The 72,089-nt window shown below is 43.9% G+C and overlaps 1 protein-coding gene across 1 annotated transcript; it reads left to right on the top strand.

Moving 5' to 3' along the window:
* Positions 1–21,599: 21,599 nt before the first annotated feature.
* Positions 21,600–65,286, top strand: LOC117220173 (uncharacterized). The gene is made up of 3 exons (XM_033469894.2): positions 21,600–23,214; positions 59,294–59,463; positions 62,265–65,286. The coding sequence occupies exons 1-3, from the start codon at positions 22,263–22,265 to the stop codon at positions 62,586–62,588; spliced, it is 1,446 nt and encodes a 481-aa protein (XP_033325785.2). The 5' UTR covers positions 21,600–22,262; the 3' UTR covers positions 62,589–65,286.
* The last annotated feature ends 6,803 nt before the right edge of the window (positions 65,287–72,089 follow it).

The following is a 72,089-nucleotide window of genomic DNA, read 5'->3' as shown; positions in this document are numbered from 1 at the left end:
ATGAACGACAGCTTCGATTTCTCCGTTTTGAATATTAAGTAAATGTGCTTTTTTGTGAATTAATGGAGTCAATTCCACAATGTTAGAAACTATCATGGAGATAAATTTTAATAAAATACCTACGACATATCGAGAGGATCGATGATGCAGGAAACAAGATTTACGTGAGAGCGACACTGTGCATCGCAATTAAACCCGACGATATCTTGATAGGAAATTTTATCCGTGCGCAGCAGGAATGAATTCGAATAGTATACGATCGAAGGATCACAGAGTTTGAATGGATATTTACGGGACAATGCCTGCCACTGATGACACGTGTACCTTGAAAATTAAGAGCATAACAGAACAGTTGTGCTCTGCGACAGTTCTCCGACAAAAGATTACTCGAAAGCTGAATGGAACGACGACGACCGTAATTTCCTGTTCGATTTCAACATTATTTCCGGGCCGGTTAACGGTAACTAGCGGCACGAGACAGTATTTACGACTGTTTGTGTGCGAAAAGGCATTCGAAGCAGAAACGATGCTCGTATTAAAATCAACGCAGTGGTCAAGACGACATCCCCTTGTTCACTAATTCTCCCCTTCATTCCGTCGGTCTAGCAGTTTAAACCGCATATAAAATATTGATCACGACCAATTAACTTCCAGGCAGAAGTCAAGACCGAGGGACAGGGAAGACACTTAGGCACGTCTGACTTTCCTTTGTCCGAGCCATAAACTTTTGGAAAGTATACACCTGGAATTCACTTTCGACCATTTAGCTTACCGATTCACCGTCGTAAACGCTGTCGAAACTGATGTTCTCTCCCCAAGGCTTGTTCCCTCTCCTGTCTCCGATGAGGACGCCTTTTATTTACGACCACCCATTCCTGTCCGGTATTTTTATTATTTGCTCGAATATTATCATCGGCGATAAATTGCCGGTGAGATAATAATGCGACGCGGCCAAACAGATGTAACCCTTTCTCTTAATCGAGACGGTAACGAGGCACCGATCCCGGATCGGTTCCGAGATCGAAGCGAAGTACGATCTTATTTTGGAGGAACAATTGCGAATAGTTTTTAACTCTTTAAACTGCCGCGTTATCCGTGTGTGGGTGACGGAATTGTTTGCTCAGATTTGAAAATTCGTTTTTACGATAATCCATTGCACCTTTCTAATTTTATTAGGATTCGCAGAACGTAAAAATGTTGAAAAAGTAATCGATGTATGCAATTTTTGAGATTGCGAAGTGGCAGTCGAAGCGTTCAGAATTGTTAACTTCTTAACCCGGGACTTTTCTTTTTAGTACAATCTGAAATCTTATTATATGGTAGTAGATATTGACATGGACGTTTACATCGATTGAGATAAAATTTTAATTATGTCAATATAATTTATCTGAGGTGACGACTTCGACAGTATTCGTAATTGGAAAGTCACCCGGTTCTAGATTGATTTGTTATAATTTCGTGACGACGAATCATAAAACAATAATCCCGGACTTAATTTAAAGCTTAATATCTCTAACTTCGAAGACCATCATTCACTTTCTTCTAAAATAAAATCCCTTCCTAAGAATCGTCGATTTACCAGGTAGGAAACTGAAGATGCGTTTCTCCTTGAGAATGGTCCAACTTGAAACGTCTCTAGCAACGTTAGAACATTTCTCTCGCGAGTAAATCTACCGTAGTCTTGAAGAATAGAGTTTCCCCCCTTGAAACGACGTCCTAAAACGTAACGTACGATTTTCTGTTACTGTTTTATGAGAGCGAAACGAGAAACAGGTTCCAATTATGTAGCCGGCAGTACACCTTTCATTCGAAGCTCAATAAAATCACCACAAAAATCGTGTGTTATGGTATAGTACAAGTCAGCAAATCAGCTCATAGGATGATAGGTATCCTGATCGCTCTTGACATAACAATAAGAAGAAAGAAAAGTTTCCGTGATCGTACGAGAGAAAATGTTTTAGCGCGCCGGCCGGATGATTCTCGTGATTATAAATTTCAGAACGACCGCTCGACAATGTACCATTCCGAGGAGACAAAAAAAGGGGGACAGGGAATGGTGGAACAAGCGCGAGGCCGCGTCTCGAATCGCGAACGTCCAATTATCGGTCCAGGATCATCGTCCTGAACAGGAGAAGTGGTACCTGTGCCTCACTGGCACAACAACGTGCCACCGAATTTACGATCAAACAAAAAGCTCGCGGCAATAAAGGTGACAAAATATTTCCATTGGAAAATATTTACGACGAGGCCATATTTCAAGCTAGCTCTTTCATCCTTTCTCTCTCTTTCTTATCCTGTATCCAGTGTTCTTTCTCTCTGCGGTGCTGTCTCCGGCCGTGCCAAGCGTTTCTGCGTGAAAATCAGCATTGTTCCCGCTCACCGAATCGACTATTTATCGATATTCGTGAAGCTAAAGTACATAAATCTTACGGAGAGACGGGAGTATCCTCGTAATTTGTTCTACAACATCGTTCTTTAACAGGATCTAAGTATTCTATGCGATTGATGCGGATTGTAACCTGGACTCTGATCCGATCATTATGGGTTTAATTGCTTCTGGACGTAAAGGGTCATCCTTGATGACCGTCGTTGTTAGTATCTATCGCACTTGGATCAGGTGCATGAAAGCGATTCCGGTATTTTAGAAATTGATGCAACTAAATGTCTGATTGTTATTCAGGTTTTATCGTCTCTAGAATATCGACGCAACCCCTAAGAATGTAAAGAAAATTATTTCCAATTCCTAGTTTTAGAAACAAAATCGTCAACGATTAATTTTGTCTAGTGAACGTACGTATCTGTGACGGCTACCTCCAGACCCGTCAACAGATGGCTCCTCTTCCCGCAAGTAACCGATCCGCCTCAATTTGTATATACATAAACAGACTGCCCTCTTTACTGATGAGTCCTCCAGCGGGTCCCGGACGAAACGTCTCCCTTTCCCTTCTCTACCAAACACCGTCGCGTCTTCCATCGCCAAAGCATCATACAATTTTTGTTCTCCTAAAAGACACACATTATTTATCTGAAAAACAAGATACAACCCGTAATAGAGTAAATGCACCTTAACAGTATTTGCGATAGGTACTTCCCCTCGAAAATAAAAAAAGACAGAATAACAAAACAATAAACTTATGTCTCGTTACTAAAAGTAATGAATGATATAAATAAATAAATAAATGAATGAACGCCGTTATTATAAAAGGGACGTACATTCTAGGAACTCTGAACCAAATCATCGAATTATCCCAAAAGCAACCACAAAGTTTCAACAATACACACCTCGTTCGAAAGCATCGAACAACTCGTCGCCGGTGCAAGCACCGAAATTCCAAGATGGCGGCGCTCGGGGTTGAGAAAGCAGGCCGAATCGTCGCATGGAGACGTCTAGGACATTACGCGCGGGTCGGAATCGTAAAGGGTTGATTTTAGTGGCGCGACATTCCCTCCGTTCCGGAATGCTATGGTGCATGGTGCAAGGATGAAAGAGGAACAGGAGGAAAAAGAAGGAGGAAGGTGGTTCTCAGACGTGTCCTGCCTTGAACCTCTCCTGTGCCGGGCCGCCGCGGGTCCCGGGATTAGAAGAGGGCGCGCGGGCCCGCCGCGCGTAATTCTTTAATTGCACCGGCTAATTGGCTCTGAGTGGCGCCACGGTGCCACGGGACATCGCCGATGACAATTATTCCGCGATAGGGGGACCCGGCCGTAAATTGCCGCGGCATTTTTATCGTTCCTTTAACCGGCCGTTTCCCCGGTTCGCTGTCGGCCCGTGTTTCTTGCCTCTCTGGAGCGTGTCCGACCAGAGAGAGAAAGAGAGAGAGAGAGAGAGAGACCGGTCGCCGCTGGAAAGTCCGCTCTCTAACCGTGTGTAATTTATTGTTCTTCGGAGACGGGACGAATTTACTAATTGAAATTAAAGCGGGGACCGATGCCGGAGTCCGAGAGACCCGCGCGACCGATCCAGGCTCCGATGGACAGCGGCTTTTTCTGCGGCACCGTGGTATGCCGGGGCTTATTCTTGGCTCTATTCCGGCTCCTGATCGCGCGAATAATAATGATGTTAATGATAATACGTTCGGACAGAGAATGCTACAGAGGGCAGCCAGAAAACTCCGAGTGATGCAATGGCTCCGACTTGCTTATGTAGGACTGGATTACTCTTATTAAATTCAAACTGAAGGAAAGTCGGCGCTCTCTGAAGGCACTGCAAATGCTCATTAGAATTCCTCGTTTAATGGGCGAACTTCGAGCGTATGGGGTGCTGCATTTTACTTTCGGTGGATGGAAATGATCGGGCAGTATGTTAAATTCTGGATTGGCATTCTTTGAATGTACTTCTTTACTGGCTTTATAGATTTTAATCGTGAGAGGTAACTTAATAAGAGAGCGTGTTCTGAATAAAATTAACGGAAACCGAAGATAGACTGACTCTTTCGTGTCTCTCTGTTTAACAATTGGAGAACCATGGGTCGGGTCTAAGCAATGTCCATCTCAACGTTTTTCGATTATGCTACCAGTAGCATATTTGATTTTTACTGTAGATAAAAGACTTTCTCAAATAAACTGAATGATACTTTGGCGGTGGCAGACGTGACGGTGTTTGGAAGAAAAGGAGAGAGAAGACGTTTCCGTCCACAGGGCCCGCTAGAGGACTCATCAGTAAGGAGATCCTAGCGGGCCCGTGCCTCAGACGTTGGGATGTCGGTAGGAAGGACGAAGTCTGTATATATACAAATTGAGGCTGATCGGTTACTTGCGGGAAGAGGAGCCATCTGTTGGCGGGTCTGAAGGTAGCTACAACAAGAATAAAAGAAGCTTATTCAGTCAATCCACAACTGAAACCACAAGAAGCCACACTTCTTAACATCTAAATACCACAACCAATATGTACCAAATAAACAACAGAATAAAAAGGTACAACAATTGTACAATTACCATAACTACACTGCGGATTTTATGCATTTATGACAAAATTGTATGGGTGAAATTTGAAATAGCAGAAAGACTAAAACAACTTAAGAATTATTACAATACAATTCTAAGTTCATTCAAGATTATTAACAACTTCCTGTTTGGTTTCTGGCTGTTGCGATGAGTGATAAAGTTCCGCAGTCTAATTGACGATCGGGCATGTTGCCGCTTCAAAAACTAGTTCTACTTTCGCAAGAAACTGCAAAGAAAACCAAAAGGCAGTCCCGTTCTGCAATAGAGCACCTATCAGGCAGTGATTTAAGATAGTAAATTTCTCGCGTCGAGAGCGATTCATCGAAGACAGTCTCTAGTTTCATCGAGGGGTTATAGTCTTCTGACAGAAGATCGGCCGTGGAATATCCATAATGACAAACCGTCCCTCGCGAGCGATCGGTTCAGGGCCGTGGCCAATGTTATAAATGCATCGGAAAGTCGAGCTAAGAGAGAAAGAAAGCGCGAGGGAGAGGAGAGGAGAGGAAACGAAGCGGGACCGGTCGAAGGATCTATCGATAGCCGATATCCTGGCTGGCGTTTCGTAGACGCGACCGCCTCGGCAAGATCGATTTGTGTCGAGACAGTTCGAGAACGCGAGATGGATGGGCCAGTGCACGAAATCTATTAGTCATCACCCACACGGTATCGGTTCTTCTTCTTCTTCTTCTTCTCCTTCATCTTGGTCTCTCCCTCTTCCGCCCCCTCCGCGTCCACCTGTTTTCCCTTCTCTCTCACCGATGGTGCAGACAGGTACGTCCGATCGCGGCGTCATTGTAGCCGACCAATCGCGACGCGGGTTTCTATGCACCGTGGAATGTTAATGCGTTCATAGACGAGGCGCGTGGGCCTCGGACAAATGGTCCTCGGAGAATCGTTTCCTTTGAGGATGCGTCCACTCGCGAAATTGATCGGGTTGCGAAACCTGGCACAACTTCCATGTACGAGGCGAAATCTTCGACTAACACCCCCTGGTTCTTTGGTCTTTAGCAGATCGATATTTCGCCATTTTCAACGTGTTCACCTATTTATTTCTTTATTTATTGCAGTGACGGGTCTAAAAATTAGAAATCTGAACTTATTTAAACATTTTGCTATTTTTGGTACAATGTGTGCTTGAATGAAGGAATTTATTCGATCATTTCCTACGAAGGACCCTTTACAATTGAATATAGATACTGTTCCCTTTTGTCTTAATGTCTGTCCCTTTAAACGTAATATTTTGTAACTTTTTCGTAGATTTGTAACGCGTAATGTTTTAACAAATTCCACACGGAATTTCAATATCGAATAATCGGGTTTCTACAGTTCTCTAGGATGGTCAGCGAGTTTGGAGAGGGCGCGAAGGGATTATTCTCGCACCCCCGGCTTCCAGAGATGGATGCGCAGCGTCATTGAACGTGTCGGCGAGCAGAGATTGCACGTAACGAAAGAAACGACTCGAAATGAGCCAGTTAGCCGGCTAGATTGCGTCGGATGTTCCGGAACGAGCGTCGAACGGCGCGGTGCAGAGCGGCGAGGGGCTTCTGCTCTCCTCTCTCGTCGGAGTTGCTCACTTCCCGCCACTCGGGAGCACTTCAAGTGCCATTCACTCAATTCATTTTCATCTCCGATTCGCCGTCCGCCCTGCCTCCTCTGTTCTCTCATTAACAGTCTTTCCGGTGGCCCCGAGGCTACGAATGCGACGAGATTCTTCCTAAGAAAATTAGCCCTCGTTTCCGTTCTTCGGACGAACGCCGATACTGCTCATTCGATTCTACCTTAATGGACGACGTGGATACATGAAGTGTTGTTGATGATGTTTCCGATGGCCGGACTTCCCTCCGCTGAAGGAAACATCATTAAGTACGTAAGGGTGCAATAAGGGTTCCTTAAGTATGTAAGGGATTTTATTGGACATAAATTATTCGTCTGTGCGCATTATTCTCCAGATATTCTTGCCTACTGTTTGAATAACTTAATGGTTTGGGTACCCAGTGCGAAGGATTTGTGGAAATTTCGGACATAATTAGTCCCGTTCAGAGATTATTCCTAGACTTTAGCAAACTTTCGTGTTTCTATTTAAATATTGTGCGAATCCATCGCCGTAAGGGTTTCATAAATTCTACTGGATAATACTATCCCGGTTTGCACTTCTATCTCCAAACTTCTGGAAACATTCGTTTAAGTATTTTATGAAGATTTTGAACTGCTTGATTGTACAACTCCTCCTTCGATTTTAAAAACTCGGATTTAGAAACTCGATGTCTCTAGTCATTTTTGAGAAGTGTTTAAATTTATTGGGCAACAGCAAGTCGGTGCAACGATTTTTCGCTTTCTGCTTGCGCGTACAATTTTTTTCAATTCTACCATAGTTTGAAAATTGTTTTGGATTAGTTAGTGAATAAATATCAAGTTTATAATGATATTCTCCTTATTACAAGCTCATACGATTTCAGACAGGTTAAATGTCCAACATTTCTGTTTCCATTCCATTTGAAGATCATCGATACATTGTATCTTCTTTTTACCAACAGTATGAAACGCACGGTACTGCTTTCCCGATTGCATAATAATCTTCGTCGAGCGTTCGTCGAGCGAGGATTTAGAGCGAACGTTCGCCGTTTCCATTTGCGAATCGTCGCGGAAAGCAGTGTCCGCAATATTCCCTAAATAGGCCGGTCCCAATCCTCTTGATTGGTAATTGCACGCCGGCAAAGATGCGCAACCAGGCATCGTTATTATGCAAGTTAGGAAAGGCCGCAGACAATTCTGAATTGTTCCTGCGGCGACGTGTCCTCTTTGCAGTAGGACGTTGTACGTAGCTTTAATGCTCCTGAGCTGATTGAGTGCACTCTTCTTTGTTGTACCAATCGACCCAATATCTCTCGTTCTTGATTCGCCAGACACAAAGGATCGCCAACGATACGGGATCACAGACGGACGGCCGGACGTTTTATTAAAAATCATCGAGTCATTGTGCGTCGTTCACGGGCCTGTCGTGGTATCGTGTAACAATGCCAATCTCAAGACGATTAAATTCTACTTAGCGATAGCCTGCAAACAATTATATTCCATGCTGTCTCAGCTCTTCTGAGACAATTTTCCCCTAACGAACCATGTAGGAGTGATTCTCGGCGTAAAAAGTTGCAGTACACTGATTGTGAAAAAGATATTCTGGAATTTCTTCAATTTATAGAAGAAACGCTAGTTTTTTAGAATTTAGTTAGCCGTTCGATAAAGTTTGATAAAAGATATCAACAATATCAAGACATCAACAGTATCAGATATCAATATCAACAAATATAATTCTGTTATCAAAATCTAGGAACGAAAGTGGATGAAGTCATACACGGAACAAGTTTCAAGTAACGATCTGAAAGTTCCTACGTCAATCTTTAAGGAGCACTGCTCCTTCAACATTTAATTGGAGCATCATTAAGATCTCAAAGTCCGAGAACATATGTAAATGCAAAAATCGCGGAGTTTATTGCTGAAATTAGATACTCCGGAACGTAGGTTCTTAAATAAATTCCAGAAGATCGACCACCCCCGATCGGCAGAGAAGAAAAAATCGGAGCAGATTTCGGGTCGGTCGACGGCGATTATCGGTTTAACGGGCGATGATGAAGCAGCCACAGATATAGGGAAGACGAACGGTGATTTGCATAATTAAGTTAATTATGGTGAGGACGTTTTTTCGGGCGGCTGTCACCGCGGCGAAGATCGAGGTAGGAGCTATCTGGCATCTTCGGTCGTAATGAGCGTTCGGTTACAAGATCAGCCCTCTTGTCTCCGCGAGAGATCTCGGCGAGGAAAAGAGACCTGCCGACAACGGGGACGAGAACTGCGGCGGCGACGACGACGACAGGGCGTACACGAGGATGGCCCTTACGTGACCAAGATGTCGAAAACGAGCGTGAGGCGTGGCAGCGCGCCGATGAGTTACGGTGCACCCTTTGTCTCAGCCCGATCCTGGACCACCTCGGTAATTACGATCATTTCCATTTTTTCCTGTGGTCCAGGGGCTCGTGTCAGAATCCGGACAGGTCCACGAGCCCCCTCGACGGGGCGCTGACCCGCGTGCCCCACCCGCTCCACGCGCTCGCATTTTTTTATCAGTAATTAATAAACCCCTGCTCGTTACCCATGGAAATGTTCTCGAACTCGAAGACCCTCTGAATATTTTCCCTGTTCATTTTCCCCGGGATCGTTTACGCTCGCAGTGCACTCGGAAGGTCCTCCATCCTTCACGATTTCCCAGAAACCTTATTATATCATTTTCATGGGGGTGAGCTAATCGGAAAATCTCCCGTTCTCCGGTGGAAAAAAAACGAGCCGAAGAGGAAAACAAAATATGACGAGGGAAAACGTATGGCTACACCTACGCCGGCCAAGGGATGGCTCGGGGAAGTTGCATCTGCTGCACACTGGGGGGTGCGCGATCATTTTTTAGGGGTAAGGTCGCAGGGGTAAGTCGCCTAACGAATCGGTTTTGTTCGCGGCCCGGACAAACATCGAATAAAGATAAAATGGATGGAGGAAGACGTCCACCCTCGAGTTTCGCATTTACCTGCATTGTGTCTCCGGGAATTATTAATACGTTTGTTAATCGATCCATCCTGGACGTAATTGAAATTTATTAGCGCAGCTGCATCCTCCAATTACTCGAGCGTTCGTCACGAGTTTGTTTCCCGTGTTCGTTGGGGATGTCAACGGAATCGTAGGAAAATTGAGAAGTTACTAATTTTGTAACATGAGGGTTACAGTGGTATAGATCGTCTTCGATGATGGTACCAATTGATCTCGTAGCAGCTTAAACACTTGCAACATCGATCATAGTATTGGGTCGTTCGGAAAGTTGTTCCGTTTCTCAAAAAAAATTTCCTTTTGTAAGCTCGTTAAAGAAGCACGTGGTTCAGCAAACAACGGGGCTTCTACGAGATGAGATTTTGAAAATACCAGAAAAATGTTGGAAATAGTTTTATTTTATTTGAAACGTTAAAAAATTGTCTTTTATTTTCTCGTGAAAGAACGAAACAACTTTCCGAACGACTCAATAGTTCGAAATCGAGTGCTACTATTTTGTTGTTATTGCAACATTAATTTCGTACACTTATGACATCTATAAGTGTTCAAAATGCAACAAAAAGTACAATTTGTGGCGGCTACCTCCAGACCCGCCAACAGATGGCTCCTCTTCCCGCAAGTAACCGATTCGTCTCAATTTGTATATACTGGGTTGGCAACTAAGTAATTACCGATTTCAGTCATAGATGTCGCTCACTCCCATTTTTATGATATCCGTAAATGTTATATTATAAAATTATTACTATTATTATTATTATTATGTTATTTTTTATTATCCGTGAATGTTAGTAACTGGACAAATTGAATGCAGCGGTCAAGGAAAAGCGACCAGAATTGGTCAATCGTAAAGGTGTCATTTTCCAGCAGGACAATGCTAGGCAGCACACGTCTTTGTCCACTCGGCAAAAATTGATGGATATTGGTTGGAAATTGATGTTACACCTACCATATAGCCCTGATCTCACGCCATCGGATTACCACTTATTTCGATCCCTGGACAACTCCCTTCGTGGTAAAACTTTTAATGACGTTGACGCTGTAAAATCTCACTTAACTCATTTTTTGGCCGAAAAGGATCAGACTTTCCACGAGCGTGGAATTTTCAAGTTGTCAGAGAGATGGCAAAAGGTCATCGAACAAAATGGAAAATACATTACAGATTAAGCTTCATTCCAAGGAAAAACAAATTTTTTATTTCATTGAACAAATTGGCAGTTACTTAGTTGCCAACCCAATAGGATAGCCTTACTGATGAGTCCTCTAGCGAGTCCTGGACGAAACGCCCCTCCCCCTCTCCTTTTCTCCTTAACACAGTCACATCAGCCACCGCCAAAAATTTAAGGAAGCTTCACAAAAATTTGTAGTTTTCTTATAGATTTTGTTACGATTGTTAGACTAAAATATATTTATGATGAGATACAAAATCATAAGGTGGTGATTACAGCAGTTGAAGGGCTTCTCTTTTGTCGTATTTTTTGAGTCCACGGACTTGTCTGTATTGGTTCAAATGGATAGAGAAGCGAATACCTCAAAACACAATTTTGCCAGAAACGCGCTTATTCCTTGGAAACCTTAAATTTATTACTCGCGACTACAACTCCGACCAGGACAACTCCCTATTAAAAATACGTTATGCGACATCTATAGTAAAAATGATGAACTTCAAATTCTATTATTCTATTACAAGAATTTGTATAAAATTATTAAATTTGATAAGCTTCGAATTAATTTTACTCGCCGATGCAGTGACCCAAAAATTTCGAAACTCCACGGAGATCGCCTGTGATCGTCCGTGTGTGATTTATTGCAGTATTATACTAAAATCGTAATAACGCATTTACGACGAGGAAGGTCCGTTTGTCGCAGTCGATGGGAATCGTGGAGCGCGGGGTTAAATATCGGGGTTAATTTCAACGTGCCGTCGAAGAGTTCACGAATTGATCTCGCAACGACAAGTTGTCGAGGGCGTTTTGATTCCCTGGGCCGGCTAATGCGTCGTAAAACGTCCGGCGAGTGACAACACGCGCCGTGGAGCCGCAGTTGTAAATTCCTCTCGTAAAATTATGCCGCGCGACGTGCTGAACTATAAATATTAATGCTTCCCAAAAACGGTTTTCCTCTTTGCTCCTTCGTTTCTCCTTCTTTTTCCACCTCTCTCTCTCTCTCTCTCTCTCTCTCTCTCTCTCTCTCTCTCTTTATCTCTCTCTCTCTTTCTCTCTCTCTCTCTCTCTCTCCGGGACTGCCACCCTTCGCCACAGCGTCCACGGGAACGCGAGTCGTAAATCAAGCCGCTAGAAGGAGGTTGTCAGCGAAAAATACGGCGGATAAAGGCGGCTGGGGGTAAGAGTTTGTTTTAGATGCCAGAACCCCTTTCGCGTCCCGAGAAACATTGCTCTCGGCTGCGGCGACTTCCTTCGAACGTTCGAGGATCGATGGCCTGACCCCCGGATACACCCCCACCTTCACCTTCGCCCTTCTTTATTACGATTTCTCCGAAAATTTCACGATCTTCTTAATAAACGCCTGACGTTTTTGCCTCGCAACAAAGGCGACGAATTTAAGGCTGGATTCGTTCTCGGAAGAGTTTCCTGAGAGACAAAATTAATTGCGAAATAGTGGATTTTATCTAGAACTGAATCTAAACATTCAGAAAATATTTCAAGGAATAGCGAATATGTCTTACTGTTGAATAACCAAGACGAACTGGAGTTAGTCTTTTAAGAATTTTGTAGAAGACAGAATTAAATTCGAAGGGGTGGGCCTGAGTTATCAAATGGGGTGATACTCAATTGATTAAAGAATGCAAGAATTAATAATTACTTAAATATGCTGTACTGTTGAACAAATATGTCAAATTTCTGCGGGACTTATTCTAATGAGAATTTTGTAAAAAACAAGACTACAATCATCAAATCCCAGGTTTTAGTTGCAAATTAGAAACACTAAAAACAAGATGCACCAATAAAATGTATAAAAGTAAAAGTATAAACAGTGAAAGTATAAAAGTATTAAAAATCGTCAAGGCCCAGAAGATGAATTTCTATCAACCCCAAGCAATGATTGGCTATCTAGGGGTGAGCTGTGTAGGCTATGGGGTCGCAATACGGAAAAATCGCGCGGGAACGAATCATCGGACATTTATCGAGGCGTCCACGGTTGAATGTCGACAAATGTTCCACCGGAGGTCCAATTTCTCTTCTGCGTTCCTGGAAAATGAGAGGATATATTTCATTGTTCCTGACACGCAGTGCGCTCGCTGTCCGCCATGTTCAGTTTCTCCATCCTCGTCCTCCTCCACTATTCAACCCGTGGAATGACTATGGGACGTCGGTCGACAGGACAGAGGCGAACAGGAAAATAAATAAATTTTATTATCATATTCCGTAGATTTTTCATTTTCCACGGGGGACCGCTCATCGTGGACTGTTTGAAGGGCCCCGGACAGTCTCCGATATTTTCGTCGGCGATCGTCCTCACAGATACCCATCGGCCATTATCTCGGCTTGCATCGCTCGTCAAAATCTTATCTGTTAGCCACCTCGAGCCGCCCACTAGCTCTGTCATCTGTGCGCTGCGCTAGCCTTTGATCCTGACTGCCATCTTGCTTGTATCTTGACTTTGGGTTACGTATTTATCACCTGAGTAGAACATTTGTTCATCGGGATTTTTGAAGGATTATATTATATTATTATATATTATTATATTATATTATCATATTATTATATTATATTATCATATTATTATATTATATTATCATATTATTGTATTATTATATTATTATTTTATTTGGCCTTCAAGCTGTAGAATAAACTTCTTCAAAATGCTACAGAAAAATAAATGTACCTTTTGAAATATTATTGCAATGCATCGATTTTATGAATCACTCAAAGAGTTATGTTACTTGTATCAATTTCATTTCACAAATTAGCTAATGAATCATCTTTATCGCAATCATAGAACAATGTCATTCGATTAAACGACTCGAGTCGCAATATTTCTATGCCATCAAAATTCGTAGCCCGTACAAATTCGCTTTTCCGAACATCGCGATATTCGCAGCGAACACAGCGAACGCTCCCGTTTTGCACCTGCGGCAAGCCAGGTAAGGCGACACGAGGACAGAATACTGAAGAAGTCGCCGCGAGAGGAGCCGGCCGTGCTATTGAGACCGACCGACAGAGATCGTCATGTCCCTAATGACTTCGAGACAAGATCTAGGATTCGGATCGGATCCAGTGTCTTTCCATCTAACCGCGGGATCTAAAAACTTTTGCGTGTCGGCCCCCTTTGGTCCCTCGACTATGCTGCTCCGTGGAAACGCGCGTTTCCGCCGGATCGTAACAAGGCTTTAGTGGCCCGTAAATTCCGTCGACATTTCCAATTATGTGGGTTTTCGCGCAGAGACCCCGGTGGCCACCGTTTACTCGTGTTTTCGTGTGTTCACGCACCAGAGAACAGACAACCACCTCCTCCCACCTTCGTTTTACGAGTTCGGACTGCCTTTCTTCCGACCGATGACGACGTTCGTACGGAACAGCTCACGATTTTCCAATAATCTGCTCTAGAACATCGGACAAATCAATTTTTCAAATCGACTTTCAAAACATCGCTGTAAGAGGATTTATGTCAATTTCCAAGAATAATGAAGTTACAAACGTATGGAATAAGCGAGGTTCTTGAAATGCATTGAGTATTGTAGTCCACAAAATATAACTGTATTGTTTTAACTCTTTTCGTTTGATGATCTTTATCGCTATCTTTATTGTGTAAAGTTGTGTACACAATTGTTGATGTAATTTTACAAATTTAAACGTTTATTCATCTCCTTTCTGGTTCTTTATATCTATTTTCATTCTAAACGTTTAAAAATTGTTCAAATAACTGTCCCAATAATAAATAATTTTTTAAACAACGAATTCTAAGCTCTTCTGGAAACAATAAAATCTTTTAACGAATCTTTGAGATATATAATTTTGAAGGATTCTCAAATGAAAGCCGAATGAACATTCTAACTTTCTAGCAGCGAAAATGAAAAGTTTCTTTGAGAATAGCCACTGTAAGGCTAATTACAGTAACACAATTACAGCGGCTGTATGGGGCCACACGGTGATTATTAAGTTAACAAAGGAACGAATCGCGAGGATCAGATGTTGGAAGTTAAAACGAGCGTGCCATTGGCCGCGACGCGACGTCGGAACGTATCGTCACGATCCTACAAATTAACGATTAATTAAACGCAATGACTGCGCCGAGCGTGACTGATGAACGACCGAAACAATGTCCGGGCTTGTTGATGACCCACCCGGGGGAATGCACGCGTAGGTGCATACTGTGTGTAACCGTATTTCGCAACGCCGCAATTTCTCTCTCCCCCGCGATGGAATATCTATTGCGGATGCAATGTAGATCCTGGATCTTTCGCCCGGACTCGACACGCAAGCCTTTCGGCTGTTAAACAAGATACAAGCTTCGATTTATTATCACTGCCCCGGGGATGCTTATACATATTTACATGCTCGTTGATGGGGCCGGTAAAATAAACCAAAAGATATTTCCGGAAATTAATAAAAGGAAGCGGCGATTAATCTGACATTCCAGTATCGCGACTTTGATAACTTTGGAAACAGTCAAAAGAAACAGTGAAACAGCATGTCATTTGAAACTGTAGCATCTCGCAGAAAATGGTGGCTAAACTTAGGTCAAAATTTGGAGAAGAGAAAAAGAGAAACATTAAGAAAGCTTAAATAGATTTAAAAAGACAAGAGAAAGCTAAGACAGTTATAAAGATGAAACATTTTATCGTGGTTCTAATAACTTAATCGATTTCATTTCTTGGCTAAACATAGCTTAGAATTTAAAGAAGGGAAAAGTAAAGAGGGATGATTATACAAGTTTTAAAAAACAAGAATAAATCTAACAGAACCCATCACAAAAATATGCATTCTATCGTAGTCCCAATAATTTAGTCGATTGTAAAGTAGATAATAATTTCGGTAAACTATGGTCCCTCGCATAAAATCGTGGCTAAACGAAGTTTTAAGTTTAAAGAAGAAGAAACTAGTAAAATTAAGAGAGATGACCATACAGATTTCAGGAAACAAAAATAAATAGAATAAAACATAAAGTCGATAACGATTTTAGTAAACTATAGTGTCTATAGATCACCATACTATAGTAGCCACCATCAAGAATGGTGATCGATACCAGTTAAAAATTTAGAAAAAGAGAAATAGTAAAATGACAAGAGATCTTCATATTATAAACTGACCTGTAATTAGTAATCTGAAATGTGGCGAGTTTGGAAAACTGTAGTTTTGAGCCTGTTGGCGTGATCTTTGACTCTCCGGCTAAAAATGATCGCCGAATTCGGTTCAAAACTGAAAGAAAAGAGGAAGAGAGAGGAAAGGAGAGAAAGAGAGGCGCTCGTTCGTGCAGGATTTAATGGGTGCGCACACGCTCGGACCTAGACTGTGTGCGACGAGCGTCGTGTCGTGCTGTTAGTAAGCGACAGAAGGTGGATGGAAAGCATCATTCAGAATGTACCTCCTAAGTGCACGAAGGAGCCACGAGTCCGGCTTTATGATCGTTATTAATATCAAATAGTCAGCCACCGTGCCCATTACGGACATAATGGGACGCGATTTTTTCCCGCGACAATGAGGCACCCCGTTAAACACTCGATGCGCCGGCATTATTCACGCGGATGATTAAGCTTTGTTAATATATCCGATGGCAGGACGTGGAACAAGCCGGGGGACACACGTGGAACACATGGAACACGTGAAACAAAGCCGAACGGATACCTGGCTATCACGAGCCGAATTGTAAATCGTCTGTCAGAGAAGCCAGCGAGGAAATTTGCCACATAGGCTCTAAGTCTTAGGGCATTGTTCCACATATAGATGGATTCTAATATGAATCTTTGACAATATCGATTTTTTGTCGAATTAAGAAAGTAGGTTCTGTTTGATGACGAAGAAGGACCTCTCCACGGCTCCAAGCTAGTAGATTAGCCATAAATACGATTTTGATGGCGAAAACTAAACAGGTTCTCTTGGATCTATCTTTTTAAAGTGGCATCCGTGAAGTTTTGAAATATACAATTGACTTCAGTTTTTACGTATACGTTCGTGTACCTATATTGCCGAAACGCGAAAAGTTGAAAAGGTATGAAAAAATGCACAATTAAATTTGAAAATTCTGTCACATCTGTTATCATCGATCTTTTCTGTCATTTTTATACCTGTTCTAGTTAAAGTCATCCTCATTAAGAATTCTGTTCAATCTGTTCGTCTGTTACTCTGTCCAAAAGGTATAATTTCGAACTGTTACAAGAACATCCATCCCTAAAATCGTTCTTAAAATAAAACAAATTCTCTTTTGAAGTGGATGGAGCTCCTTAGACGGTAATAAAAATAAGGAAGGCCGATTAAAATAAATAAAGTAAATGGCAGTGTAGATTAAGGGTCTCTTAAGTTCTGATTCTTCCTCCGCATAATTGACTCAAAAATAACGTCTACGCTAGTATATACTCCGTAAGCAATTAAGATCACGTTCGCATCAATTTCAGCATTAACTATTTGATAACTTTCTCCTGTATACACGCTTATTCTGTCCTTAGGGAGCGATTGTCGCTGGCGAAACGGGTGCGGCCAACGTCCTTTCAACCGCCATTTCCAGGAAAAACGTTGCACAAGGCTGGTAAGTTTCAATAGCCGATTTCCGCAACCGGTTTACAGCTTGGCCACATTCATTTTCATTAGACCAGTATTGGAAGTTCGTTTGTCGCATGAGATTATTAGGGTTACGCTGCAGTGGATCCGTAAATAACCTGTCGACGCAGGTAACCGAGAAAAGCAGGTAGCACGCGGATCAATGACAGAGAAATTCTATCTTTATTTTGCAACAATCGTTGCAAAAGGCTGCTCTACTAATTTGTACGCGAAATATCGTAATCCAAAATTATTATTCTTATATCGATCACGGTTGTAACACTTCGATTTTAGAACACGATTGCATATAAACTATTGTATTTACATCGACAATTATTGTACGAACCTCTTACCTACTTATCTGAAATTATTCAGTTACAATGGTTTTGATTTGCATTAAGGAATATCCAAGTTATTAACAAAATATGGTAAATGTCATTTTATATTATATGTATATCTGAACTGTGTAATAATATTTATCAGATATTTAACGTGTTACAACCGCCACCGTGTTACAACCATCTCCCCTATTATTTTAACATTCGGGAGGCCGAGTTGCTAGTTATTTTTGGGAAATTATTACGTTGTTGTATTTAGAGGCTAGTTCGAACGATAGGGAAAATAAGGTGTAATTAAAGGATAACGCAACCATAATATGAGATAACGAACACGTTACTTTCGCAAGAAATAAAATGAAACACTTGAGAAAAGTTAGCTAGTTAAGATAGAACGAAAAAATGGAACCAGATCTATGTATCCGTATGAACAATAAAATAATAACAGGATATAATATATAACAAATCGAAGATGTTACGGAATGTTTCAAAAGCAGCCTTATAATTTTATAAGGCAAAACTCAAATATTAACAATGGTAGGCTTATGAAAGAATTTTTCGAAATTACCACCAACAATAGAAAGATTAATATTTTGTATATTAATATATAAAATATATAATATAATATATAATAATATAATATATATTATATATATATATATATATATATATATCGTATTATATAATTATATTATATATATATAATATAATTATATAATATAATATGATATATTATTATATAAAATTAGTTGTAAAATCGGTCGTCCACGCGAGGCTTAAACTTTTAACACTAGATTTACGGAATACAAGAAACAGCTGTTTCATATTAGTTTATAAAAGTAACAATAAGACACTTACTCTGATTGTTAACAAGTGTTATTGTAACATTTACCGTAAACAACATATACCGAAGTCAAGTTAACAATCGGGGGCTATAAAAGCGACCTGTGCGATTCGAGAAGTTGTACCTGCTCTTCATAAAATATCTAATTTTGTTTACACAGTGAGGAACAATTGCAGAGAACTGAATGAAATTTACTGTCCTAACTTCAAACTTCATTGTTTAGGAATTACGGTGTCCCGTGGCGCGTACCCAAATTTATCCCGGGCTTTTTTCGATGACAGCTTAGGAAAAACCTGCTTTCACCGAAAGGATTACGTCGATAAATTGGCTCACTAATTCTACGGTTATTTGTTTATTGGGATAACAATGTACTTGGACAGTACCGCTAGGTGCTCCATTCGGGTTAGGACCATTCATTTTCATTATTCGCGAGAACCCACTAATCATCCAGTCATGAATCGTGCTGGTTCCGATGTCCGTATGGCAAACTTTACCTGGCCGGTGTAACGAACCGATCCCGAGCTAGTCGAGGGCCTGAAACAGGTGTAGTTTCTAACCCTTTCCCATCGATATTCCCGATGGCACGATTAATTCCCCGTCGATGATTAGATTCAACGCGATGGGAACATACCTTCGTCGACTTTCTTTCTCGCGTCAGGGATTTCAAAACGTCCGGCACGGTTCGATATTGATTGAGAGGGAACCCGTGGGAGATGGGCTAACGATCCGAGGTATGAAACCGTGTACTGTAATTAATTAATGGGCACGGCGAAGATTCGCCGGGATCCATCCTCGCTGGAACCAGGAATTCGATCCTAGAACGTTTTGCTAAGGAAATAGAATGATTCTGGACTCCGGGTTATGCAAACACCGGTTTTTGAATGTTTACAAATGAACACAAAGTATGACTGAAACAGTGAAACATTGGAACTCGTTTTAAAATTTTGCATAATAATGTCGATTTTAGGGTACCGCGTCTACTCTATGCCCAACCAATTGAATAAGAAACGTAAATCATAGATTGTTGTCGCATACGGTTAATTAGTATTTTGGCATATTAATTGTAAAACCGGTTCGTTTTCGAACGCGTGCGTAAAAATGCACAGTCGCATAAATATTCGCAATCTAAAAATAAGCGACTATTACATTACGCTTCTTTATGCGAGCGACCATTCGTAAATTACGTGGCACAGATCAGGATAAGGGAAAAATTTATTCCGCCGATTAAAAACTTTCCTGTAATAAAAACTCAGTGGAAACTGCGTTTTAAGGCTTGTTAGCGGTAACGTTTTCTCGCGTTTTACGACTCCAAAAATGCCAGGTACGCATAAAGAGGGCGATAATTCAACGATTTCATAATTTTCACGAGTGCCGAGTAAATAAACGCCCGCACGGACGTTTCCGACGAATGAGATATCGGCGAATTTAATTCATCGCCCGCGATCTTCTTCCGTGTTATGCCCGATGCTTTCCGATGATCATTCGAACGCGGAAGCTCGCACGGAAACACGGAAAAAGCGTCGGCGCCGCGACGCGGGTCGTTGATTATTAATCGAGGCTGGAAGTGAGTAAACTCGGTTAATTGGATAAGTAAACTTCGAACGAATGCTCGCGTGATTACGACCGTATCCAGTTATCGACCGGGAGTGGGGCTGAAACGTCAACCGAGAAATTTCCACCTCGTTTTCTCGGCCTGTAATTTATAAACGAGTGGTTCGCGTGACTCCGCGGACTTTCTGCTTCGGGCTTCATATTTTTCCCCTAATCGCGCGCTAAGATTCGCGGTGCACGAGACTGCATCTTCGAGCCGCTTCTCGGACACCGCGACCGGAAAAACCGTGATACATAAATCACGATCGCGGAGCATTGCGACACTCCTCGCAAAGTATTATGATCGCGACGGTACTTACCTAAGAACGATTGAAACGATCTAATCCTTTCTAGTCCGTCCCTACGGTTACCTGAGTTGCGCTCAGTGTGCTCGGTAATCGCGTAATCTAAAGATTCGACACGATTTTCGTTGATAGACACGCACGCGAGCGTTTAATATGATCGGAAGGCTAATCCTCGTTACCTTATAATAGGATTACGTGTGCTTTCGAATTCTACTTTACGAGGATTTGGTTGTTTATTTGTATTCGGAGTGTAGCGTCATCCAATTTCAAGTTGTGCTGAGGATAGCTCATTTAAAGTATAGAGTTTTTTTAAGGTGTTAGATTTTAAATATAAAAGTTGGTTGTAATTATGACTTGTGTGTTTTAATCGACAAATTCATGTCATCGTCTTTTGTCCACTCATTACAGAATTTAATAATAATTTTCTATTTCATCATTGATTGAGAGAGATGATCTAGCTAAGTATGTAAACGTTGCTTCTATGCAGAAGATTTTGTTTACTAAACTGTGGATATCTCCATGAAAGAAAATTTGTTAGAACACATTGAAGTGAAGTAATGACAACTTTTTTGGGATCAGGATGATTTATAAAAATAAATATAATAAACATATATTTCTCAAGAAAGAAGATCGTACTTCGTAGATATTGTAATTATTGGTGCAAACATTTTTCGAGCAACATGCAAAGATTAACAAGGTTCTCGTATAAATTGCTCCGAATCCAGTTTGGAAATGAAGGACGTAAAGAAGGGTGGCCTACCTCTCGGAACCAATGCGTTGCACGCGATCGACTCACCTCCGATAACGTTGTCCAGGCGTCGACGTCGCGACGACGTTGTGGCCATCCTCCTTCGATGGGCGTATCCGTGAGGGCGGATTCGCGACATGCGCTGTGATCAGCAGGACGCCCATGAGAGGCGCTCGGGATTGGTGGACAGCCGAATCGGCTGGCTGTCCCCCAATTGTTGGATCTGGGCGAGGTGTGACGGTGGTGCCATCGTCGCCAATGGAGCGCTGGTATCCACGAGGGAACGTCAACCAGTGGTGGAGCCTGTGGTTCCATCCACGGTCTTTCTCTGACCCCAGAGTGGGGTAAGTGGGCGTGCCCACAGTTTGGTACGGCGAGAACGCACGAGGTTTCCCGAACGGCGGTTCCAGGTGCCGATGAGCGAGCGAGAGGAGGTGAAAGAGAAGGACGATTCGACAAAGAGGGGCAGAGCGTGGCGGAGCGTATCAGTGTGAACGCGTCCGAACGGGCAGAGCGGGCCAAAGAGAGAGGGCAGGCTCGTAAATGCCGAAATCGGCCGAGTTGCTCCTCGGCGGGAGCCCAGTCCTTGCTCTCAGTCCCGCTGTGAACGCAGCAAGGAACACCACGGATGTTTCACCCTCCCTGTACGGTGCGTTGGAGACGTTGACGCGAGTCGTCGTGCTCGTCATCGTCCTCCTCTTCCGCTTGCCTCGACTGGCCGTATACAGGAACAACGCAGTCGGTCTCGTTTTCCGAGAGCGGGCTCGTGGGATTCACGGCGGACGTTTAACTCGCGCCGGGTCGCCGCTCCCAGACCGACGGGCCGAATCCAGAGTTCCCAAGTGAGAACACCACCGCGAAGAACAGACAGTTCGACAGTGCTACCGTTTTGGGATTTTGAAGCGGAACCTCTTGCTGCGAGTCGGTTACACAGTGGCTCGTTGAAATAGTTGGAAGGATAATCCTACAGGGGTCCCCGTTCATATCTCGCGATAGCCAGTGAACACGCCAGTGCATTTACATAGACAGTGTGGCCGTTCAGTGATAGAGTGCGCGACGTTCCTCCCGTTAACGAACTATTCGAAAACGTCCTTGGGATTACAACGAGACTTTGCGCGATCCACGAAGCGCTACGCGTGAGACATGATTCTTGTATCTCCGGTGGTAGAACGTTGAACAGCAACGCAATCCACCACGATGATGAACGCTTTCCTGGACGGGGTGTCCTCGCACCCGCACCACCTGGCCAACCTGGGCATCAAGCTGTCACCCAGTGGGGCTGGTGCCACCGGAGGATCTTCGGATGCTGGCGGAGGTGTGCAACCAGCCCCGGGCGAGGCTCCTTCGCAGCAGCACCACCACTTCCATCCCCAGGGCTATCCGCCCCATCATCCCCATCCGGCGTCGCACATGGCGCCGCACATGGGCCACCACATGAGCCATCACCCAGGCTACGCGGCTCGCGACTTTCTGCTCAGGAGGGAGCACGAGTTCAACGCCACCGCGAATCCTACCACCCCCGAAAGCGGCCTTGGACTCTTCACCCCGTTGCACCATGACAGCACCGCCGCCACTATGCAGCAGTTTCCTCATCATCCAGGTCAGCATCCTCTGGCGGCCAGTCACTACCCCGGACACTATCCCCAGGACTCCCGGCTACCGCCTCATCACCAGTATCTGGGTGCTCCGCACCTCACCCCCGCATCTATTCATCACCAACAGCACCCGGCGGTCAGCCATCCAAGTCATCATCCCCATGGCGCGTTCCTCAGGTACATGAGGAGCAATGGGACCGGCGGTGGTGGGGCCGGTGCCGCGACCGGCGGACCACGCCACGACATGTCCTGCATGTGGGTGGACCAGGATTCGCCCGGACCCGGAAGGAAGCTATGCGGCAAACTCTTCAACAACCTCCACGATATCGTGACGCACCTCACCGTCGAACACGTGGGCGGACCCGAGTGCACCACGCACGCGTGCTTCTGGCAGGGATGCTCGCGGAACGGCCGGGCCTTCAAGGCCAAATACAAGCTCGTCAATCACATCAGGGTGCACACCGGAGAAAAACCGTTTCCCTGCCCGTTCCCCGGATGCGGAAAGGTGTTCGCCAGGTCCGAGAATCTCAAGATACACAAGAGGACGCATACCGGTGAGTACATGATCTTCTTTTTACGAACATCGTTTGGATAAGGTCGTTGATAGTACGCGTGGACGTTGACTTGGGTTCTGCTGGCGCCTCTGATGAGGTTTCAGTCGTTATTTAATGCGCAACGAACCTGTGCACGGACCTTTAATGTGCAGGTGAAATTCGAAGTTGGATCTGTGCGACATTGAAGCTTTAGGGGATGTTTCCTAAGACATCGGCACGTGGAGATTGATCTAAACTTGCATTTTCTAGAAGCAAATACTGTAAAATTAATTCCTAATTGCTCTGTTATCTGCGACGTTCTTTCAACACCTAGAGGTGAAATCCAAAGTTGGATCTCTGCGAGATAGAGGTTTTCGGGGATGTTGTTTAAGATGTGGCCACATAGAGGTTGATCTAAATTTGATTTTCTAGAAGCATATGCTGTGACAGATACTCAATGTTAGATTGAGTATTTAGGAGATGTTTTAGCGCGTGGATGAACCTAGATATTCATCTAAAATTGCTCTTCCACAAACCAGATTTCAAAAAACGTTTCAACTGTTTTCTGATCTGGAATATTAATTGATGAACCTAATGGTATACTCCAAAATCGACGTTCAATAAAAATACTTCAGGGGTTGACCAATTAGATTTCTACTTAATACGCATCGTGCGGAAGTAGAATAGCTTTTTAATTGCGCTTTAAAAACTTCAATGTGCTACCTCAAGAGTTATATCAACGTTCGATTAAGTCCTCAAGGGATGATCCCGAGGATAGACACTTGGGCGTCGATCGAAATTCGACCATCCTCAAGTAAAATCGCCTAAAAAGACGGTCTTAATTGCTCGCTGATTCACGATACCACGCGAGGACTCCAGTGTCACGCTCGAAAATTACAAACCATTCCAGGGCGAGTTGAGGCTCGCAATATCGGGTCCACGGAGGTTAATCTTCCCATCTCATCAAGCCGGGGTCCCGACGCCCCCCTTGCGCCTCGCGATATCTTCTTTCAAGCGGGCAGCAGGCCCGAGGAATGCCACGAATTCCCTCGAACTCGCGTCCGGGCCCGTTTAAACCCTGTCACTCACTGATCTGAATCTGCCCGGAGCTGGTTTCCACGAACGAACAGGCCTGTAATGTTCAACAAAACCTAAGCCGAACCGTTTCTAGGAGCTATTAAGTCCGCCGGGTCCTCCCAATCCTGCGGAAATCGCATTGGCGGAACTCGATTAATTCCTGGTGCCGGTCTCGGGCCAGTTGAATCAATGGCTTCCGTCCGAAATCACTCGATTCCGGAGAGGCGTTGCACCACGAGATGCACAAACAGGCCAGCTTCTCCCTCCATTCGCCGCCAGGGCCCGTTTTCGACCACGAAACGCCCCCGGCGCCTCGGGCCGTTTCAATATAATCAACCGGCTGTTTACGATGACAAGAATTTTTCGGGGCGCAATTAAGAAATTACCGGGCCATATATCGTGTCGTTTTATGCCCGCGTCCCGCGGACAATGTATTCACGTGGTTGCACGGGGCCCGGGCAACGGGAACGTGGGCCCCTTGCTCGGGCCCGACGCGACGGACAGACGCCAGGCGTCCGAAGATCGGGGCCCGCTGCGGAGATTCCGTCCCGCACAGTCGCTACTAATTTCACCGTGTAGTTTTATTGTCAGTCGTGGTTCGGTGACGCGCGCGCGCTCGCGCGCTCTCCATCGGGCCCTTTCTCTCCTCGTTTTTTCGATTTCCCTTATAGCCGGCAGGACTGCAGACCTACGATCTACGACTCACTGTGCGATTCCGTTTTAACGGCGACAGTAAAAACGGGGGACGCGTAAATCCATTAGCGCGTACATCTGTCGGTCTCGCGCGTCCTCGCGCGTTCTCGGACGTTAAACGACGGTGTTTAGCGACGCGATTCCGCTCTCGACCGTTCGATTTGCATTTCTATGGCTGCCGGAGAGGGTGCCGGAGAAAGAGAGACCAAAGCGTCTCTCTGCTTTACAAGCTAGTTACACGGACAGCCTCCCGGAAAATCGAGGCGTCTCGAGTGATCTATGGTTCCCGGTTTTAATAATCCCGTAATCGATATAAATCAGCGCTAAGCCAGGACCGACATTTCCTTCGCTCGTTTGCAATTTTGTATCAGCACGGTCAATCACTTCGAACGATGAAATCGCGGATCCTAGCCGCCCATCACAGGTCGCTGCTGTTTCCGTTCACACGTTGTATCCATCCCCTTTGTGCCGGGGATGTGTAGCGTGTGCGATTAGGCCGTGATCTCTCTTCGTTCCTGCATTCCTGTCGCTTTGGAACAGCTATTTTTTTTAAAGAAAGTTCGCGATAGCTGGTGTTCGAGAGAAGTCGTCGAAGATGATTTTTAATTTTAGGATGAGTTCACTCTTTTTGATCAGACTTGGGAAATTGGTACACATTTGCGTCATTTAATTGTTTCGTTGCATCACTTTTAAGCAATGCAGCAACAATCATAGTTTGTGCAGGAAATGCCATGCTTATTGATTTAGACAAAAATCTCTATTAAGTTTAGACAAAATATTGGATCTCTTAAACGTTATCTGGAATTCGGGAAATATCTAAATTCGAGATCACCTTTTACCTTGTCAATTCGCAACACCGATTTTAGTATCATTTTCAAAATAATATAATGAATCGACTAAGAATATACAGTAATTACAGTAAATTCTCCCTAATTGACGCTCAGATTGTGCAAAAAATGGACAATTTGGGAAATGCAGATACGATTATTCAAGCCTTGAGGCTCGTTTTTATAGTTATCGATTGTCTTGGTACCTACTGGCCTTCACAAGGGTTAATTATTTCTATCAAGATATGCGGATCAATAATCAGGAGACTATTGTCAAACAATATTTTTAAATACTTCCAGCGTTCCGATAACGTGATCACACAAACAATGCGATATACCGACATCCGATCAGCCGCCATTTTGGGGATGATGCTAAATACCTCGTTCACTCCGTAAAATGTTTTCTTCCTATCAAAAAGCTTTTGAAACATAATAATTGGTGATCTAGTCATACATTCAATAATGTTTGTACATTCAAATTGAACGAGCGCAATGTTTGCTGGCGCAAGGAATGTTCGATCGAGAGGCGGCGGTGGGCAGTGGAATCAATTAAAATCCATTTAGTAGCGTGTCGGTGAACGAGAGAAACCCTCCAGCAACCCCTTTCTGGATAAATTGGCATTTTCAAAAAAACGCACCACGCACGGCTTGACGCTTTGTTTCCGGGCGTTCCCCGTTCACGCGCTCGTACGCTCACGATGCCCCTTTATTGCCTCTCTCCTCTCTGTTTCTCGCTCTCCTGGGCTCTCTCTCTTTTCTCTCTTTCTTTCTCATCCACTCTGCTTTTGAGCGCTCCCATGATCGCACAAAAGCGATTCGACAGGAATTCTTTGTTTTATCAGAAACGCGAGGACAAATATTTTGGCTCGTGCGAATTAACCGGTGTTCCGTAACAAGCCCGTCTCCGAGGGAAATATATTCTGTCGAGATCCTTTGTATCGCTGGGCTCGAATTTGTATATCGGAGGAATTCGAATTCTCATGCTTGTTACCCCAGCTCACAATAATTTTCAGTCCAATAAAATTTACTCTGTGAAAGGCAGAATTAGTTTGCATATATCTTTCTAGAAACTTCAGTTCTACGGTTTACTTTGTCGAAAGCAAAATGTGAGAAATATCTTTCTTAGCTTGGATGAAACGAAACTAATACAACTTTTAATCCCAGATCCATGCTGTCGTCTAAATGTGTTCATTAATTTTAACTATTACATTTTAGAGTGAACAACTTTTAAAACGTTATTACAAAGAAAAGAATGCTGTGCATTAATTTAATAAAGTAGAAGTCACTCCAAAATCTCTTTCTTTAATAATTGTAATAAATTGTCTCGCGTTTTAAACAGCACTTATTCACACTTCTCATAAATTCAAAAATCCACATTTTTAAAAAATCGAGCGCAGACAGAATGATTCCAGAAGATTATTTAGAAGTTGTTTGTTGATGGCACCGACCATTTCTCACGGAAAATTTTCAATCGGCCTGTTTCGTCACCGTAGAAGCCATTTACCCGCACGGTCCCCTCCTCTATCTTCCTCGACACGCTCGCCCCTACTTAACGCTTATTCCACAACAACCCCCTTTCCGACTCATCCCGTATCATCCCCTTATTCTACGCGTCTCTAACCCTCCGAAAATCCTAGCCAATGGCGCGCGAGCCCTGAGGGGAGACCATTGTCAATCCGACCAATCGTCAACGCTCATGCGACGCACATGCGACAGAAAATCGCCTGGACGTGTTACGAACGCTATTCTTTCGGATTCTTTTTCTTTTTTTCCTTCGTGGCTGGCGTCTCATCCTCGTCCGACTCGCAGGAATAAGTGGGGGACGGTCTCTTTATAATGCATATCAATTTATGCCTAATGGCTAACGCTGTTACGAACTCGCATCTGCGGATTAACAGGAACGTCCTCATTCTATTTGAAACGCGCACCCGATTGTTCCACCCCCGATCGAGCTCCAATCTTACCTTTGTAAATCGAAACAGGCCTTTGAATTCGAATTAAGCTGTAGATCAGCTGGTTGTGACAAGATGCATTTCTTAAAAAATAAAATGTGTCGAATTGTTAGACAAACGTTAACGTATAGTAGCCACTTTCAGAGTTAGAGCAATTACATCGTTATAGTGTTAAAATAAACATTGATCGACATAATAAATAATGTGATATATGGCTCGTTCCAGATTGAACGGCTTTCACGTGTACTATAATTTGATTACAAAGAATTCAGCCGTCAGAGGTTCGGGAAACCGAGATCCTACTGCATAATATGACTATATATAGATGACTATATAAAATAGTTCATTGAAAATTTAACAAGACTTTCCTCTTTCTCTTTGAATCTCTCGAAAGTATTAACACGACGACTGTCATGTCATCAATTGATTCGTTTCGTTAAATTATATCGGAATAAATTAGCGAAATTTCTGGAATCGTTGAACCGCCTCCAAAAGAGTTAATAAAAGAAGATGGTGTGGTTATTGTACTTGAAAAATCGTATTTTTAGATGAGTTTGTATTGGTATAAAGATCCGCGCAGTTTATTCGGAAGAGACGGTGGATAATTTCGAGTTAAGTAGAGCACCGGTACAGAGACATGAATTCGGAGGTCGGGCATGATCGCGCATTCGGGACAGTCGAAAAAGCGGAATCTAGAGTGACACAGGAAGCGAAAGAAAGAAGGAGGGTCGGGGAAGAAAAACGAGGAAACGGTGCCAGGAAGTGCGCGACGATATTTGCTCGGCCAGGCCAGCCATCGCCAGGAAATCGACGACGATCGACAATGCCGTAAAGCTCCGGGCTACGTTCTGGGGAACATTGTAAGTCTCCGGGTAACTAATGGCGGCGGGCCGTGCGATCGGAATCGAGATGCATGATCGGATTTATGCGAGACCAATATGGAGGGCCCTGGCATTATTGCGATAAGCCCGTGACGTCGACAGAAACACGCTGAAACGACGCTGGAAATCGGGTCTCCGCGTAAAGCGCTTACAAATTATTTCGTCGATAAAGTTTCCACGATACCGCACTGCCGCAGCGTAACACGGCTAATATATAATCGCGATAGTCATCGGCGTAACAACCTCTAAATCTTTCAAATTAAATTCAACAATGCCTAAAAATTTCGCTATTCAAATCGAACGCTCGCCGGTTTCCGACGTTCGAGAGCATGAATGTTTAAAACATTTAATCTATGCCTGCCTTTCAAGCAGAAATTCTATGATACCCGGCGGATTAAACAGCTAAATGTCAACGCTCGAGAATTTAGCTTTAACATCTAACAATTTCGTCATTTTTATGTCTCCAACCGTCCGAACATTTGAGTTCGAATATTTAAATTTCAGCGATAAAAGCTTCGGAAAGTATCTGTGAATTTCGTAATTTAAATTTATAGGCATCGAATATTTCAGTTCGAATGTTTAAATTATTAAACATTTTTATTTTCAATAATAATTACTCGTGACTTGTGATGGAAGCAGCTTGTAGTTGTTCTCTGTCTTTTCAAACTGAATGCGTATTATTTCAAATTCTATGAATGCCGATGCTGAAAGCCAATTTGTATTCAGACATTTATAACTTTGATGATTTACATTTGAATGGCCAACATATCGAAACCCGAAATCGGGGTTAGCAAGCTTTGAACTGTTGAGAATTGTTTCTTCAACAGTTGGAAGCTCGAGAAATCACAATGACCGTCACGGAACAAAATCTGTATCAGCCCCGAGATTGTCATACCGACGACTTATCGAAATCTCTCCGTAGAGAAGATCGATCGATCGAGCAAAGCGCTCGATCCGATCGAGAGCCAGCGATTACGGCGATAAAACTCGTGGAGGAAGCACTTCGCTCGAGCCGACGCGCGACGGGCAACGACCAACAACGCGCGCAATATTCTTCGCGCTTTCGAGCATGATCGATCGCCGAGCACCTATAACGTCGTCACGCGTTAAGTTTCGACACACCCGGCTATTATAGAATTGTTCAATACTTTCAATTATCTCTACCGCGAATCGACGCGTCGAAGTCGTGGGTTTTCATCGAACCGTTTCGCTTTTATCGGCGATGAAGTCTCGGCAGCTGCGAGAGCGGTAACTTTCTCGGACGAAAGTCGTTCGTTTAATTTAGCATCCGATCTTTAAATATTCATAACTTCGTGGTCAAGAATTCTGCCTAGCTTGTTGCCGAAATAGAATAGAACTCGCTTCGATAATTATCCGAATATTCATGCTTTTATGTCCTCCAGCCTGCAAACGCCATAAAATTTTATAAGATTTTTACGAGGCTTGAAAATAAGCGTTGTTATAAGGACGATGAAATTCTTCACATTTGGGAATCAGATTCGGCATAATTTTATTTTTTAATGTTTGGAAACCCGAATTTTTGAACCCGAACACTAATTCGAGTCGTTTTCTACATTGTTTATGAACCAGGAGTAACAGAACGTAACTATTTCCACTGACATTATTATTTTTAATATACCAAAGACATTAACATCAACGTTCGTGTTTAGATAATAATCGTTGCATTAATATTTTCAATATTAAATTACTGATTGTCACTGTAGCTGTTCAATCATCCAATTGTCTTGCGTTATACAATTATAATTAGACTACAGTTCTTTGTGTAAAGCTCAAACGTATTTTATGAATACCAAGATAAGGAAAGAATTTAATTTAACAACTACCTGTAAAATTTTCTTATGGTAAGAAGAAAATAAAAATGTCATTTGCGGTTATAAATATACATGTTCCTTTGCATTTTTAAAATCTGTTCGTATTATAAACGCATAATGACGATAATTATCATGTTCGCGAATGTGAGCTTCCTTATATAAGAAACAGGATAAAATCTTCGATCGATTAAGATCTGGGTGTTTCGCAGACGATTGAGAGACAGTATATTAGACGATACGGCGGCGAGAGGCGTCCGTATGAATTGTCACCGCAGGAAACAGCGGGGAAAAGCCGAAGGATAAGCCTGCGGGTCGATAAGGACGAGAGACGGTTCTTCGCGCGTGCACCTCGAAAACCAGCCGCCAATAAAAAACCACCCCTGGTTGGTATTTATACGGCGGCTTTGTTGTTTCGCCGCCCACACCTTCATCGATCGGTCCCCGACACCTTGTGCTCGCTCATCTTCGACAGCGCGGAACAATGTTTGCCGGAAGTGCGCGAGAAACGGTTGACACGACAGCCCATCTCCCTCTGATTCGTGGAATCGCAGATACGGATTCGCGATAGCCTCGATCGGATACGTTCAATTTATTTTCGCTCCGCGGCCGCGGGTAACCGCGTTGAAAATAATTAAACGGTCAGCTGGTCGGGCAAGTTTATCACCGGCCGTTCCGCGATCCAAAAGCTGTCCTGTAAATTACACGCTCGGAAATATTTCTGCGGCGGAGGCACCGGAGCTGCTCCTCTCGCGACTGTTTCATTCGCGATCTTCACTGCGGAATAATTCTCTTATAACGCGCGGGGAGAATTCTGACGACGGTGTACGATGGAAAAGAAATAGTTAATGCCCCGGTGAGTCCAGTTGTGTCTAGTAATGCGAATTTTATTCTCAGTGCAAAACACGAATGCTCTTTGTTGATTGCAGGAAGTGGAGGCAAGTGAACATTGATAACATTGATCTTGGACTCTTGAATGATTATTCTTCTAATGTACAGTAAATTCTCCCTAACTGACGCTGAGATTGTACACAAAAATGGATAATTTGGAAAGTGGAGATACGATTATTTTTATAGTTGTATAATCGTATCTCCTCTTCCAAAATTGTCCACTTTTGTGCACAATGTGAATGTCAATTAGGGAGAATTTATTGTATTTACATTTTTACATTTCACATACATATCCTTGTCACAAATGCACAATATCTACAACCTCGTAATGTCTTCGCTACCAGCGTCAATAGCATACATAGTTATAAATATTTATTGCATTAAATACATCTTATAAAATTTGGTAAAAGTATTGTCAAAGAGAAGGCACAAGTTCTCTAAATATCATGCTATGTGTCACAATTTATATGTGACTGAAATGTATATCTAATTTTATTCGGTGTGGTGGCAAAAAAAATTGGTGGCACATATGGAACACCGTGTTTTGAAAAACTTTCTTAATCACGCTATTTAACAAAGAGACAATACTGCAATTCTTTACCAAGCATCATCACAATAGGATCCTTTATAAGCCGCGCCGAAGTCTCCTCTTTCTCACACAATTTTAAATGTATCTTAACTATGACGACGATAATCAAAATTCTAATTTACGTCAAGTTCTTTTATGACGTGTTCTCAAGAACTCTTTCCCGTATACTACAGAAAATTCTCCCTAATTAACGCTCAGATTGTGCACAAAAATGGATAATTTAGTAAGAGGAAATACGATTATTTGAACCTTCCGGCTCGTTTTTATAGTTGTTGACAATCAACGTAATTTCATAAAGAGATCTTCGCAAAAAACCATTAAAAATGACCCTTTACAAGCTCTATCGAAGTCTTTCCTATCAGAAGACAATAACCAAAATTCTATCGCATGCCAAGTTCTCGGATGAGGTTCTCTACAAAAACGACAATTTGCACTAACATCCGCAAACATGGTAAATTTTGAGCGAACACCAGCTCCAGGATAGTTGATGGGAACAAATCGCGAATTCCCGGGAGCTGTTCGGTCATCTTGAATCAATAATAAGCTGAGAACACTCCACGCGACCGGACACGGTCTGTTTCTTTCTGGCGGGGGTGGAGGGCGTGGATTTGTAAATCTTGCAGCACGGTAGCGGGGTCATTAAAAGAGGATTCATGCGTTCGAATCTGTTCGTGATGCACCGCGAGCGCCCTCGGGCCGGCCCGCGGCCCGGGTATATTATTTGAAACTGATTTAGACTGAAAGATTTGTTGCAAAAGCAAGCTGCCGAGATTGGGCAGGCCCAGTCGTTGCCGCTGGCACTCTCTCGATCCCGTCGTAACCGTCGTAACCGTCGTGGCTGGTTCGGAGTGTACGCCCTTCAACCTGTCGATGGATCCTGTCCGCGAACGCGGTTTAAAATCCGACAGCTCTATCCTGTTGCATAGCAATCGCCCTGGTCCGTCAACCCCTTGTATTGCGACTCATTCCGATTTTAATTAGAAATGCTCCGACGTTAATTCACTGAACAAGAGGGACGCGTGTGTTCGTTCCAGTGGGCCTGCGACACGAAATGTCGGATTTCTAATTGTTGCAAATGCTCTGTTAAAGCTGTTACAAATATTGAAATCACACTTGCACCTTTCGTTGGCATTGCAGTTTTATAGAAATTATAAAAACGTTAACGCGAGAAAACACAGTGGATGAATCGTTTCAGCAATTGAAGCTGCGAAAAAGTAAAAATCCGATGGTTTATATTACTAGTACGGTTTTAAAAAGAAAAGTAGTATAATTTGTATTTTTTTGAATTTTTTTCGAATGGAAGTAATAAACACATTAATGGACACTTTATAACCAATTGCAATTATAACTACTTTATAATACAGTTATGTTTATATAATTACATAAATTTGACGTCGCACATTTGTTATTTGTACTTCGCAAGTCTTGCTTCACTGTGATGCTAGAATTCAGCACAACATTTTATTGTCTGCTTTTACATTATACAGAATTTGTTTGGACTTGAAAAATGTCAAGTTGCAGGGGGGCTGAACTCGGTTTGAAAGATTTATCGATTCCGTTGTGATAGGTATCATGAAGCAAGGGAATCATAGGAATGGATGAAAATGATCGTACGTTTTACTGTCGGAAATATATTACGGGAGATGAAAAATCGATACAGTGCATAGATTACTCTGCGCGAAAGTTACACCGGCAATTTAAATGAAAATCGTGAAGATGCAATGGCGGATTCTGCTGGATCCTTTCTATCGCTCATTTCATTATCTTAACGTTAACATAAGTCTTTTTATAAACATCGCTAAACCGATTCGTCCGAAGGCGTCCCGCATCTCCGCGACAGCAGCAATAAATGCGCATTTCTGGTCCGTCGCTCAAAGAGATCTAATTAAGCCGAAGCGCGATAACATCGCCGTAAGAAACCAGTTCGGATTTCGTTGGAACGACTGCCGCGTAATTGCGTTTTACACGACTGTTACAAACGCGTAAAAGCGGCGCGCTAATAAAAGAAAATTAATTAAGTGCTCGCGGGACGGTCTGAGGATCGGGATCGCGGGGAAACAGGAGATAACGCGGTGTGCATCCGCGGATCCCTCGGTCCCGTTTTTAATAAAGTCATCGCGCTCCGCATCGCGTCGCGTCGTAAGAAAATAGTCTTTCGTATCCGAGAATTGAAATGCAGAAGAGGAAATTGCGCGCGGAGACGACGACGTGACGCGTTGCATGCGCGGTGCAACAACGTTAATCGTTTCGAGAAGATAAACGGAAAAGGGGGGGACGGCTTGTTAATGAACGTGGATCACAAGGAACGTCGTTCTCCCATCGACCGAAGCCGGAAGCGGCTGTTGATACAGTTAATGGCTCGCGTCGGGCTTGATAGACAAGCAATGGCGATCGCGGACGAGGGAACGACACCCCGTTCGGACGCGAAACCCGCGGAACAACGATGATAGAGGACGCTTGATTGGCTTCTACAAAAACAGAACCGGTTAATTATTCCGTGGACCTCTCGCACCCCGTTCGGCACCGGCCAGTCAGCTGAAAAAATAACGAGGCCACGCGCTTCCTTCGCTCCCCCGACTATCGATCAACCAGAAGCGTTTCCTCTCGGTCTTTCGCTCCTGAATCCTCGGATTACACCATCGTGCAGTCGTTAATTCGCTTCGTGGAAGAACAATAGCTGCGATTAATGCGCTTCGCGAAGTAGCATCGATGAAACGTACTTAAAGTGTTAAAGAATATTATTCTTGGATCTTTCTGGGCTAAACTTGCTCTTTGATCGTTCTTCAATCACGTAATTACAAGACGGAGGCAATTAAAATCGTTCATTTGCGTCGAAGGATGAATGATGAATGGAATTAATGCAGTCCATGAAGAAGGATCGTTGAAATACGCATACATATCATAGTGTTTTCAAGAAGAAAATCATTGTCGGAAAGTGAAATTCTCAGTGATTTTTGAACGATTTGATCATAAAATACATTCAATTAAAATCGTTAATGTGCTTCATAGAACAAACTATCGTTGGAATTACTGTACTCCATTACATAAGCATCGATAAAAATGCACTCCAGTATCTGAAACGAGTACATACTTGGACGTGCACAGGATAAACTCGTTCCTGAGTCATTCCTGAATAGTCTCGTTATAAAAATAACCCAGTTAGAATCGTTTATTTTCATCGCGGGGCTAAATAATCGTAAAACACTATTTTAAGAAGGAGAATATACAAGATCTGCTTATCTTGGTACTTTGTTCATCTTGTGGCAGCAGGACATTTTATCGGCTACAAATTCGCGTAGAAAAATAAAGAAAAAATCAACGGAACACCGTGATTTCGACAACGGTATAATGAGAAGCTCGAGCTGGCTGAAAATTGATTTAGTGAACAGTCTCCAGTAGCCAGTTTGTTAACAAGAAAGCGGGCTAACTTGCGGAGGTATCATCGTGCGCGGCGTTTCCCGCAAGTCACTCGACTATTCGCGCGATTATGAAGCCTACAGAGAAGAGAGAGAGCTGAGAGAGGAAGAGAGAAAGAGAGAGAGAGAGAGAGAGAAAGAGAGACCTTGCAAGAAGCGGCGCGCGAGCGCACACGCGCGGTCAGGTCCCCGGGGCTGAATGAACGGCTCGCGGAACGGTGGACGTGACAAACAGGTTTCTCATTAACGCTGCAGTTTGACGAGAAGCCTTCGAAACCGCGCGACGCTAATTGCGAACTAAGGCGACACGCGGCTACCAGCCACCGGGGCTCCGATACATTGGGAACAACTGGAAACGCGTGCGGAGAGGGTTGATTCGACGGGCCGCAACACTCTTGCATAGATGAGACCAATGATTCCTTCTGTGATTGGGTCCATTTGGGCCCAGAATATAAATGTTCTTATTTGACTATCTGATTTCTGACAATTGCTTTAAATTTTCACCTGGCTCATTAACATCTATGGAAAAAAGAGTGAGTGCCCTAAAAAGTATGTTCCAAGAAATTGACAAGTTAAATTAAAATTAAATTAAAATTCTGTTAAAAAACTACAAAGTCTGAGTGCTAATGAAGGAATATTTTTTTAAAAAATTACTGTCGGAGTGTTGAAATTGATGGAACGATAAGGATAGTGAAACGTGCAAAATTGTGAAATTTATACTGAAAGAAGTGATAGTTGATAATTTACGAATGATTTTGCAATGATTCAATATTAACGTCAGAGTAACGCTCCATGAAAAATGGCGTCGTACAGCTTTCAGGTATTTAAGAATATTCTAGAAATACAATGTGTAACGTTCATAAAAATGTAATTTCGAGACGACTTTAAATTTGATAATATAAGTTTACGGATTATGATTCGCTTTTCTTTTTTAAATAAGACACCCGAAGTCGTAACAGTTGCCCGCATCTATTCAGGATGTCAAATACAGCAGTCCAGTGCATCCTTCTTTCGAAAAACAATCCACAATTATTTTCAATCCTACAACATCCGCGATAACGCGACAAATTTCATAAAACCATTTTGATAAAACTCTGATCAAATACTGAAACAGATGAAACAAAAAAGTTTCATAAAACTCTGTTTCTCCAAAGTTTCAATACCGCCGCACGTCCCGGAAAGATGTCGCTTAGCTTCGTTTTCCATCGAAGAGTGTTCCCAAACAAAGTAGCCATAAATCCCGGATAAACAGTGATCGCGGCGAAAACAATTGCGACTTCGAATAGCCGCAGCAGCAATCGACGGGCAGGATCTGTGAATGATCAGAGATATTTACAGCGGAAGGAAGTATTATTTTACCGTGTCGAGATCGGCTGGCGTTTCCCTGAAAAGTGGATTAAATCTGTCAGAGCGCGCGTAATCTGTTATCACTGGCGGTGTTCTCGCTGACGTAAATGCGTAGGTGCAACGGAGACGCTCGGAACAAAGGTGGGGCCGCGGAGCCGGAGGCGCGGGGGTGGTTCGAAAAAGAAATCAAACATTTCTGGTTATCCTCCGCGGGATGGGCCGTTCGACAAGAAAATAACTCGGGACTTCTCTCCTGCCGATGCGGAGGTTTTTCTTGTCTCTCTTTCGCGGCCGATTCGATCGTTCGGCGTGCGTGGATTATGGCAACGCCGTGCGGGGAGCACAGCGAGAGAAATAGTAGCGAGAGAATTAAACGCTGCTAAGTGACCGTGTGTTATTCTGTTTGCGGCGAGAGCGTTGCTATACTCGAAAAAACTCTGCTCGCCGCGGGTCGTCGATAATCGCCGGCCCGCTTCCGTTAACACGTGATATTTTTCACGGGCTGTTTAAACCACCAGGAATTAGCCGTGCCACAGCCCGAAACAGAAAGCTCGCAGAAGAAACCAGATTTAAATACCTGGCGAGAGCCTCTCTTTGAAAACAAATCCGTGGATCTGCTGGATTGCTGGCATTATGGTTGGGGTTTGTCATATCTGTACGCTGAGATGATTAGTAGAAGTTCCTCGTTGAGCGATGATTATAATAATTGTCTGGATTCATTCTTTGACTGTCATTCGTTGCTCAGAAACAGTTGCTTGAAAGATTCTCGGGACAATATTGTATTCATTCTTGTTTTACTTTTTAAATTGGTAAAGAATTAGAACGAAAATAGGAAGAAGTTGAATGTTTCACGTTGCTTAAAATGTTTCTCGATTTACGTTAAAATGTGTTGTGTTATGTTTTAATGTTCACAGTTAGGTTCATTGAACTGTAAACGCATATTTTGGGGGATAAATGGTTGTTAACACTATTGTCGTCTCTATTATATTTTTCTAGAATCCCCAGATTTCTATAAAAATGATCCGAAGGAAGATTCAATGAAACACGGACAAGTTTAATTATTTAATTTCATAATTCATAGAATTTCGCTTTCAACTGTTTACAAAGAATAAACGCATATCAATTAACTACCTATTCAAATACAAACATTATCACAGTTAAATTTACATCAAACATCGACGAACATCTCCTCAGACCAACATCCAGGTGTCAAAGTGTCAAATCACCCCTGTACCTGAACATTCTCCCCAAAAAGCGCATTCTACAATCTACTACACACAGTCCTCCAAAAAGGAAGAATACAACTAACGAGATATCGATGACTACATCGACATGCTTCCATCGTCACCAACGAACCTACCTTCGCAATCCTGGATCAATCGAAATCATTCCGCGACCTCCGATCCCGAAGAAGCTTTCGCGAGAAGTTGATTCAAGCACGTCAACAATGAGCGAAGCGGGTAACCGAAGACGGGGCAAATCAGTCGATGGGTTTGCGTGGTGCCCGTTATGGTACCCGCCGCGGTATACGGTTGGTACAGTAGCCCCGCGGAATAATGCGTTTTCGCCGCGCACGCTAAAGACGTCCGCGCGGCACAATGACGATCATCGAGAAAATATCGAGTGTCCGTAACACTATACTTTCGTGCGGTTTAAATGCCGGCAGCATCGACGGGGGACAACCAACGAGAGAAAGAGAGGCAAAGGGAGAAAGATTCCACTTGCCCTTAGGGGCGGAGAAGCCTGGCTGGACCACGCGCTTCTTTCACGCGCACCTCAATGCCTCGGGACATCAGATATATCCGGATCATCTAGTTCGCGAGAACTTTCCTACTATTCACCAACACGAATAGGCGTATCGTTTACGGAACACCCAGCTTCCGTGTTTCTTTCGGCCGTCCCTTTATTGTCAATTCTTATTGTGAACTTGCAAGGATTCCGAGTTCTTCTCGGTTTCAAGTGTTTGTCGGAATAGCGACGTTTGTAGCTACCGAGGGTAGGCTAAAACAATTCTCATTGTATTTTTTAGGATGCTTTGAACGAGAGATGTTCAAGTGCGTTTTGGACAGCTTCTACTTGTTTACTTTGTTGTTACCGAATTGTTGTACATTCGTTGTACATCTGGATCCGATTGGATCATTTTGCTTCGATATGAAAGAATGTGTAATACTTACTTACGTACGGGGATGCAGAAAGTGGTTCAAACGATTACGGACAATAGTTAGTAATTAACAACATATGATATAAAATAGTGATACAGAAACACTCTAGAACCTTTCTAACACCACATCTGAAGCAAATCTAGAATCCCTGTACGATCTCAGTAAATCCTCGTTTATACGATTTAATCCGGAGAACATTAATGTTCGGATAACGAACTACTTAATTACAGGATGAAATACTCGACGATTAATTCTTCTGAAAATTTCGTTTCATATCAGAGTGATATAGGACATGGAAGAAATAGAACTGTCCTATGTGATCGCAAAAATTTTCATGGACCTCTTCAGGTTTAAACAGAGTGGTTGTCCGTGGTAGAAAATGTCGTCCAATTTCTTTCCACGAAGTATGTAACGGGTCAAATAATTTGGGAACCTCTGGGTTCAGTAGATGCCACAGGCCATAGAGTTGCCACCTCGGCGCGGACACCTTGAAACCGGAGCATCTCGCTCGTGTCCCTGTGGGAACCGAGTAGGTGGATCGTTTCGCTGTCGAAAGCGGCTCGCTCCGCCTATCCAGGTTTCTCCTCTCGCGCGCTTTCTTCGGTTTCACGACCGCAACACGGTTATCGATCCTGTTCGAGGAGACATCGACGCGTCCCCCCGTCTGTTCTGTGCCGTGTCGATGGTGTCAGAGGTCGATCGGAGCCGTTTTGTTAGCATCGGGAGGTTTGTCACTTGGGCCTTGCGACTCCTTTTCCCACAGTGCGTTCCGTTCGTCAAATCTCTGGGAGACGGTCAAGTAGAAGAAGAAGAAGAAGAAGAAGAAGAAGAAGACCAAGAAGAACAAGAAGGGTCGGGCGGTTGTCTCCGTGGTCTGGTAGGAAAGGTCGAAAAAGGGGGAGAAATAAATAAAAAAAGGAGAGAGAAGGAGAGTGTAGGGAGTGGGCACAGAGGAAGAAAGCAAGAGAGAAAAGGAGAAAGAGAGTGAGGAGAGGAGAGGAACGAGGAGAAGAGCGGAGAAAACAAAACGGAATTGCGGCCTAGCTGCGGTGGATGATTTAGGGGGCGAGGGTCGCGGGTCGAGACCGGGCTCTGGAATGCTGGACCCTCTTCTCTCCTCCTCTCTCTCCTTTTCCAGCCTCTCGCTCGCTCTCCAAGACCCTCCTCCCTCTTTTCCTCCGCGTTTGGAATCGCTGGCGGAGGAGGATAAAATGATAAGGGACAAGGATAACAGATAGAACATTTACATAGGTCGTTAGTGGCGGGCGCACGCAGGAACGATTTCACGTGTACCTCTCTTTCTCATTCTCTCCTCGCTCTCTCTCTCTCTCTCTCTCTCTCTGCCTCTCTTTTTCTCTGTCCTCTATCTCTTTTTCCCTCGCTCGCCTCTTCTCTCTCCCGTGACTTTTGGCACTGTTTCTGACGATCGTGGGACCTTTCCCTGCCTCGATTCTCCATTGTGCTCTCGCACGGATTTCCGCGCGACACGTTAACCGATCGTTTCGACCGATTTATCGAGCACTCGTGCGATTTTTCGACTCCCCTGGGAAACCACGATGAAATTCGAGGTGGCATTGTCTGTACTAAGTTCAATCGCTGTTTGTCGGCACACAAAAATTCGAGCCGATTTGTCGACTAGGTATCCAGACAAGAATGTATCTTTTTTATTACACTCGATTCTGATTTCACGCGGTAGACACGTTACAGAAAAACCGAGTATGTAAATATCATACAAATAAGTACCGTGTAAAAATAAATATCAATAAGTTAACGATGATTCTTTCAGAACGATGACAGAAAGATAACGTAAATTTTCTTAATAGACACATTTTAAAATATTAAACCTGATTCTGTAGTTTGGTAAAGTTTCAAAAAGAAATGACAACAATTTTGTAAAACCTGACAATTAAAGCATTGCGAAAGGAACATAAAAAAAGGAAATAAAATTGTTATTTATCAGAAATATTAAGAAAACAACATTTTCGTAGGTGTAGTCAGCAACGATTTATCGTTGTTCAGCACTAGAAGGGCTGACTATAATGAAAGAGATCAAACAAAATATTGAACAGAGAAATTGCTCGCGTTTCTACAAGAAATGGTGTGAAGTTCACGCTCCGACTATGATGTTAAAAGATCCATAAATGGCGTTGATATTAGTTTACATTTTGAAAGAAATCTGAATGAGTGCATTATACGGCTAACAAGCAGCGTCAACAGCCAATTTTACTGAAATTCCTGGTCCAGCATGCATGGGTATGTGGTGGCCGTAAGAGCCGAGGGCCACAGTAGAACAGGAATAATTCCCGGGAGACCGTTCGCGGTGGGAATACCACGAATATCGAGAAGGACTGGAATCTGAGGAATTCCACGAATCTAGTTCGTAAAGAACACGCTTATCTAGATCGCGGCGGGTACGAATTATGTTCGGGGGCCGGATCAATTATGTAAGTAGTCGACGCCGGACATAATTTGTCGTCTGGTGGGCTCGTCGTTTAATTAATTTCGCGACCGGATCGAACGGGCTCCGGGTGTATCTCTTCTCGAATCGAAGAAGAAACTCGAGCGGAACGGCTCCTTCTGTGCGGCTCCGGTCCCATGGGATTCTCCATGGGAGAGAGAGGACTGACCTGAGGGTCTCGTCAAAAACCGTAGGAATACCGGGACGTCAGAAGTCGGGGCTGCTTTGGCTCTCGTATTCTAATTTAATTTCGTAACCCGACGCCTGTGTGCCTTCGGACAGAGAAATGATCGGGGATCGCATTATAATTTTCTCTTACGAGATCCTTGACACGATCCTTGATGATGGCCGAAGGACTACGACCGGTTGCGTAACCCGTCGCATCGAGGAGCCTCGGGAAATCTTCGGGAACGTTTTGGGAAACCCACGGATCCGGAAAACACGGTGTCAAGCGGTAGATTAGGATCGGAAGCGAGATCGTACACGTGTTTTGAACCGCGTTAGTGTTCCTAGGATTTATGGCATAGCGGCGTACAATGAGTAGAATGGGTTGTTAGCAAAGCGCAGGAATCAGTCGACGGCTGCGTATAGATGCCGCAGATTGCGTATTGTTCGCCGCTAATTAGGATGCCTCGCCCGGACGACCAAGTTACAGCTGGTTCGTGCGAAACTCGCGGGGGAATTGTGAAAGACACGGGTATGGGAGTCGATGTCGGAGTCCTAGGCGAGTCCTGAGGGAAAGGAAGGCGGCGTCGTTCCTGTTCCACGGGATTTTTAATACTCCACGCAATCATTTTTATCTCTACGGAAGCTTGCTTTCCGATTTGACTTCATCTTGATCGAATTCCGTGAGATTGTTCTCAATATTACACGTTTCTTCTTTTGCATTCTTTTGCACTCTATATCTAAATTTTATATTGTGCTCTGAATCTAAATTCCCCAGGTATAAATGAATATTTAATGTTTGGATCTTGTTACTTTTGGCAAAGAGTGGACTGCAGATTTCACATTTATGACAATAATCAATTCGTATTAGGAATTGTTGACCAGTTAGCTGTTTTTGACGAGTCTACACGTCATGAAGAAATGATAATAGTTTGTTTTTTATAACGAATATATAATTTACTGAAAATTGAAATATGATCGTAAATTTTAAGATGTCTTGAATATTTGAAGACGAGATAAAACAAACAAATAAAGAATTATAAGTAATTATCATAAAAGACTGTATGTTGTGTCTGAGAGTTATGAAGTATACTTAACTACGCGCTTTCAAACAGTTCGCAACAGTTAACTGGTTTAGAAAAGCGATCAATTGTGTAACTCTGACAAGAACGTTTTTATTTCGCATAAATATCCACGGCGTAACAAGGGGTGTGAGATAAAAACAACAGTTAATAATGCGAAGGCAATTTCCAGTACTTTTCTGTCAGAATTTTAACGATCTCGCGTGTGCAACAAACAGAAATTATCATTGTTATTGCAGATGTATAGTAAAATACAGGACAGCTTTCCATGCGTAAGATCACGGAAGCATCAATCATTCGGGGTTGCAAAAACAGTTAAAGACACTATCAGGAAGTTGGAGAGCGAAAAGTCTCGGTGAATAAAATTCCAGCATGAAACGACGCGCGAGCACGCCAACTGCGTATCAACGATGGAAAGGCTCGTGTCGAACGGACGCGAATAAATGAAACTTCCGTGTTTCTTTTCCAATTAATCCATAGCTCTTTGACTTTTTTCATCAGATCATTATAAAACACTGTGGCATAACGAATATGCCATTAACAAGCTGATCCTTGTAACAATAACTAAAAATGTCGATTTTCAATGAATTTTGGGACTTTATATTTGGTGCTGGCACTTTCGAAAGACATTTTTAATATTCTTTAAACTACTGCAAAATTATACTTTCTAGCTACTGGCTTGATTTTTGTTGTAATGGAGGCAGATAAATTTGAAGCGTGCGATTCTGAACAATCCTCGTACAATATTCAAAACAATTCAAGTTAGACTTTGCTGTCGTTGAATGACTTCAGTGAATAGATTTTTGATCGACTTCAATACACGACCATCAATATTGCAACAAACTAGATGACGCAGCGGGGGTCCATTAAAATTCTGAATTAAATGTCTGGAGACTTTTCGTATTTTGCAATTATCTATGTATAAAGGTTCTCTTCAACAAAAAGCTGTTGAATAAATGTGCTCAGTTGCGCTTCCAATAAAAGTGAACGACCAATTAGGCCTCATTGGTGATCACAAAACAGTCAAAGGACGCAAACCCGTCTCCACCACAATGAGGCCCAAAAAGGTATCGAAAACCGATGAAAATCGATTGGAAGGGGTCTAAGGGGGGGGACGAGGGCGGATAGTGAGAAAGAAACGAATCGAGCACGTCCGCGTTATATTTACGAAGAGTCCCGGACTCTAATGGTTTGATGCGGTTGGACGCGCGCGCGGGTACCTGTCCGGCTGCGGTGCGTGTGCACGCGTGCACCAGCTATCCTTCATGCGTTCTCGCGTGTTCGCCCTCGCGTCGATGCACGCATACACTCCTCTTCTTCCCTCTCGGCGTGGCCTGGCCCTATCATTGCGGACGTAGCAGGGTGGCGAGGGCCAGGCCACGCACACGGGCGTGAATTATGCCTCGCGCGAGATGTCAAATTGCTCGCCATATCGTAAAATATACAACTCCTCGCGCTGTGGGAAACATTATGTTCTACCCCCACTCCGCTTAGGGGCCCCGTCCGGCCCCCCTTCTTCGGCCGATTGGACCCCTTTTCTCCGGGCCCGCGCCTCTCACCCCCAACGACTCGCGATTCGCCCCGAGATTGCGTTCCTTTTTTGCTAGCGTCAGTCCTGTGAGTTAGCGTTGCGATTTCGGTGTGCGTTTGCTCGTAGGTGTGACATTCTCAGCTTAACTTCAAGCGTACGCGATTTCATTGCAGATGAAATTTTTAGAACTTTCGACGCTGGTCCACGAAACCTGTTCATTAAATTTTGATACAGCTCGGAGAGATAACAAAAATGTGTAAAGTGTTTGCAAATTTCTTTTATGCATCGTCTAATAAATTGATGCCTCTGACTTTTCAACAAATTTAAAACAATCGGTTAACACGTTCGCGGACAGTGAACATTTAAACGAGCTACAAAAGTAGACAGGTGATCTTTTCTTAAACTAATTGTGATATCCAATGAATGCTTTAGCATCGACGTCCACACAGATCAAATTATAAAGTGCATAATAATTCCAAAAAATGGACGCTATCTAGCATTGAATGCGCGATAGTGTGGCTTATAAAGAATGTTACAGCATTCAGTTCATTTTTCGTCACAACGAAAATGAATGCTGCAGCATTCATTCCTTCATGGAGCGTCGAACGTAATAGATAATAGAATAGAGAAACTCGAAGATGATAAAGAAGCTAAAAGGAAAGAGACCCTTTTGAGAAGGGTTGCACCAGATCAACGGATAAGACGGTTTATGAACAGCAACAAGCTCCAGTGAGAAAAGCCATTTCAATTAACACTCGGTACACACAAGGATAATTGCTTCCGGATGATTATCGATTCCATTGGACTCCGAACAGGCTATCTCTCCGACAAGTTCGTATCATTCAAGGCGCGTCCGTGGACGGAGAGCGTTCGAGGCCGATTACATCTTAATTAAAAGGCTAAAGGACGCTGGTTCTGCGTCGCGGGGACGATTAGAAACGAGGATCGATCGATAGACAGCCGAGTGTCGAGGCGAGCCCGCTTAATAGCTGCAGGAAAACGCGGCTGCATAAGCGAGCTTAGAGCCGGAACGCGATCTGATTTAGCAATCTTTTCGCCACGCCCTGTGTCTAATCGTTAGAGCTGGCCGGGCCTGTTCATTAATAAGCCGAAAACTGGCCCACACACGAGAACCATCCGGAGTGCCACGTCAACCTCGGGCGGAGGGCTATCCTCGGGACTTTCTCGCGATCGTAGCTTACGAGAGAAAGGGATGGCACGACAAAAGTCCGTCGACGATCCTCGGTCCGGCTGCGTCGAAATCGTCGAATCATCCGCCGTCAATAAATACCGATCGATCTTGCGCCAGCATCTATTAATGACTAAACGTCGGCTAACCAAATTAACCGTGACTAAAGTGCGTTTAATTCAGTGCTACGGCTCGCTCTGCATTGTTTTCCTCGGCACAGAATGTTCATCGCGATTGTCTTAAGTTGTTTTTAGGTTCATTTATAGCGTATTTCCTATAATAATATTTTGTGTTCTAAAATGGTGGATTATGAATAGATCATGAATTTTATGCATTTATGATCAGACTGAGTAGGTAATGTTTTAGATAAAAAGAGTTGAAGGATATCGATACAGTACTTTTAACTCGTCCAAATTATTAGAAAAAGAAAGCCATTTCTGAGTGATTCCTGTTCTCAGAAAACAATGCAGCTTTCTGTTTTTCGTGAAGTTTGTAATTATAAATAACTACAATAATATTAATAAACACACACTTCATTATTTAAGAATAATATCACTGAAGAAAATAGGATATACTTATATTTTGTGAAACTTAATTTGCCGCAATGTTTGTCTTCAAAAGCTTGCCAAGGTAAGGTAAAACTTGGAAAATCATGCTCGAAGTTCAGGCACCGGTGAACGAAGTTCACAGCGTCCCTCCAGTAAAATAAATCATACAAACAACCAACAAAATAAGTCGAAAAAATCGCTAAGGGACTTCCAGATGGACTAACAAGAGTCCAAGCCGCCAGCGTTAAAGATGCCCACGTCTTGTAGCTTTCGGAGTAAGCATGATTTAAAGCCAACGGGTCACTGTCTTCCGCCTTCTAAGAGGGTTTAATCCTGTCGCACGCGTCCAAGGAACCAGCCGAACATCGTCCGGCGGAACATTCGATAAAGCGTCGAGTCGGGGGCTGCGATGTATCTTCCCCACTCTTTCTGCTCTCGTTAGTACCGTCCCTGGTCCTGTATATGGCCTTTACGCTCTCCGAAGTACCCGCGGGAAGCTTCCTCCTCGCCACTTAATCCCGTCAGCGCGTAAATCATGAAGTTCCTTCTTGACGCCTCCGAGGATGCTCGGAAAGCGGGGAATCGAACGTTTCCCGAGGAACTCCGACCACGGGGAGCAAAGTTTTTCGCGAGTATCGACTCCCTCGACCTCGAAATTCCTGCTCGCCAGAAGGACGCGGATCTGCGCGTTCGTGTGAAAATTCAGCGCGGACAGGAGGCCGGCAGGCGAGAAAGCGGCGACACGAGATTCAAAGTGAGGCACAAAGAGGGCAGCGACACACAAGGGCCTTGTAAACGAAGGCTGTCGAGGGCCCGAGCGACAGAGGGCCGGCTAAGTAGCCGTGTACTAGCACGCGGTGCTTGCCGGCACTCGAAACACAATTCTTTCCGGTTCTCAAAACCTGAAATGCTAATCTGCGGACGTTTTCTTTGACCGATTACTCCCCCTTATCCTCTCGTTCTTATTCGCCTCTCTCTCTCACACACACACGCACACTCTCTCTCTTCCTCTTTCTTTTTCTCTTTTTATCCTACATCCAGTGAAAAGTTTCCGATCGTTTTCGCCGACACGAATCGAAAACGGAAAGTTCCTTTCGGAAAAATCCCCGGACCGGACAATGGGCGGCCTAACAAGCAGACCTATCTTCCCGAGGTTCGTCGGAGTTGGTGTCCTTCTCGCTGGCGGTTCTGCCATTTAGCACCGGTGCCACGAAGCTGCGACAAAGCAACCCTCTTTCGTTTCTCCTTAAAGCTGGGCAAGAGTGAAAAAGTGGGGGGATCCGGGTCCAGCGAAATCTGTTTGCTGTTTTCTCTGTGGCCCGTGCAAAAGTTGACGAGACTTTCAGTGGCCCTTGAATGGGGGATAAGGGTTTGCCACGCACCTAATACTTGGCCCCTGAATACGACCTTCGAGGGCCCTTGAGAAGCGTTTCTGCGCCGCGCTGTTTGTGTATGTACCTGCGTGTCGAGGGGCACGCTTCGATATTGGCGTTCGACTCGCTCGGAAACCGTTTACCAGAGGATCTACGGTTAGATGAATCCATCCGATACGTGGGATACAAGGGGATGAACGGGGGGACAGCATGGCCGACGCGATATTCGGCACACTCGGCCGCAGATTCGGACGCCATTCTCTGACGAGTCGCCGCCAGTGGGATCGATACTTACTAGGTACGTGTGCCTGACGACAAACTCTTCTTCTCGGTTCCCATTCCGCGAGAAGATGGTTCCTTCGTGGCTGAAGAGGAACAAGGGGAGCCTCACGGTGCCCCTTTCGCCGCGGGGACATTCAATTATGGTAGATCGGTGCAAAGATACCCGGAGCCGTGACAACTATATACGCGCGGGTCAGTGTCCAAAAAAATGCCACCTTCCACGAATAAATAACAAGCGCCTTTGCATACGAGACCCTCAGGGCCGTATCGGTAGCGGCCGAGGTGCAACGTCTTTTGGAAACTCTGCTTCGGGAAGACTATCTTGGAACTTCAGCTTCTTCAATGGAAAGTTCGTCTTTTTTAAATAAAAAGTTCGTCTTTGATGGAAGGTTCAGCTTCTTTGATGGAAAGTTTATCTTCTTCGATGGAAAGTTCATCTTCTATGATAGAAAGTTCTTCTTAGATAATTTTCATTATACGACCGATTTGTCAAGCATTATACATTGACTCATCAACCTCCAGCTTCAGTGTCGATGTTGGATCATGAGGTAAACACATAAGAGTTAGAGGATGATCAATAGCTCTTTCTAGCTTTATCGGAAGTGAAAACGTGGACTTCGAATTTGATGCATTTAGGACAACCATAAATGAAATGCAATCACTCTTTTATCACGTTCGTTTATCGTTTTATTGAAATCAGAATAAGGAAGACATTTTTGTACATTCATAAATATTAGAATGTGAATTTGATGCATTTATGGCAAAAATTAATAAAATACTATCAGTTTTATCTTTTTCATTGAGCGTTTTATGGACGTCAGAGTAAGGAAGACATTCTTATATATACATACAGGGGGTCCCAAAATTATTATACAAGCGAGAAATCATCATGTTTTTCATTAATAACTCGTAAACGAAGCCGCGGATTGTATTTTCGCTAAGGAAAAAGTTACTTCAAATGACCTCAGGAACCCCTCACATTTCCCGCTTGTATTATAATTTTGGGACACCCTCTATAGTAACTAGACTGCACGTATGACAAAAAATGAACGAATTACAAAATCGACAAAACTGTGAAGACTTTAAATTATTCAAAGAAATTATCCATTCTAATTTATCTCCTGTTTCTAACAATTGACTTACGAGTAGAAAATTTCCACATGTGGCAAGAGGAAGTTCACAATGTGTTGTTCCAGAAAAATGACAAAAGCGTAAATTACTAGAAGCTCCGCACGATGGTATCGCGCCTCGGTTCTACAAAACAGCGATGAGTATCAGAAAGCTAAGGGCACCAATAATGAACAGAGAGTTCAGTAGGGTCACAGCAGTGATACTCCGTTGACCCGAAATTCCGATCGAAGTATCAATTTCCCTGCAATCAGCCCGTCCCCCGAAAACGATAAACGCCGAAAGCCTGTCCCCCAGGGAAGGTTTTCTGTTTTCACGCGGCCGAAACGGGAGGAGGACCTCTGGTACCCCGACCCTGGTAACTCTAGATGGGCAGCGGCATACCGTGGCCCATGGCGCCCCTATCTTTTATGCCGGCAGTTTCTGAAAATCTCCGAGTTTGATCTGACTCTGCTGGTGGGACCGGGACAGAAGACGACACCGTGAGGAACGATAGAGAAAGAAGGACAGCTGGGAAGGGAAGATTAGTTGCCAGCGACAGCAGCAACCGCAGCAGCAACACGTGTGCTCCGTGGCTGGAGTTTACATAAACACGTATAAACGTCGTGTAAACCGACGCGCTGGAAAGAGACGGGGACAGAAAAAGAGAGGAGAGGAAAAGAGAGAAAGGCTCCGTGGACCAGCTTTGAGCGAGAGAGTGGCTCGCAACGGTAGCATCCCGACTCAGATAACGGGCAAGGATATACGACTCTAAACTGCACCTACGTGCAGGACACTGGGCTACCGAATTTTCGAGAAATCAAGATCCTTGGCGATTTTTCGGAACGATCCTGGCAACTGGATCTTGTTGGATGGAAAGCTAGATGTCCTGACGGAATGGAACATTGAACGATTCTGATAGGGGAGAGAGTTATTGTTCTATTTAATCGATCCTTTGTACTGGTTTCAGACAAATTTAACAATTGTTCTTGCTCTCTTGTCCCTCGATCGGCGGACCACTTTCACAGCTGCACTATTGAGATGTTTATAACAATTCTGAATTTTATTCAGCAATTTTTGAAAACATTTTGTGATATTTCTGGCAGACTTAGTAGCAATGTAACAGCAATTTATTTTATTAAATTGCCGAAAATTGATTAATTAAATGAGCAATTTAAAGACTCCGGACCAAGATTGACGTAAACACCGCCTTGCGATGGTTAATAATGATAAGAAAATAACCGCATGTTAGGGCAAAAGTAGATTTCACTTTCCGCCGACCCGGTAAAATAAAAGTCCACCTCGGTCGTTGTTCCTCGTGATCGATCCTCCACCATTCGAGAGTTACTGCATCCTCCGAGGTCGTTACACGGGGAACATCTCCGTGTTATCTCCTCGGGATCGAGATCCAGATCCGTTGCGATTTTCCTCGGGCTTTCGTAGATCGATCGGACAAAAGGATCCGCCCCGATCTCGCCGAGGCTTCATACAAGCCATCCTTTTGTCTTATCTAGACAAGATCCGTGGATCCCGTCCGACTTTCCAATGGAGATCGAGGATATATCATCGCGAGGGGCTGTTACGTGGCTAGGATACTGTGGCTAGCAGCATCGAATAGGATGGGAGGAACGGACAAACACTCGAATTACCACGGGAAAAGAAACATCTGCCGATGGCGCTCTCCCTTTCGGAGCCAACATGGCGGAATGATCGGCGCATCAACCGGTAGTTACATTTACCCACGGATTTGCGGTTCTTTTTTTCTCGTGGCGGTGGCTGCGTTTTCCCCTGCTTCGACTTTTTCTACAGAGTTTTCCGCTATCGAGCCTTTCGCCTTTCTTGCTTGAGGAGCCATCGCTGCGGAAGCGTTTCCAGCCCCGATCATCCTTGATTCCTCGGCTTTGTACGCGCAGGTTCGCGCGGCTTTGCCAGACACTCGTGTAAACCTTCGTCTGACCATCCATCCTGGCCGCGTGCTTTCCATCGAATTTTCTGGGCTGCGAAAATAGCATGCGAAATGGAAATAATACGGAAGCAAATTCTCGTTTGGCTTACCGGGAATTCTGAGTTATAATTAGACTGCAGGTATTCCTTCGTGGTAAACATTTTCTCTGTCGAATGTGGGAAACGGGAATCGAATTCTCTTATATTTTATTGTTCCTCTTTAGTTCATCTATATTCAATTTTCTCATTAATCGCAACAATTTCTTTATTTTACGTCTCTTCATTCAATTGTTATTATTAATCAACCCCTTGCCGATCTTAGACGGGCCTGTCCTTTTAAATAGAATGAATGAATAGAATGTTGTTCTCTTTTCACGCAGTAAATACAAATTTCCTTTCTCTCCTAAGAAATTATTAGTAATCGTGTAACTGTGAGGAAAATAATACAGCGAGATGTTAAGGCAGTCTATTTATCTTTCTATGAACGATCTCGGAAGTTCATTCGATTCTGAGTATACATCAAGAATACAATGACTACAATAGAAACGAGAGTTTCAAGTGTAAATGAAATTAATTGATCCGTATCAAATAACGATCGGAAAAAATCGTTCGAAGAAATCACAGTCACGAGGTTCTACGTGCCCGGAAGAGTACAAAGTGCACACAATGTACTTGCACGTTGCACAAAACGTGCAGTGTACGATCGGCGAGCGGGATTACAAAAGGCGATAGTCGTGACGCAATGAATTGCGCGTAGCAGACACTTCCATTTTCGGGCAGGCGATGATTATCCAATCACGATCTGCCGACCGGGGCCCGATTCTAATTCCCCTGAGAGGGGCCCGTACGGTGTCCGATGCTCGTGCAGCTTTCATTAAATCGCGACGTTCACGTTTCGATCCTGCTTTTATCCCGCTACGGAAAGCTCATCGATCATAACCGGCGATCGCCCGATCTCTCGAAAGACCCTCTCTCTCTCTCTTCCTCTCTCACACTGATTCTCTCTCTTCCTTTTTCTCTTTCTCTCTTTTTCTTCTCCTCTCTTTCTTTCTCACTATTCCTCTCTCTCTCATTTTCTTTCCCTCTCTCTCTCACACACACATTCTCTCTCTATCAGCGTCTGAATCTCGACTTTTGCCACGCGGGGACAAAAATCACATCGGGGGCGGACGGTGAGAGGGAATAGAAAGAAACGAGAAGGAAGAAGAGAGCGAGAGCGCATGGTGCAATCAATTTACAAAACGCGAGCCTCCCGAGGGTCTTTATCTAGATCCAATATCTCGGGGTCTTAATCCGTGTCAAGATCGATCTGCAGCTACATTTTCGGATCTTATCTCGATGTGTCTTGGGATCTACACGAAAGTCGACACGGGGATGATTTCTCGGTTTTCACTAATGTCGAACGTATAACAAGAAAATTATCCACTCGAGAACGCTTATATAGTGGAGGGTGTTGGGACTGGGTTGGGGACGGGCCAGGGGTGTCTGCGTGCTGGAAAAATCGTTGGTAAAATGGGGCATCATGGTTTCTTTGTAGACCGCGGATCTCTGCGCAAAATAAAAATTGTCTGCATCTTACGCGAGACATACGCGTCGAGCACAAATTTTTAGTATTTTTAACGAATTCAAATTAATACATTAACATTCTTAGTTTCTTTCAGTTGTATTCGGCTAGATTTCACTGTTTTAAATTACATCTACTCATTTTTGCAATTTTATGGAACTTATAATAAGAAAATTATTTATTTTCTGAATAAAAGAGAGGATTGGGACATCGTTGAGAGAGGAAAGCAGAATTGTCTATTTTAAACATTTATCGGAAATATAAAATCAGTTACATGTATTCCTTGTTCAATAATGTGGGACATGTAACAAGGAACTTACGCACATTTAAGAAATAGTATCTATATGCCAGAAAATTCGCTACAGAAGCGGAGGTGGCTGAATCTTCCATCGCCCACGCGAGAATCGAAGCAGGAATGATTTCTCGGTCTTCGCTAATATAAATCGTATAACAAGAAAATTATCCAGCCGACAACTCGTCGATAATAGTGGGGGTCGTTCTGGTTGTTCGAGGGGGCAGGGTTGCATGTGCGGAAGAAAGCTGCCCGGAAAAGTGGGGGCAGCTCGGTTTTCTGGTACGGTTCACAACAAGGTCCGATGGACCGGGCCTGGTGTCCTGCTCGAGTATAATGGTCGCGAAAAATCATCTATTATCCTTCGACCGAGGAAACCGTGGAAGGGGATGGAGGAGGGTGGGGGGGGGGAGAGAAGCGTTTCAGGCCGACACAATGGCGTACGCCCATATATCACTCCGGAGATTTTCGGAAAACTGCGGCTCAATGAGTCTCCTACTAAGAGGCATTCAAGGAAAGATGGAATTCTAGATTGCTTTTATGCAGCGGCCTCTTCAAGGTGCGAACCGTGGCGCGAACCCGGAGGCCAAGCTCCGACGGAAGTTGTAATGTATCGATAATAAATCTTCCGCGGGTGTACATTGTTGCGCGAGAGACCCCGGCGCGAATTTCTTTTAAACGCGTGTTTCATAGCCGTCTCTCTCGGTTTCTATCTGCCAGGAGGATGATCTAGCGGAGGATCTATTAATTCGAGCAACGGAGAACACGGGACCGTTTCGATGATTGTGTTGTTGCTGCTGCGAATCAACACTTGCCGCGGGCCATTGTTGCGCGAACAATACCTTATTACCGAGACGCTCGCGGCAAATGAGAGCCAATCGACGCCCTTAAGTCGCCGTAATTAATTGAGTCGTTGGTTGCAAGAATGATGGAGGGGGATGCTTTTGAGCAGAAGCTTTCGAACTGCGCGTTTTATTCGTTTATATACTTCATAGAATGCCAAATATAATACCATTTATTTGTTTTCCCTTATTTAAACATAATTTTATTAATGTAATATTTCATTTTTAGAATTATCGGGAATGTTAGTTAAGACAATTTAACTAAGGACAGGCTAAACGTTTTATTTAGGAAGCGAAACTTGAATACATTGCATATTCATAATTGCATGTTTTTCCTATAAGTTATATTTACAATTTTTTAGTTGTGCATGAAGACCATCTGCCTGCATTAAATTTAGCATGCAATTTTGGCGCCTCAAAACTTTTGGTTGCTCTGCAAGTCTCAAAATATTTGTTTCATGGTTATTCAAGCACTTTCATTTTTCATGTTGCCCGGCCAGGTTTGTGATACAAATGCACGTATTAAAACGCACACGCGTCCGCGCATGTGCTCTCTTTTTCTCTCTTACTCGTATTTCTCTCTCTCTCTCTCTCTCCCTCTCTCTCTCTTGTTCTCTCTCTTACTCTCGTATTTCTCTCTCTCTCTCTTTCTCTCTCTTGTTCTCTCTCCCCCTCTCTTGTTCTCTCTCTCTGAGAGTTCGATCCCGACCGTAGCCAAAACGATTATAATAACTATTTTATCCGGCGCGGATCTGGGCCATTGTGCCTCCCCATTCTGAAAGTCATAACACGGTGCCTACACTGCCCTTCGGGAACTGCTCTTCGGGCCTCCCTTTCTCGCTGCACCACGCTGTAACCCGGTGCACCATGAATCTCGAGTTTATATAGTACGCGTCCGTGGTTCTCCCTTGTGTGCGCTCGCGGTTCTCGTCCCTCCACCAACACACTTTCATCCAGTGAAACACGTACGAGCAACTGTGTTTCGAATTTGTATGGACGTATTATTATGCCGGGAATCTTTGGAACAAGATGACGCCGGGAAATTGTTGTCATTGGTCAAGATCGGGGTTAATAAGAAAATTGGGTGGATCCCGAGTGGAGAGCTGACCTAACCGATTCGTGATGCTTCTGACACCTCATTGCTATTAAACTATTCGTTCTTCGTTCGGTCGATGCTTATTGTTACTAACTCGTTCAAAAGATAATTGAGAAGCTTGCTGTCTAATTTTTACATTTATTACTGCGATGGAAAATTATTAGATTGTACATTATATGCAATCACCGCTGTTTATTTTTCTGTAAAGTATGAGAACATTTATATTTAAATAATTCTAAACCTAGTATGACTTTGGATGAACTAGTTAAATACAAGATGAGTTTTCGTCCTTGCAAATTCATTTTAAAGAAACATATTACAGAAAGCATCTTCAGTTTAGAAATTTATAGGAGCAATAACAATGCCACATTAATTACAAGACAAACCGTGAAACTAAGAGCTTTACTAAATCACTTCACTATGTTCTGCACAATAATACGTATAGCAGTGCCTAAAACTTCCAAGGTATACTAATAATCATTTTCTAGTATATTATATGTGGCGTAAGTCACATTTTCGAAAATGTTGACTGATGTCTTGCAATATAATCTATGCATGCCAAAATTTGGAAAAGACAAGTGAAATAAATTATAAAGTTACTCTATAAATTAACTTAACTTTAAATTATCTTTACGATAAATTTGGTAAGTAAAAAATGCATGTGCTAGTAAACAATAACATACCTTGTTTCTCACAGTGTGAGAAAAATGTAACTTACACCACTATGATTTTAACCCACTCATATATAGCATCCGAAAATAAGCTTCACTGTAAACAGATGCGTCCTTCGAATGCTCGATCACTGAAATTGGTGAATCCTATGGATCGGTGAATCCTCTCTCGCCGAGACCGTGTGATCTCTCGATCCTCGGAAAAGAGTCCCGGTGAATCCTTCAGCGAGTACAAACTTCCGTCCAGTTAAGTCTCCCTCGGTGAGGAATCCCACAGGTAAAGGAGAGATAGATGTCAAAAGAGAAGGAGCGAAAGAGAGAGAGAGAGAGTCGGCCCGTGAGTGTATCAAGCGTGTATCGAGGCGTCTTCCTATAGGGTCCCCGGGCACGCACACGCGTTCATCTCCTCGCACACGACCGTCGGGGGCAATATTTCACGGCATATTGTTGCCATCTGCACACGCAACCCCGCGCGCACGACACAGAGAACGCAGGCAGGACGTAGGAGAGACGCGAGGCTTTTATTTATCTGCTATTTATTTGCCAACGTGCTCGCTACCGAAGAGCGGTCCCCGAGCTCACGACCCTGCCGGGGACAGATTTGAAAAGTTATTAATCGTCCCCGTTTTTGGTAGAAGGAGACTCGCTCGCTACGGTGTGCGTCGCCTTTATGCCGGCACCGGATAACCAGGCGTCGTTGGCACCTCGCTATTCGAACCCTCGAAATTGGCTTAGGGGGGAGGATTCACCTCTGAGGAGGTGCGAATCGGTGAGTGGAGGCGATTCATGGCGAATCTGCCTGCGAACCAGATCTCTCTTGCATCCCTCTATGCATTCGCGCTTAACGCTGGAAAAGAATTAACCGCTTGATGTAGCGTTATCATCAATTCTAATGATTAGGACTCCTTCGATTTTGATCATTTTTTAGAAGAAAATTCACACTTAGTGTGTGCCAACGTTTACTTGAGTGTTTCGATATCGATGACAGGAGAACACAATTTTATTCCGATTTGAAGGGACGGAACATTTTATATAATTCATACTCGATTGGTTATTACGAGAAATGTTTTTCTCCATTCTGACCTATAATGTAATAGAAGTTTGAGTAACTCCAGTCTTGCTATTGCTGCAAAACAAGACGCATTAGTCGCGTTTCGGGCTGCTAGCAGCACAGCAATTTCCTGAAACTCCTCGCAGAGGTTCAAGCTGCGCGGTAATTTCCTCGGTTATAATTGATGAGACTTTTCTCTCGCGTCCCACGGCTGAACGTTGCCAATAAAACTCTCGAAGCGTGTCCGCCGCAAATTGTCCAGCAGCGAGACCTCTCGGCACCGGTAGTCAACGAGAGAATTTGAAGCATAGTCATGTGAAACGTCAGATAAGCGGCGCGACACCGGCAGCGCGGTAACCGCTATCTTTCCAGGTTCATAAATATTTAAGACGCCTTCTTACGACGGCGCTGCCATAAGCGCCCGCAGTCCACGTCCGAGCGATTTAAATATAATCTGTGTCGCGGTGATACGTCACGGGAACATGGCAATGTTATCGCGCTTTTCACACGTGAGATGAATAACGACGTCGGGCCTAGCCGTGTCGGGCCAGTCCGGGCCGGCCGAGCTCGCGGCGCGAAAACCTGCCACGCTTCTTTGTCGTTATTCGCGTTGACGAGTTTTCTCGTCGCGATAGCCAGCTGATCGTATTAATAAACGCGAACTAGCTTGTTCGTACGAGCCAGAAAAAATAGGCCTGGCTTGCTCCAGATACGCCTAATGACCGTGGGTCACAGAAAGGAAAAATCAACCACCGTGCACCGTCGAGAACGGTTTCCCCCGATGGGTTAAGTGGATCGCGACGATTTAACACTTCGCTTGAAAATTCCATGGATGGCAGAACACAATTTCTCTCTGCTTAATCACGTCAGCCACTTAATCTTGCCAGAGAATTTTTCTTGATACTTCGTGAAAGAATCCTATTAATTTCTTACGTTACGTCTTTTCTCCACAACCACATTGATTAGCACTACTTCGTCTTTAATAATTTCCCTTCTTATTTGCATTCCTAAATTTACATAATAGAGAAATCAATATTTGCCTCGTTTTAGATGAATAACGTTCATATGAAGTAGATTGTGTGTGAAATAAGTAACTCGTTATTATAATAACATCGTTACTGAAAATGGTTTCCGATACGAGAGAAAAGGTCTCTGCAATTTGAAAATGGCATTAAGATGATTAATATGTACTGACTCGAATATTGACCGATTCTTTGGTCCACGAAAGATTGAACCAATAATCGACAAAAATGAAAATTCCTGGAGATTAAGCAACGCCGACAGAAGAAACGCAATGAAATAATTTCCCGCGAGGACACTCGAGACGAATCTGTCGCCCCTAGACCGAAGTAGTGTCAGCCCACGAGGAAAGAAAACAATGTAGCAGCGAGAGGGTGGTAAAATCTCGGCTCTCGAACATACAGATCCCATTCCATCTGGTCCTCGTTTTTACGTTCCGCTAACGCGGATCTCGTATCCAAGCCGCGACTGCTCCCTTTTTCTTGGTCGCGGAGGAGGGTGGAGATCCTGGAACCAGCCGGAGAAGGAAAGAAGACGCGGAGGGTAGAAGGGCGAAGTTGGCCACCATTTTCCCCATAAAAAATCCGCCAAGTTTGCGCTTCCTGCTTCGCGCGTCTCCGCACTTCTCGGCGAGAGCGCCAGTAGGAAGTCCCGGAAAAGGGTGTCTACCGAGAAAGAGAGAGAGAAAGGGAGGGGGGAGGTGTGAGCCGACGGTAAAATATATTCCAGTCAACTTCCGGTGGAAATAAATAAGAGTCACGCCACACGGTCTCGTTGCGCCCCGACGACGGCGGCCATTCGTGTGCAGGGGAGCTTATCTCTCGATATCTCTGCTCCTCGCCCTAGGCGAAGAGGAGCCACGGGGAGAGAGAGAGACAGAGGACGAGGAGAGAGAGCACCGCGGAGAAAATGTTCCACCGTTGCTCATCAAGATATATCCGGGAATCATGATGAAACGGTCCGCGATACGATGTAATCGCGTTCGAGAGTCTATTGTGGCAGCGCCTCGAGTCCTTTTTCCACCGGCCTGCCCGAGGAAAATATTTTTCCTGCCTTTCCGAGCCGCGATCGCCGCTTTCCTGATAATTACCCGCTGGGAGACAACTCGGCTTCCGGCAGGAAGCGCGAGAACGCTCCTCTGCATCGCAAACGCCCGTCAAAGCGCGTCGATCGCTGAACGACTTAATCTTAGTCATCTGCGTTTGTCACCTTCACTTTCTTCCGTAACACTGTGCATTATCTTCATGAAAATCGCAACAGGAATTGATTAGATCTACCATCATGGCACAGCAATCACAATTTTTGAATTCAATTACGAATAAGCTACTTTCACAGATGTTCTGTCGTGGAAACTTCATGATGCTGTGATTGGAGATTGACGAATCGCGATAAATAAAATTTATATTTGAAAATATTAATCCTAGGACGGTTAATGTATTGGAAAGTTTATAAATATTGTTCTTTTTCTGTTCATATAACATGGCAATACTACAGGAAAAATTATCTTAAATTTGGCGTTAGAAATGGACAATTTGGAAGAATTTATCGCAGCACGGTACATTCAGATTCTTCTTTAATAACTCTTACGAAGCTTACCATTCCAAGTATTCAACATTTCGTCGGACAAATCAAGTTCGTCAATATTTTTTCGTCGGTTACATAACACTTGGTGTTTCGAAACAGAATTACTTCATTTCTGCATTTTTCATACACGAAGCGTCGATAATAACGTTTGTCGATGAAACGAGAGTCGGTGTAAAACATCTGTCAGTGTTTTCAACGTATCGGTTTATGAACAATGTCGACGAAATGCAGTGTCGCTGAAATCGCGCCGATGAAAACATTGTCGGTGAAATAATTGTCGATGATTTCAAGATAACGCACGTGTAACGTATTTCGGTTGCAGAGAATTCGGACACCGAAGGTTCGGGTAATCAGGGTTTCATCATACTTCATTCATTATTGCGCGGATTCGCATACAATACAATCGCCAGGGTGTTTATGCGCCGATAACAGGGACCGCCGACAAGCCTTGAGCATTGTTTGTTTTGTGCGGCGAGAAAGAGCATAGATCAATGTCCACGTTTGCATCGTATCGGTCGCTGGCCAATACGGGGAGAGTACCGTTTTCAATTATCGCTGTGTAACGCGCGTGTAATTGCACGTCTCAATTACAACGCCATTAATTCACGTCCCGGGTTTTTCCCTTTTTCTTTCGCAGGAGAGAAGCCGTTCAAGTGCGAGTACTCCGGCTGCGAGAGGCGATTCGCGAACAGCAGCGACCGCAAGAAGCACAGTCACGTCCACACGTCCGACAAGCCTTACAATTGCCGGGTTTCCGGGTGCGACAAGTCCTACACCCACCCCAGCTCGTTGCGCAAGCATATGAAGGTAACGTCGAACCATGCGATCAGCAGCTGCTCGAAACGACTCCTGTCTTTTCCCGTTGCTTTGCTCGTTATCGTATCGACAGCAGGGTATTCTGGTCCAAGAAACTGGGATATCATCTTAGAAAGATTAATATCATTGAAATGATGGATCTATGCGAGAGAAGACCAATAAAACAGCTCCTTTAACATCAACAAATGTTTGATGAGCTAACTGTAACTCCGCTCGTTGAGGACACGAAAAGAAATAGATCAATTTAATAATTCGCATGCATCTATCTTCCTCACTCATGCTTTTCATATTCAAACCGTGTATACAGCGAAACAATCTCACACATGAAATTCATTTTCATCTTGTCTACTAATCATTCTTGTGCATCCCCGATGTCATTCCTCGAATAATTCTTGATCTCGCTTCAGTCCTTTACATTTCTGTTAGATCTTGCACAAAGTTAGAAACATCGATGGAATCGGATTGTACCGACTTGCCACGAAGCTTTTGCATTAATGGTCTACATTTTATCAAAATTTTAGCTTCAGATACACATAAAATTTTTATTTAGCTTCCATACACATAAAATTATCCAAGTAGTTCGAAAGAAATTGTTACAGACAAACAGGTACGAGTTAGAGTATTTTTAAAATGTTACTAGTGAAGCGACGTCGCAAAATATTATTTAGTATATAACTCAGGGTTCGAACAGTCCCAACAATAGCGGAAAAAAATTGTTGATCAAAGAATCGATTATAATCTCTAGAAAAGTGAGGGTGGCACAATGAGTCTCGCAACAAAGTGGCTGAGAAAGAGTCAGTTGTTCTCCCCGAAGCACAAAGGTATGCCTGCGAACGCAATTCTGCAATTATGCTGATCGCTGTAATGCCGAGGGCCGAACAAGCGCAACGGAATCGCAGCAATTTTCTCGCATCCACCCCTTCGGGCTGAAATTATCTCGCTTCTCTCCGTAACACCGGTGTACACACGTATCGAGGTGTGTTTCCAAGTTTCGTTTCACGGTAGTAGACACGAGTAGAAAGATGAAGAGAGAGAGAGAGAGAGAGAGAGAGAAAGAGTGAAATATAGTAGGTAAAAAAGACAGGCGAAAAAGGCATGTGGGTAGGGACGATGTTCAGGAGAGGATAGTATCCTGGCGTAAGGTTCATGCACGAACGGCCACGGAATCTTAATAGGAAATTATCTGTGGCACACCGAGCGGACGGGAGGCGAGCTGGCGGAGCTAGAGGGTGGCAGAACCGTCCAAAAGCCAACTCCCGAGATACGTGCGCGATAGGTTCTTCGGATAGGAGCCGGCTCCTTGGTTCTCCACGCTTTTCGCCGGGGCCCCGTGATTCGCGGAAGGCAGTCGTCGAGATTTGCTCACTGAATTATGAACGAAGAGGACTCGGCCATGGGGAACCGGGACGGGAAACGACGGAGCCTTGATCTACCCCTCCCTCATCCCTCTGCTCCTCCACAAAGTCTTTCTCTCTCTCTCTCTCTCTCTCTCTCTCTCTCTCTCTCTCTGTCTCTTTCTCTAACTCTTACTCTCACTCTCACTCTCTCTTTTCGTGATCCCTAGCGACTTCGGTTCAGCCAACGCAGCGTCGCGATACTTTTTGCTCGTGATTCCCTACTTTTGCTTGATTCCCGTTGACCTGCGAAGCGATAACTTACGGTGATCAGATACACTAGTGTCTTCAGTCGTGAGACCCGAGATAGTCATGGATCATCCCCAAGGTATAGGAAATTAAGATCGTCAGGATCTGTGCAGGTAGCCGGGTTGAGAACATGGCACTGGATGAAACTTCTTCTCGGTTGACTGTTGCGAAGGTTGTAGATTCAACTCATTGCTTTGATAACACTGGCAACTGGTCGGTAGAGGCTCATATTTACAATCAAATGTTAATTATATAAATCGTTATTGCCTATCGAATTCATCCATGTAACCATCAGTCGATTCTGATTGAGTTACGTGCTTCTTCTGCATGTTCTTCTTTGTCGCTTTCCCTCACTATACCTCACTATACCTTCCAATTCTTTTAAAAGGGGTTAATGCTTTGTCGCTTTTTGAATAGATTTATGAATGACTTTTTGAAGCCCATACCTTTTCAGCACTGACCTCTATAGGGGATTAAAGCAGGGTTGTGTAATTGTTCGATACGTCTACAATGACAATTAACACTAAACTTATCGAGCATTAAAAACAGCTAATGTCTGTTTCTCTATGAGAATGACAAGATCGAATTTATTTAGAATTCTCGCCATTTCTATAATAATATATGCTTGAATGAACAAATCGATTAAATCATTTCTTATGAGAGAGTCTTTATAAATTCAATAATTTTGAAATGAAACATGTGAAACTGATCATCTTTTCCGACATGATAGGTTTAGTATTAAGTATACAGAATGGCCTTCAGCATTTGAACGGTTATAGCGTTACCTTCAATTTCACTGTCTTCTGCATAAATAGTACCGCAAATGAACCGCCTATAGAATTTACACATCAAACATTCAGATAATCGAGATCCACTACAACAACACCAATGAAATTGAACAGTACCGTCTAAACACCACTCTTCAAATCACCTAACCAACCACCTCGGACCTTTCACCCGGCTTCCAACAATCCGAACGATTCCTCGGTAATTAACGGAATTCCTGGCGTCACCTCAGCAACCCTAAACTCCTCCCCTAGAATGCGAGCGAACAGTTTCAACCCCAGTCGTGCGAAGTAGCTCGCGATGACTCGTCCTGACTTGGGGGTAACGAAAATCCTAACGTTAGGCTCCGCCTCTTGTTTCCAGGTGCACGGCTTGACCCTGGGCGAGGGCAAGATTGGAGGGGGCTACGAGAGCGAGGGTGAAGAGAGCAGCAGCAGCGGGGGTAGCCTGTCGGTGACGGGGCATACGGAGTCTCCTCAACCGCCGCCGGTCGTCCCGACGACCACCGCGACCAATCCGCCGTCGAGTCATCCGTCGACCAGGGGGCCCGAGCTGACGGAATGGTACGTCTGCCAGCCGCCGACGGTCGGGCCTCAGCACAGTCCTCTGCCGGGACCACCGCCACCCCATCACCTAGGACCCCATCACTTCAATCCGCTGATGCACCACCAAGCGACCGCCTACTAGATCCAACGCATGGATCACCGAAGATCGAGAAGAATCACTGTCGATTTCCATGAACGTCTACGGACTATCATCTGGAATCTTGAAGGTTCTAATGGACCTAAAAGTTCTAGAGGTCTTAGAAATCCTAGAAGTCCTAGAGGTGCTAGAGGACCTAGAATTCTTAGGGATCCTAAAAATCCCAAAGGTCCTAAAGTGTCTAAAGGTCCTAAGGATCTCCTGGAGATCCTAGAAATTCTAAAGAATTTCAATAAAAAAGAGAGAGAGAGAGAGAGAGAGATCCTACGGACCCTACAGGTCTAAAATGTCTAAAAAGTTCTAGAGGTTCTAGAGATCCAAGAGGTCCAAGAGATCGAAGAGGTCCAAGAGATCGAAGAGGTCCAAGAGGTCCAAGAGTTCGAAGAGCTCCAAAAGGTCCTACAGGTTCCAATAATCTGGATTCTAGGGGATCCCAGGTACTATTGTTCACTGCTATATGACGCGAAAGTCTCATTCTGATAGATTGATAGGAATGATTGAAATGGAACCTGAAGAACCTTGTTATTCCTTCTTGAACTCGTTTTGCGGACAGCGGGAACGTTGACTCGCGAATTGTGGATGAATTCGAGAAGTGGTTAGACTGGGGCTGTGAGTAGGGTTCGGACTTTGAATGGTGCGATGTATTTTTAGTTTGTGCCCTTCCTTGGATAGTTTTTTTGTTTTTAGTGAATCGGTTGTTAAAGTGAAATCGTTCTGCGAGTATCTGTTTACGAATGTTCATCCTTGTCCATCTGTGATCCTGAATATATAGTACGTTATTTTAAACCTGATGTTGAGCCGTCGTTTCACCTCATTGATTTTTAACATTTTTATCAGTTTGACATCGTTCAGTTGGAAAGATGAGAGATGGACGAGGATTGAAACCATTGATTTAACCCATAAATTTTTCTATCCGCCTTTTCGTCAATATTAGGTTGCCCCTAACTTCATCGGTCCCCCAAATAATAACCTCGACAGATGCGAGTAACCACTGCGATTGAACCCAAAAAATTCTAAGAAGTGATAAGTCATTGAGAAAAAGACAATCACATTGTTGGTGTATCCTTTTGGGACAGCCTAATATTTTCACTGGCTCGCAACGTGCAATCAGCAAACATTTGTCCTTTCGAACAGTACGAAAGCCCGAGCAGTAGACCAAGTTCCTGGATTCTCGCAGCCCTGATTTAGAGGATAGGAAGAGTGCTCGCGACCAAAGGTAGCCCGCGGTTAGTATTTATTGTCACGTTTCACGGGCGGATAAGAGGAGACGGTTTCCGGTTTCTATTCGCTGAGGCTCGAACGGGAACGACGCATCACGGCGATAGCATAAATCTCGAGGTTCGGGACACGGGAGAAACCAAATAAGAAAGTTAGTTACCTCGGATCGAGGCGTCGCGGCGCGGCGGGCGGAGTATGGGTGTAAATACAATTAACCTAAATCACCGGCTGGCTATTTGCGAGCGCTCCGAAGGTGTCACGCGCGTTTCTCGATCGCGGAAAAATCGGGGATCGTTACGGATCAACCGGGGCGGTCTCAACCTATCCAATATGGCGAATCGTGCCTCGGTTTATCGAATCCCGAAGCGAAACGGCTTTGTAATTGTTCCTACGGAGCGCCACGACCAATCCACCATTCGTTTCTCGCACCCGGCATTGTCAATAAATTAGGAATTTTAATCTGCGATCCTTAATTGGACACCCAAGCTGGATTCTAAAATGTCTGTATGCATTCGCATATTGTAGCGTTTCTTTTATAAAACTAATTTGAATAGGTATCTCGGGCAGTTCTTTTAATGGTTCGTCTTTTTTGAATATATGTGTACAAACTTCGATGTATTTTCAATTGGGGTTTTGTTAAGTGTTACACATCTGTCAATTCATACGATATTAATTCTCCTGTTTTAATGTTCACTAGAATTTGGACAATTGATCCCGTATATTCGTTTCCGATGTAAAACACTTTATATTCAAAAGCAATGAGAAATCTGTCCAATTAACATATAAGAGGTGAGTGAGACTTCATCCTATGTTGATTTAAAGTTGCATCGGTACTCCAGCAATCTTCTTAAGGATTGACATCTTTTGGACGGTCCTATCGCAAAAAAAGAAATTTTTCAAAAAAGAAATATTAATTTTTGCTAGAACCGCACAGATTTTCTAAAAATAACGCGTTGCGTGCAAAATTATACACGCTAGAACGTCATATTTAGTCCCAAAAGATAAAGGTATGTGATACCTAAATTGTGTCACAGATTTCAAGAGTTCTAATTAACTTGGCAGTGCGGGGAAATATAAAATGGCCGCGGAAAAGTTAGGAACGACGAAGCGACATTGTAAATATATTAATAGGCAAAGTTCTGATGCAACGTGTTGGGGATATGTTGTAAGATATGTCCTACGGATTTGTTCTGATGTGTGATATTCTGTAAATAGCAAGAATAAAGAGATAGAGAGTGAGAGAGCGGGAGAGCGATAGAAAGGGGGAACAGAGAACGGACGATCGAGAGATACGGAGCGCACCCGTCATTCTAACTTTATTATAATAATTATTATTTTTCGTTGTGTATATGCTTAGGTTGGCGATGGGGTGAGAGCTCCCGATCCACGACCATGCCTGTACCACATTATAATATTTGTTTTGCCAAGAAGATCGGAAATATATTGACTGAAATATATTAAAGAACGGTGACTGATTTATTTGACGCGTCGACCACCTATTCCTGTTGTTCTCGGTGCCTCGGCAAAAAACCAGGGATTTAATTACGAGGACTATTCGTCGGGATTTTAAGATACGTATTTTATCGGTGCCAGCACAGGTCCTCTCTCCAGATTCTCTCTCTTCTCTCTCTCTCTCTCTCTCTCCCTGGTTCACTCGCTCTCCTCTCTCTCTCTCTCTCTCTCTCTCTCTCTCTTTCTCTCTGTATAACTCTATCCTTTTTTCTCCTGTATTCACCTCTCTCACTCTTCCTCTAAGTTTTTGTTTTCAGATCTTTTTTCCTTTTCTCGGGGAGGACCGGATGGAGAACGATTCATAAATATACGGTTTTAATGTCGTATAATTGATTATTGAAAAGCTGGCTCCGAACGATGACAATGCTACACGCGAGAGGACCTCCACGGACCCTGTGGACGACCTTTTTCGTACCGCGGAGGCGGTGGATACTTTATACTTGTATTGTAACGGAATTTATGAACGATCGAGATAATAAAATGCGACGAGGAATCCGCCCGGGCCGCAGTTTCGGGTGAATATCGACCGACTAAGCGTCTGCCTTGATCTCGGGCCCGAGATTACGTCGTATCAATAAATAATAACTTTAACGTGTGGAAATTAACGTTCGTTTTAGTGCCCGCGACTCGCGTATACCTGACTTTACAAGAGACCGAGAGCTGGTTAGCGTCAGAGCTTCAGTCGTCCAGTCACCGGTATTCCTGACGGCTGCTGACGATTCCTCTTCTGCCATATGCGAGATCTTTTATCGTCACTGAACCACGGTGTCAACTGTCGAATCGAATCCGTGTTACCTAAATTGCCGAACGTGTGGTAGAAACTCTGCACACTATTCTCATATTTTTCGTTCCGTAACATTTCTTCTGATTAGGAATACAATTCTTATTTTGCATATGTATGTAATCGAGTCGCGCTTGTCCTTTAACTGTGTTACTGTTTCTAGTAATTTGTTGAAGACGAACGTTTAGTAATGTAAACATTGTTGTCAGCCATTTTAACGCGACGGGTTAAATTTGCTAATCTGCTATTGCAATGCAAAGGGATGAAACCTTCGTTCCAAGCTTCGTTCGATATTACTAAAAATTGAAGATTTAGAAATATACGAACCATAAAAGTGGCTAAAGTAGGCAACTGAAGCAAATGCAACCAATTTATGTAAAGAAGACAAAATTGGGAAACAAACGTTAATTAAATGGAGTACAGTAATGTCTCCCTAACTGGCGCTAAAATTGTGCAGAAAAATGGGCAATTTGGGAAGAGGAGATACGATTATCCGAGTCTTGCGTCTCGTTTTTATAGTTATTGACAATTCGTAACTATAAAAATGAACCGCAAGGATCAAATAATCGTATCTGCTCTTCCCAAATTGTCTATTTTTGTGGACAACCTGAGCGTCAATTTTAGAAAGACATTACAGTACTGCCGTGGAGTCTCGGAGCAAAAATTAATTTCAACTGCGAACGAATGGTACTATTACCCAGATATGGTAAAGATCCCGAAGTACCCTGCAGTTTCATGAGTGGGTCGCAAACAGGGGGCCCAAAGATCAGGAAATTCGAAAGGCCGAGCTGGCCTAAACGGCGGCTAGGTATGGCAGGCTCCGAGATTCCTAGGCGAGATTATAAAAACAGTTTCCCCGCGGGATTATAAATATCGTGGAGGGAGGGGCGGTGGGCCTTATTAAACCGGCCCCCGATGCTCGAACGTAAGCAGCTCTCTCTTTCTCCCTTTCTTTCTCTCTGTCCTCTCTCTTTCTCTCTCTCTCTCCCTCTCCTTTTTCTCTCGTATCGAGGTAGGGAATAAAAAAAGTCGATCAAGAAAGGGAACGCGTCTTTATACGTGTGTGCTGTGCACATGGGGAGGAAGAGGCTCTCCGGCTTGGCGCCACAATGTGTCTAGGCACCTATACGCGAGAGATCGAGAGAGGAACAGAGGTGGAAGGGCAGAGGAGATAGGCATCGGGATCGAGGAGTGGACGCCGGGCCATTTTATTGCTCGATAAGCAGATGAATTCGTCAGATAATTTTCTGGCCCGGATGCAGATGATTTTATTAGCTGAACCGTACGCACGGTTCTCTTCTCTCTTTCCCTCTCTTTCTATCTCTCTGTGGGGGGAGACGCAGGAATTTTTCAGTGCCGGACACCGATTGAGATGAGACACGGGCCCGGGATCAGATCTTCAGATAAAGGGACGACGCGTAGATCTCTCGGGTGTCTTTGCATCGCCTCGCGTGATCGATGATTTTCCCCCGGTTTTTGTAATGAAGTCTCGACGCTCCCTCTCCGGCGGCCTTGGATCTGCCTGATCTCCTGGATCTTGTTCATTGAGGATCAAGGATGAGACCGTGGCCAGAAGTAACTGTGTTAAAGGTGCTAAAAGAAACTGGCAGGTTTGTCAACGCGATTTCAGACTGCAGAAGATTTTCAATCTGCAGAAGTATCACTTTTGTTGTCGCAGGGCTACTCTGTAAATGGCCGGATTTTATTTGATTTTGTTAGATAAGAAAAGGCTAACAAGAGAAGCAGAAAGGTATTATGAAAGACTCCGATGACGTCGACAGGAATGGGGGCTACCCCTTGAACCTCATTTGGAGTACGTATCTCCTGATTTTTAACCGACTACATTAATCGGTTAATCAATTTTCTAGAACAATTCTACATACAGAGTATTCAGAATGAGTCCTCTAATAGATAAGATAAAAATATCTTCGTTACTTCCTCGTATACTTCAGAAAGTTAAATTATTAGAAACAAGATTCTTACTTTACCCATTCTCTTCACAAACAACTCCAGAATTACAAACAAGATTCTTACTTTATCCGTTCTCTTCGCAAACAACGTATCAAGAATACCTCAAACTGAAGCACACTAAAGTGAGAATCGAACATTCTACAATATTAATCCTCTTGCATCCGCGAGCGGAATAATTCACGCGTGATTATTATCAACTATCGCCAGTGACGAAATAGTGCGCATGACGTGCACTCGACTTAATTGCAATAAAGACCGAGTAGTGTATTATCTACGTAATGATAGTTAACCAATATAGTAACCAATCTTAAAAATAATGAACGAATTGGCGATAGTTCACGATCATCACGCACAGATCATACCCCTTGCGGATGCAAATCGGTGAAGAAACATGTGAACGCATTTCTGCTTGTAAGTCGTCAGAGTTGAGCAGTTCTTCGCACAGTGACACGAAAGCGAGTAGAAAGAAGAGCATAACATCACCGGACGATTGCTCTGGGATCAGCCTTGACCCCGTAGAAGTAGAAACACGGTATCCTCGATCCTCTAATTCGGACCAGACTTGGTAGTCCCTGATCGTCTGGTTTCGTGTCCGAATCCATCCGCGGTTCGTTTCGACAAGATTCGTTACAGTATATGCAGGGCGAATCGGGGGCCTAGAACGCGAATATTATTCGCAACCGTGGCTCGATGTCCGAGCCCGGGACCATCCAATCAGTCAAGTGGACGGTCCGGGGCCGGCAATCAAACTCCTCACGTCGTCGTTTCACCGGAATCACGACGGCAGCACACGGAGGACTGGCCTAGGACCTTCGTCAGAGAACGCCGAATAAATATCGTTCCCGGCGCGAATAGGAGAAACGAAAAATAAAGCGAGGAAAAAAAAGGGACGCGAGAGAGATAGAGCAAGAGATAGAGAGGATGAAAGAGTAAGGGAGGAAGAAAGAGAAAGAGAGAAAGACAGAAAGAATGGGAAAGAGAGAAAGGTTGTCTGCGGTGGTCCCTGTTGGCTGAGATTCCATCGCGACGGGGTGAGCCGACGCGAAAAAATAATTCCGTCGCCGGACACGTCCTTTTGTCTTCGCCTTTCTTCCACCGTTCGTCTCACCCTCTCTCTCTCTCTTTCTCTCTCTCTCTCCCTCTCTCTCTCTCTCTCTCTCTCTCTCTCTCTTTCTGTCCATATTTCCATCCGCTCATAAAGCCGGGATTCGTATTAAAGGGCACGACACTATAATTAATGCCGGACGGTCACGAACAGCCCGGGCACACCGCGGTGATGCGCACGCGGTTTCGCCGGGGCTTTATGAAGAAACGCGTACGGGCGCGCGTTGCATTACACGCTTGCACGCATGACGCGTGCCGCCAACCTACCCTTGACCGTGGCTGCGCGTGCGACGTTCAACACGCGAAAAGCGCTGTAATTACGGAGATAATTAGTTGGGAGTTGGTGCGCTTGTAATTGCCGCAAATAACCCGCAATTTCTCGCTTGCTTTCGTCCCGGGGAAGATTCAGCGCCGACTCGTGGCGCACGGGTTTCCATAATGCTACAAAGTACCTTGAGAACTGTAGGTCATCCTACACAACAGAATTCCCGCCGTCTCCTTTGCAAAGCGTCGCATAAGATTTCCAGCAATTTTACAAACATCGTAACAGAATCTTGGAATCCGTTTAGAACGTTGCTTCGAATTTTTCGGCCAGTTGAGATTAGTTCCCTATTGGATGGATGATTTATACACATGTTTGGTGATCGCGTAAATAGGATTTCCGTCAATATCTTTTATATGTGAAACGAGGAACACGTTCCTAAATTATATTTAATGTTTTGTAAGCGTGAGGAGACCCCGTTAGATAAACTTGAAATAGGTTTCAGTCGCCCCTTACGAATTTTCGTAATAGTTTGTATTAGTTCTCTATTGAGTAAGTTAATCGATAAGTTAATTAAACTAATTAAATTAAGTTAATTAAACGATGCATGTTCGACGGTCGTATATTTTAATCTTTTATTTTGGAAACGGGGAACGTTTATTTCTAAATCGTATTTGATAGTTTCTAATGGAACGTTCGATTAAAAGCTGGATGAGGAGTAAACTCAATTTTCCAACCGTGGAAAAACAAAAATACAAATATCATTAATGTTTATTCTTATGACGTATATGTTTTCTTTCATTTTCTATGATCTATGCATATCTTACATGTATTTTGTTTAACTTTAAAAATGTCTGAATATGTATTGAGAGTTTGAATAAAGATTTTTAAAATTCAGAAAAGGCTATCACAGATCAAACTCGCGACAAAGATTTTCCCATCGTATGGAATCGCGAGCAGAGACAGGAGCACGAAATGTGAGAGCATCAGTCGACTGACGAGCCGTCAACCGAGCTGGTAGCTAAGATACCCAAGATCTTCAATGGAGAAGCTTGCGAAACGAGTGACAAGCGGGATCGCAGGAATTTATCTGCGATGCTCGAATATAGACAGACGGCGAAGATTTACAGCGTCAATGGAAAAACGCAGGGGAGCTTGGCGGGGGAGTGGAGATAGAGAGAGAGGGGCGGGGGGGGGGGATAAATGGAGAAAGAGAGATATAGATAAATAGAAAGAGAGACGGCTGAATGAAAATCGAGAGAAAAAGGAGCGAGTTCGAAGTCGTTAGCCCGTCGGACACGATCGGCGACGCCACTTCCGCAGAAACGACGTAAAACGATGTAAGAGGATTAAACGGCACGGCCGATTGGCTTCCATTACCGGTCCTGTCCAGGCTGTAAATCCTCCATAAAGCTATTGATAAATCACTCGCAACATCGTGCGGTCGCGCGCGACTCGCCTTAACGATCCCGGTCCGGGTTACGAAAACGCCAACAAAAGGCGCGGCTTTTTACCTCGTTTTAATGGAAACCGGCCGCGGCCACCCGAACGGGTATATACACCGGGAGTCTTAACGGGAAAGCAGGTTGCGGGTTTGCGTTCTAAACCCAAGCAACCGGCGAGTATTTACGAGGTTAAGGGCCCGGCTCGATTAATCGGGAACCGTCGGACGGGAAGAGCGCATCGATAACCCGCGAAACGATTTTATAATCGGTTAACGAACACCTGGATCGCTCGGTTCGTTAATTCACCGATAGCGAGTGCGTTCGCGAGTCACGTTCTTTTCCATCGGCTGTTCTTCTTTCTTATGGCGAGCGGGCAGTCTCGTGTTGGTTTTGTAAATATCGATCGATCGGTTATTACCGGTTCCGTGGCCGTGGCTGTTAATCCTCCGCGAGGCGATTGATAAATCACGGGGAACATTGTAGGTTCGCGCGACTCCGCCGCACCGGACAGCGAGTCCGGATTAAAAACCGGAGGATTTTTCGGCCGCGCGGCGATAAATCGTCGGCCCGGGACCCGCGGCCGAAGAATCGCGCGCGCGGGACCGCGAATAAATTACCCTATTGATGGTTCCATGAATAACACAATTGCGAGGACCCGCGAGCTGAGATTTATTGGTGTCGCGGACACTGAAAACCGAACGTTTACCCGAAGAGCTTGCGTCCCGGAGCCGGCGTTGTCGAGGCGATCAAGCTACCGATTTTTCTGCAAGCAAGGTCGATGGGTAGAAGAGCTACCGAAGGACTGCAGAATATTACTGGAAGTTCAAATGTACCTTGATCGTCATCGGTAAAATATCTCTTCAATAGCTTCGAAAATTCTTGTCTCCTCGAATCTGACGATCTCGGACATGATCGGTAAATATTATCTCACGTTTTAATCTTAGTTGATCATTTTTGGTCTCCTGCAGTTCTTAATGCTATCGCTGATTACTTGGATTAACTGGATACACACATGAGATAGTTTGATAATCCTCCATAGTACGTAAGGTTCGCTCTAGAGTTCTGTGGGACACTTATTATGCTTCAGGATCTTTATGAATCTCTGAAGATACCGTTTCTCTGAAAACCTATATATTCGATGCGAAACCTTTTATATCTGTTTGTGGTTCCTTCATACTAAACCTAGCGAGCAA

This window comes from Megalopta genalis, chromosome 10, assembly GCF_051020955.1.
Source record: "Megalopta genalis isolate 19385.01 chromosome 10, iyMegGena1_principal, whole genome shotgun sequence".
Classification (NCBI taxonomy): Eukaryota; Metazoa; Arthropoda; class Insecta; order Hymenoptera; family Halictidae; genus Megalopta; species Megalopta genalis.
This window is presented reverse-complemented; position numbering and strand designations above follow the sequence as displayed.

What these genes read in the sequence shown, in the direction of transcription:
- LOC117220173 (XM_033469894.2), top strand. Translation starts at nt 22,263, where the DNA reads ATGATGAACGCTTTCCTGGACGGGGTGTCCTCGCACCCGCACCACCTG. An exon ending in ACACAAGAGGACGCATACCG is followed by an intron (nt 23,215 to 59,293) that starts GTGAGTACATGA and finishes TTTCTTTCGCAG; the next exon opens with GAGAGAAGCCGTTCAAGTGC. An exon ending in CGTTGCGCAAGCATATGAAG is followed by an intron (nt 59,464 to 62,264) that starts GTAACGTCGAAC and finishes TCTTGTTTCCAG; the next exon opens with GTGCACGGCTTGACCCTGGG.